The 72,089-nt window shown below is 42.2% G+C and overlaps 1 protein-coding gene and 1 pseudogene across 1 annotated transcript; both read right to left on the bottom strand.

Moving 5' to 3' along the window:
• Positions 1 to 36,597: 36,597 nt before the first annotated feature.
• Positions 36,598 to 48,712, bottom strand: LOC145408982 (sodium-dependent nutrient amino acid transporter 1-like). The gene is made up of 7 exons (XM_080279555.1): positions 48,448 to 48,712; positions 47,261 to 47,525; positions 45,923 to 46,196; positions 43,284 to 43,577; positions 40,884 to 41,102; positions 38,144 to 38,378; positions 36,598 to 36,818 (listed from the first exon to the last, which is right to left on the bottom strand). Exons 1-7 carry the CDS (start codon positions 48,710 to 48,712, stop codon positions 36,598 to 36,600), a joined length of 1,773 nt encoding a protein of 590 aa, XP_080135681.1.
• A 36-nt stretch (positions 48,713 to 48,748) lies between these two features.
• On the bottom strand, positions 48,749 to 63,765 carry LOC145408981 (GTPase Era, mitochondrial-like; annotated as a pseudogene).
• Positions 63,766 to 72,089: the final 8,324 nt, after the last annotated feature.

Raw genomic sequence — 72,089 nt, 5'->3', positions numbered from 1 at the left:
GATATGGTGGATAAATGTGTGAGGAAGAGAGGTTTGGAAGTCGTTGAGGCTAGGGGACTGACAGGAGATAGAGCTGGCTGGATGAATTTTGTGAGGAGATATGCATGATCAAGGATTTTTGGCACCCCTTTTTTAACGTGGCAGCGTCTGGATTGACTCTGATGGATACGATATGTGAAGCTACAGAACGTGGTGAATGTTTTTGGCGTATCCGATAGAGCCAGGATTCCGGGGGCTTGAATGATGAGTGAATGGAAGCGTGGCCCATTGGATTGGGCAATTTTGGGCTGTCTGGACATCGCTACTCCTCACCCTGCCCTTAGGTGGGAAAGGAGGCCCGGATGATGATGATGATGAAAAGTGAGAAAAGATCAGATTGGGATTTTAGGTTAGGACCTAGGAGTGATTATCAATAACATACTATCTCCAGCTGACCACATCAGTGAGAAAGTATGTAACACGTATACTATCTATCTATCTATCTATCTATCTATAGCCCGACGCCCTAATCCCGCAAAGGGTGGCCGCAGACAAAACGCCTCCAAGTCACTCTGTCACCCACCATTTGACTCCCCTCCCCCCAACTCACCCCCCCCTCCCTCATATACCTCTCGACTCCATCCCTCCACCTCATCCTCGGTCTACCCTCCCTCTCCCTCCCTCCACCTCACCTACATACACCCTCTTAGTCAGTCTTTCATTCTCCATTCTCTCCACATGTCCAAACCACCTCAGTGTATTTCTCCTAATCTTTTCAACCACATCCACATCTACCCCACAACGTTCCTTCACTTCTTCATTCGTCAACCTGTCCCTCCACGTCACTCCACATGCTCCTCTCAGGTAACTCATTTTCACTGCTCTCACTCTTGACTTGTTCCCCTCTTGCAATGTCTATGCCTCGCTTCCATACGTCAGGGTAGGGATCACAATACCATCATGCAGTGACTTCTTAACTTCCATACTCACCTCCCTATTTCTCATCACTGCTTTCAAAGTACCAACAACCTTTCTTCCCTGCTGTACCCTTTCACGTACTTCATCCCCCAAAGTTCCATCCTTACTCATCACACTACCCAAGTACTTGAATGCACTCACATTCTCCATATCCGCACCATCCAACCTCACTGCACACTCTGTGACTTCATTCCTTTCAAACACCATAACTTTACTTTTGTTTACATTAACTTTCAGCTTCCTCCTCCTACACACTGTCCCATATTCATTCACCAAACCTTGCAACTCCCATTCATCTTCACTCAACAATACTGTATCATCAGCAAACAGCACGTATACACTTCTTGGTAATATGAGAATAGCATTCAGCATAAAGGAAGATATGCTGAGAAAGATAATAGCATCATTCATCAGACCAACCCTGGAGCATCAGTAGTCTGGAATTCTCATCTCAAAAAACACATAGATAGACTGAAAAAGTACAAAGGGCAGCTACAAGATGGGTATCAGGCTTAAACGATCTAAGCTACGAAGAAAGACTAGAAAAATTTAATCCACCAACACTACAGGAGTGAAAGAAAAGAGGAGACAAGATTATGCTATATAAATGCATCTCAGGGAAATAGAAAATAGACATAAATGAATATATAACCTATGGGGAAGCATCAGCAAGAGGTCACTGCAAAAAACTACATAAAAAGAGAGACAACAGAGACGCAAGGAAATCCAGTTTCCCAAATAAGGCAATTGATCAGTGGAATGCACTACTGAATGAAATAGTGTGTGCCAAAACTATTCACAAATTTAAGGATATGTATGATAAAAATGGTTTAATATAGGGGATGGTACAAGCCTTACTCATTACTGTAAAGATACAATTAGGTAAGAACAATTAGGTATGAACAATTAGGTAAGAACACACACACACATACACACACTTTAATAAAAAACGTACAGGCAGACTGGAAGACCCACATCCTGCTGAAGGTACCGGCATCCAGGGCGGCCACAGTGCTTGTGTTATGCAACAGTCTGTGCAGCTTCTCATTACTGCTCTATCATCATCATCATCACCATCATCATCATCGGGACCTCCTTTCCCATCCTAGGGCAGGGTGAGGAGTAGCAGTGTCCAGACAGCCAAAGTTTGCCCAATACAATGGGCCATGCTTCAATTCACTCATCATTCAAGCCCCCGGAATTCTGGCTCTATCTGATACCCCCAAAACATTCACCACATTCTGTAGCTTAACATAAACGAATCTGGTAGAGTCAATCCATTCTACTGGAATAAAAACTCATTTACAATACAGTACACATTACCAAATCCAAACAGCCAATTTCCAAAATATTATTTCATGCTACAATAAAACTTGTCTTTAAATCTGCACGAATTGTGTGAGGATGCAATACCAACCCCTCTCTGTTTGTATAATTTATAAAGGCACGTTGGGGCCTTTATATACGACACGAACATACGATACCAACACCTCTCAGTCTGTATTGTTTATAAAGGCATGTTGAAACCTTATAAATGACACGAACATACAATACCAACACCTCTCTGTTTGTATCATTTATAAAGACACGTTGAAGCCATTATAAACAACACGAACATACAATACCAACACCTCTCTATTTGTATGGTTTTAAAGGCATGTTGAAGTCATTATAAACAACACGAACATACAATACCAACACCTCTCTATTTGTATCGTTTATAAAGGCATGTTGAAGCTCTTATAAATGATACGAACATACGATATCAATACCTCTCTGTTTATATCATTTATAAAGGCTGAAACATGCCTGTATATATCAAACATCAATGCTTCTCTGTGTGACTACTACTACAACCATCACAACTACTACTATGACTATTACTACTACTACAACTATTATTAATACTACTATAACTACTACTATTACTACTACTACAACTACTACTATTACTATCACTATAACCATCACTATTACTACTGCTGCTACAACAATTACTACAACTGTAACTACTACTCCCACTATGACAACTACTACTACTAAAACCATTACTACCACTACTATATTCCACTTCTTACACTAAGCCATGCTATTACCTTCCTATCAGTCACCCCATCAGAGTCCAACTGAAGGCAGCACTGATGGAGTTCATTATGAGCTATATTGTGCGCTTTACTATCTATCTATCTGTCTATTATCAGACGCCTCAATCCTGTAAGGGTGGCCACAAACAAATCACCTCCATGTCGCCCTGTCCCTGCCATGTCATTGCCCTGCTCCCAGATCTAGGAAAAAAAAAAAAAAAAAAAGGAAATCAATTAAATCTACCCACTGTACATCAAAACAAAGCATCATATATCTTGCTACCTGTTTGTGTCTATTCATGTCCATCTGTCTATTTACCTGTCCATCTATCATTTATCAAGGCTCCTACATGCTTGTATGTGTAGGTCATGCTCACTGGAAGGCTGCTCTCCATGCTGCTCAATCTCTAGCACCCTCTCCATCAATCCCTTATCCCTGGGGTCACACTCTATAACCTCACCTGGGTATTTTTATTTTTTTTTACACTCTGATACACTGCCATACTGAACAACTTCTGCCTATCAGATTTCATTTATTCCCCAAACTGCTTCTCTTTGGAACTCACTTCCCCAGAATACTTTCCCCCAAAACTTCAACCTACAGTAGTTCATGTCCAAGAGTTATAGATTTTTTATGAATGGAGGACACTTGTTATCTGGTATATGGATTCTATTTTCTTTTTTTCCTTCCTGGCACCTGGTGGTTTAGTGGGTAATTATTGTGCTCCAATTGGACTGAGCCAGTGAAGGTTTATATCCAAGGGGTGATTGGGGTTTATTGCTCACGTAATGCCACTCAGGGATGAGTGAGGTTGGTCACTCTCATCTTAAATGTCAGGACCAACTGCCTAGCCCCAAGCTTCTATGCTCCTCGTAGGGCAATGTAGGACTGGATGATGGATGGATAGATTTTTCCTTCCTCTGTTTATCTTCTGTATTAAAAAAAAAAAAAAAAGGAAATAAAAAAAGGAAAAAAATACACTGCTTAGGAAAAGGTATTTGGGAGCGTCCTCAACTGACAAGAATGACTCAAATTAATAGAAAAAAAAAAAAAAAAAAAAAAAAAAAAAAACGGAAAAAAAACTTCCTCAAATGACTAGAAAAAAAAACGTTACTGGCCACCATGCTGTTAATCCGTTAATCGTTAATTAATGCTTAGCTTTTATGTTAACAATGTAGCTTTTAAGTTAACTGTGGAAATCATTATTGGACTTATTAACTTCCATTACATATCACTCAAGTCCATTAAGCCAAAAATATAAGATAACCAGTTACACACATGTTTTATTTAATTTACCTGTGCCTAGCAACAACAGCAGACATAGCCGAATTTTGTGTGTCGTATGAGACTCAGTTTTGTGCTAGTGTGTGTGCATGTATTGTGGATTTGTTGTATTGGATTACAAAGGCTCTTTGCCTCCTTGGTCTTTGCTAACTACCACTAGCTTCCACGGCTTCACAATTCATCTACTACACTACATACATTCTACTGCATTTCCATCTTCTGTGCGTGTTTAGCATATTATATTCTATTTACGTACATCTTTAGATCTGATAAACCTTATAAAGTGGTTTTAGGGCAAAAATCTTTTTTCCTTTTTGTTTTTTTATAATACACATTAACATGAACGGTTTATCAATAACTTCTGTGACAATTTTAACGAATTAACTAATTAACAGTTATGGAAGTTAACTTTTTGGTTAACGGATTAATGGTTAACTAAGTGAACTATTTGATTAAAGGTGGCCACCTCTGACTAGGACACACTGAGTCACCTGTACCTGCTTGGCCAGGGTAAGTGATGACAGGAGAAAGACCAACACTGATACACCTTCCTTGATCATAGGAACATGGTCCTGAAAAAAGAAAGAAATCATCACCACCGCCACCATCACTTTCACCATCATCACTGTTGTCATCATCTTCACCACAATCTCTGTCAATATTATTATCTTTTTCATCACCATCACCACCATCACTTTCATCATCACTGCTGTCATCATCATCTTCACCACAATCAGTCACTATCACCATCATCATCATCATTGTTTTCACCATCATCATCAATCATCACTATGACCATCATTATTCTCATCATCACCACCATCATCATCATCATCATCATCATCACCACCACCACCATCATCAACATCATCATCATCATCCAGACCTACTTTCCAACCCTAGAATGGTGTAAGGTAGGATGCAGAGAGCCAGAAATAACAGAATGACAAACCAACTAAAGTCTATCCAGTTGAATGGGCCACACACTCACTCCCTCATTCTAGCCCCTGGAATCTTGACTCCACCTCATAACATCCACACTTAAATGCTTCATATTCTAGCATTAATATCCTGTAACCAAATTTTGGCACCTGGTGGTTTAGAGGGTAATTACTGCACAGTCAGATTGAACCGGTGAAGGTATATATCCAAGGGATGTTGGGGTTGATTGCTCATGTAATGCCACCCAGGGATGAGTGAGGCTGGTCACTCACAACTTAAATGTCTGGCCCAGCTGCCTAGCCCAGGGCTCCAACGCTCCTCATGGGGCTGTGTAGGATTGGATGATGGATGGACGGGACATCTCGGAAGTCAAGATGGAAAGATGGTTATTTTATGCTGTGATAAGAAGACAAACTGACAAATGAAGAAGTAAAGGAGCATTGTGGTGTTGATGTGGTTGTAAGTGTTAAGAGAAATACTCTGAGATGGTTTGGCTATGTGGAGAGGATGGAGAATGAGAGACTGACTAGAAGAGTTTGTGAGTGAGGTGGAGGGGAAGAGGGGGAAGGGAAGACCAAGAATGAGGAGAGGGATGGAGTGGAAAGGATGGACAATGAGAGACTGACCAGAAGAGTGCATGTGAGTGGGGTGAAGGGGAAGACCAAGGATGACATGAAGTGGAGAGGATGGGGAATGACAGACTGACTAGAAGAGTGCAAGGGAGATCAAGGATGAGATGGAGAGATGGAGTGAAGATCGGGAATGAGAGACTGACAGGAAGAGTGCACATGAATGAGGTGGAGGGAGAGACCAAGGATAAGATGGAGGGATGGAATGGTGAAAGATATGAGAGGAGGGGTGTGAGTTGGAGGGAGGGCAGGGGACAAGACAACATGAAGGCAAGTTGTTAGTGGCCATCCCTTACAGGAATAAGGTACCTTGCAACAGATAGACAGAGAAAGACAGATAGAAAAATAGATAAAGTGACCAGATATAGATATACCTGACAAAATATACAGTAGACTGAGTTTGGAGGTACCACGCCATTCTCCAAATGTGTTTTCAGGACCTGCATGCCAGGACTGCTGCAGTGCTTGTTGCCCACCACACCATAATATAAGAAGACATGATAATAATAATAATAATAATGATAATAATAATGCAGTATTTACATCATGGTACATCGTAAGAATCAAACAAATATTGCACCTCAAAGGTGTGATCACTGGCCACACTGGTTTTCTATTTAATGAACCATATGCACATCCACCCACATCATGAGTGAGTGAAGAGTGAGTTATTTATTATTCTAGCTTTGGGACGGTCCCCACAAAGTGCAAAAAAGTGTCAAGTGACGGTACTTGGTCATCATCATCACCATCATCACTGGGACCTCCTTTCCCACCCTGGGGCAGGGTGAGGCATAGCAATGTCCAGACAGCCCAAATTTGCCCAGTCTAATGAGTCACACTTCCATCTACTCATCATTCAAGCCCCCAGAATCCTGGCTCTATTGGATATGCCAAAAACATTCACCATGTTCTGTAGCTTCACACAAACATATCCGATAGAGCGGTATTTGGTAAATATTAAATTCCAGACCACTAAGGCAATGACAGGCTTCAATAAAGCACCACTTTCTCAGAAATATGATACTAATGTAGTTATGGAAGCCAACTCCACTGAACTCATTACTGAGTTGATTGTGTGTAAGGGACTGCTGGACAAAAGACCAATTTATGCAAATGCGAACAGCTTGTCAAAAATATTCTTTTATGTGTGTGATACTTTTCATTAATAAGCATTTCAGTGACAAGCAGTCTCTGCTCTTGGCAAGTCTCATAAGTTTACCAAGACATAGAATAGCCACGATAATTACATTACAATTTTGGGCCCACGACTGAGTTAGGCTTGCCAGCTAGGTAGCAGATGACACTCTGAAAGTCCCTCATTAGTATAATAGCAAGAAAATGGCTAACCAAATTAAGCTTTAACTTTTGTATTAGTTATACAAATATATGCTATTGCCATTATATAGATATAAATAAAGAAAGAAGTGCATGTTACAAAATAATATACAGTACTGTATACACTTTATAATTATACAGGCCTTAATCACTACTGTTGAGCACTATTGTAAGCAAAATTAATCACTATCAGAGTCACTGCAGAAAATCTGTGCAGGCAACTCTAAGCAAACATGACACAATCGTGCGGGACGCTGGGATATACCATGATTTGGCCGCCATTAGAGGGAATTTTACATCTGATGTGTCGGTTTTCGACTGGAAGCCACTATAGGACCTCACAGGCTAAAACACAATGACCCTAGTGTGTCATGCAGAGAGTGGGTTTCCATTAGATGGCTTAGGGGAGCTTTTTCCAGGATTTTTAAAACAAGTTTTTTCAAAAAATTTATTCCATCATCCAATCCTATGTTGCCCCATGATGAGCGTCGGGGCCCAGGGCTAAGCAAGTTGGTCCTGATGTTTAAGATGACAATGACCAGCCTCACTCATCCCTAAGTGGCATTATGTGGGCAATAAACCCCAACCACCACTTGGATATAAACCTACACAGGCTCAATCCGATAGAAGGGCCTTAATTACCCACTAAACCACCAGGTGCCATAATTTGGTTACAGTATATGGTTACCACCCAGCAAAGTAAATGGCTTCCTGGTGTACAGGAAACCACTTGGCTTGACACTCAGTGTAGTGTCACTCACAGCCAGAAGGAGGAGGAAAGAACGAAGAAAAGAAGGACAGAAGAGGGAATGTACTGTATTACAAATTATTTACATTTAGATTAGACATTCAGAAGAAATACACCATATTACACTACTACTACTACTACTACTGCTTCTACTACTACTATCATATACCTTGACTTGCCCAACACTGTCTTCAGTAAGCCATTTCATACATAGTTCAGTGGCAGAACAAGACAATGCTACAACTAATTATCCTTTCCACAGCACTTCTTTGTGACTAGTAGCATATTCTATTGTTCATCTATTGTTCAAACTCAAAATTCAAGATGCTGAGAATTATTAAACCAAAAAGAAGCCCATAGCACTATTTTAATAGGCTTTTGTTACAGCTCAGTTTTCAAGACTGGGAGCTGTCACGTTTAGATCAAATTAAAGTGAAATGAGTATAGTACGAGTATCGTTTCGTTTTCGTTCGTTTTGTTTTTAAAGGCTCCAACATGCTTGCATGTGTCGGCCTTGGTCACCTAATGGCGGCTCTCCACGCTGCACGATCCATTGCAGCCTCCCTGTTCAGTCCCTTAACCCTAAGGTCACACTTAATGACCTCGTCCCATGTCTTTCTCGGTCTACCCCTCATAACCCCACCCCCAATATTAACACTTCTCACCTTCCTCACCCAATTATCATCCCCCATCCTCTCCACATGTCCAAACCACCTCAATCTACCTCTCCTAATCACAACACCAATACACTCCAGTCCCATCTTGCCTCTCAGCTCTTCCACTGTAAACCCAGCCCCTCCAGGCCTTGGACACAGAGACGCACTGCACATCCACCTAATCATTGTCATTTCTGTACGTCTGAGCTGGCGAATATCTTCCTCCTTCACTGCCCAGGTCTCACTGCCATACAGCATTACACTCCTAACACATGCTGCATACAAAGACTCCTTAGCACGTAGGGAGAGCCCTCTCAATGTCAGGAGAGCCAAGAGCTCCCTGAACTTCTTCCAACCACTTCTCACCCTAGCCACAGAGCTAGCTCCAGCCCCACCTCCAGCACACAACATGTCTCCCAAATAACAAAACTCTTCCACACACTCAAGAGATTCACCAGCAAGTTCAATCCTTTCATGTCTGACAATCTCCACCTCATCACCCCGGCACGCCGTACACATAAAATCAGCATTATCTCGCAGTCTACCTCTGATACCACTACATCTCTTATGCACCCATTTATCGCACACACCGCACAAGATGGAATTACTTCCCACGCCCTTGTGGCAAACTGCACATGGCCACTTTCCCTCGTCTTTGACAGTACCGCCACCAACCCTAGATTATCCTTACAAGATCATTTTAAGATGAGGGGCAATTTAGGACAAGTTCAAGAAAACAGTATGGCTGCCTGGTTTTATCAGTAGGCCTAAATTTGTCCTTTTGCAGCTTATTTGTAGCATATCATTTTTTTTCATTCATCATCCTACGTTGCCCTATGAGTAATGAAAAAAAAATGAAATAATACAAATAAGCTGCAAAAGGACAAATTTAGGTCTGCCTATCAGACAAAGACTCTTTTCTAGCACAAAGGCAAAAAGACAATACGACAAATCTACATCTCACCCATAACACTTCAGGACTAACATCATAGTCTACAGTTACTCTTGTTACAGCTCAGGAATATGGATGGAAAGAGAATTTTAGGCCAGGTTAGAGTAAAACCTGTATACTGCCATTTACAGTAGACGCTTCATCATGGTCAATGGCTCAGCAAACATTCCAGCCCCTTGATGCCAGGATTCCAGGGGCTTGAATGGTGAGAATGGCAGTGTAGCTCAAGCATTTTTTTTCTTCTTCTTCTTCTTCTTTTTTTTAATGCAAGGAAGAAGGAACCAAAGGCCAGGAGCCCACAAACAGTTCCTTCCAAGATAAAACAAAAACAAGATAACAGAGCCAAATTCACAACCCATTCATTTCTAGATGCCTGGACACCCTGTGTTTCAAAGACTGGAGATCATAGGCAGTAGAAAATAAGGATAGACAGAGACAGTTCCAGAGTTGACCTGTTGCATACATGAAAGACTGGGAATAATGGTTAAGCAGGTGAACACTGGTTAGTATCTGTTTTTTTTTTTTTTTTTTTTTTTTTTTTTTTTTTTTTTGACTCCCTGGACCCTACCCTGGGGTGGGAAAGGTGTGGATAATCCCAGTAACACATTAGCCATATATTCTTATTCCTACAGCCAATTTTCTAACAAAGGGTCATTCCCACGAATAATAAGACGATGTGGTTAGCTGGACCTTGACGAGCCTTAGCTAGGAGTTGAAGCCTTTGTTACTAAATTCGTTTTACTCTGACTTGGTCTAAAATTTGCCATCCCTCCATTTTAAATGCTAAATTGTAATACTAGACAGATATCAGAATACTGTATAAGGCTTGTCATGAAGTGCTATGGGATGAATGCAGAACCATACCACTGTCTTTCTACCAATGAGCTGTGTGAAATAAGCCACTAAAGAATGAAAATATGGGTCTAGTTATTGTAACAGACCTTTAGTCAAAATAACCCTCCCAGTGTGACGACACTTGGCCATCAACTAACTGAATAGGGGCTCGGGATCTTTACAAAGTTGCTGCATGGAATCTTGAGCCTTAGTTATGATTCTCCTTGGTTACTAGTCAAAATTACCATCCTAATCTGACCACTTGGCAACCAACTATCTGGCAAGGGTTTGGGAAATTTACAATTTTGCTGCATGGAATTTGACAAGTCTTAAGTAAGGAATGTCTCCATGATTACCAGTCAAAATTACCCACCCAGTCTTACTACACCAGGCTGTAAATTAACTGAAAAGGGGCAAGGGATCATTGTTAGATGAAGCTTTCTATACCAAACGATTTTTAGAATATCATCACTTTGGTTGGTGAAAGTCTATGTATATCTAACCCCTGTAGAAAAGCCTCATAAGCTATATACAGCCATATGGAAGTAACATGCACAAAAAAATAATAGATAAGGTTACGGCATATTGATCAAATTGGTATCCAGTTAAATGCCCCCTCCAGCAATAGTATTCAATAGCAAACTGATGGTTGTGGTTGCACTAATAGTGGCTATGGTAGTTCTGGTAGCTGTGATGGTGGTAGTCCTGTACAGCTAACTGCCTTGATGCCAGAAAGGTGCCCACATATTACTTCACCTCCATGTCATGCTGTTTTTTGCCATCTTGCTGTCCTATCCCCCAAACTCACACCCCTGAAAGTGAAAATTCATTTAAGCCATGACACTGACACTAAAAACTCCATGAAAAATATCAATTAGTAAGCTTTAGAAATACTCAGGAATGTGTGCAATACAAGTTAAAGTCAATATTATCATCATAAAAACAATTAATGGGAAGAAAAAGGAAAAAATCTTATAATAAAATGTAAACATCCTTCACCAGCCACAGCTCCAGCCAGGCAGACCAAAGTTGGCAGATTCCACCAACTGCCACATTCTTTCCCTCCACTTGTTCCCTCCCCCTTCCACCCTCCCACTAGTTCCCATCCCCTCCATCCCTTGCTTCATATTCCTTCTTCCTCCTTCCTGTCTCTCCACCCCATCTTTCTCTCCTTTCTTCCTTTCCCCTCCTTGTCTTTCCACCTTTGGTCATCATTCTTCCCTCTACCTCTTCCTCTTCCCTGAAAAGCAGCTTCCTCCATCTCCCTCTCCCTCCTCTCTCCCCCTTCATCCCCCCTCCTTCCTTCCCCCCACTCTCTCTCCCTCCTCCTCCTCCTCCCTCCCCTGCAACATACAACAAGGGGGGGGATTAGAAGCAATAGGAAAAAAGGGTGTATTAAGATACTGCTGTAGCTCCTGTCTGTTCAGTCACTGAGGTACATGTTATCATTTACTTGATCAAAAAAAAAATGCCTCCTGAAAATAAAATCACTTTAATCCTACTGGGGCTCCATGAGGCAGAACCTGGATGAAAAATTAATCACAGCAGTAAACATGTAAATTTTATAGATTGTGCATATAACCAAATTTTGGTGCCTGGTGGTTTAGTGGGTAATTGCGGTGCTCCAATCGGATTGAGCAGGTGAACGTTTATATCCAAGGGATGGTTGGGGTTATTGCTCATGTAATGCCACTCAGGGATGAGTGAGGCTGGTCACTCTCATCTTAAATGTCAGGACCAACTTACCTAGCTCCGGGCTCCTACGCTCTTCATGGGACAGTGTAGGATTGGATGACAGAATAGAAGAGAATAGTTGACGAAAAAATCCATGTGAAATGTGCCAGCTATACACTTTCAATACGGGTGTCATTAGGCTGATGCCAGCAGTTTCAGTGACTGCCAACAGGTTTTTAATGTTATTTTGGGGCATCCTTGAGATATCTGAATAGGTGGCTTGCTGTCACACCAAAATTCCCACGGAACATTATTTTACTGAACTTATTACATGACTACAGGCCTCATTCCTCCTCAAAACTATGGAAAGCTGCAAAACGATGAAAATCTGGGCCAAGTTACAGTGAATGAACAATAGTTAATATTCAGCATGCAGTGTTTGATGACTGTCACATTCACTGCTAAATTACACAAGATTCTGCCAAGGGATGTGATACTTACATGTTAATTCCAGGGGACGTAGAATCAGTTCAGTCTAATTTACCATCAAATTAGAATAGAATGTCCCTGCAAATGCAACCATCCAAGTAAACATTGGCCTGGAACATCTTGCTGACCAACTTCATGGTGACAGGTTGGCAGCACTACACCAAAGTACCAGCTTCAAAGGGGGCGTTGTCTGCCTGAAAAAAAAAAATAATAATAATAATCTATATTCCAATCTATCTATAGCCAGATGCCTTAATCCCATTAGGGGAGGAAAAAAGTGATATTAATGTCTTCAAAGAGGGTGTCGTCTGCCCTGAAAAAATAGTAATTTGTCGTTTCATTTCTGAAAGGAAAGAGTGTGTATAGTTGTGAGTAAAAGATGGAAGAAGAGCATAAGACAGTATGGATCAGTCGGGTCAAGGATTGTGTGGGTAAAGTTGAAAGTTGGAATACAAATGTGGGCGACTGTGTGGGTAAAGTTGAAAGTTGGAATACAAATGTGGGCGATTGTGTGTGTGTATGCGCCAACGCAAGATCGTGCTAGAAGAGTGAGAGAAGAGTTCTGGACAAATGTGGAAGTGTGCATGGAAAAGTTTGGAAGGAATGAGAGAGTGTTTTTGATTGGTGATATGAATGGTAAAGTTGGTAATGTGAAGGTGGATGGAATAGTTGGTGAGTGGGGTGTGCCTGCCGAGATAGATGAGAATGGGAGTGCGTTAGTGGACATTTGTGCTGGGAGGGGGTTGGTGATAGCCAATACCCTCTTCAGGCATAAAATGATCCACAGGTATACATGACGAGTGATGAGAAGGGTGGGTGGTGAACTGAATGAAAGGAAGGCAATGATTGATTATGTGTGTGTGGATGAAAGGATGCGAAGATGTGTAAAGGATGCAAGAGTGTATAGAGGTTGGGGGAGTGGACTTTCTGACCACTACTTGGTGGTGGCCAGAATTAGGATGCAAGTGAGATGGAGGAATAGAAGAAGGGAAAGACGAGAGGAAGGAGTTGTTGCAAGGAGAGTGGAAAGGTTACAAGAGGATGAGAAAAAGGCAGAGTATAAGAGAGAAGTGGAGGAACGATTGGGCAAATATGAATTGGAGCAGAAGGGAGACGTGGAAGGTGTGTGTAAGATATTTACAGAAGAAATATGTGCAGCATGTGATGTGGTGTGTGGAAGGAAGAGACGGCGGAGGGGGGTGCAAGGAACAGCGTGGTGGACTGAAGAGGTGAAACAGGCTGTGGCACAAAAGAAGAAAGCATACAATGAATGGGTGAGAAATAGGGGCGTGGAAGAAGTTGAGAGGCGGAAGAGAGAGTTATATGTGGAAAGGAAGAGAGAGGTGAAAAGATTAGTAAGAGAGAGTAAGAAGAGAGTGGATGAGGAATTTGGAAGGAATTTGAGTGTAAAGTGGAGGGACTGTAAGGAAATGTTCTGGAGAGAAGTGAAAAGAGTAAGACAAGGTGGAAGTGAAGTTAGCAGGGGAGTGAAAGATAAAAATGGTAGATTACTAGTGGAGAAGGGAGAAAAAGTGAGCAGATGGAGAGAACACTTTAAGGAATTGTTGAACGTAGAGGATGGAAGTAATGCGAGTATAAGTGGCTGGGGAATGGCTGGGAGAAGGAGGGAGGTGAGAAGACAGGAAGAAATCAGTAGGATAGAAGTTGTGGAAGCAATGAAGAAAGTTAAATCGGGGAAAGCCCCAGGAATTGATGGAGTGTGTGGTGAAATGCTGAAGCATGGGGGAGAGATAGCAGTAGAATGGATGTGGAAGATGTGCAGATTGGCCTGGGAGGAAGGTAGAGTCCCGGAGGATTGGAAGTCAGGTATAATTATTCCCTTGTACAAAGGAAAAGGGGAAAAAGAAGTGTGTGGTAATCATAGGGGCATTTGTCTTCTTAGTATAATAGGAAAAGTGTATGGTAGGATACTTATAGACAGAGTTAGAGAAAGAACAGAGAAATTAGTTGGAGAAGAACAGGGAGGCTTTAGGAAGGGAAGAGGTTGTGTAGATCAGATATTCATTCTTAGATCTTTAGTGGAAAAGTTTCTAGAGAAGGGAAAGAAGTTGTATGCGGCTTTCATGGATTTGGAGAAAGCATATGACAGGGTGGATAGACAAGGATTGTGGAAAGTGTTAAGAATATATGGAGTAGATGGGAAGTTGCTGAATGCTGTGAAGAGTATGTACGATGGTGCGAAGGCTGCAGTGCGTGTGGATGGTGAACTAAGTGAATTTTTCTCCTTGAAAGTTGGGTTGAAACAGGGATGTGTCATGTCTCCATGGTTGTTCAATCTGTACATGGATGGGGTAATAAAAGAGGTACAAGGTAGGGTAGTGGATGTTGGAGTGGCCCTGGTGAGAGAGGATAGTGTTTGGAAACTCCCTGTACTGTTGTTTGCAGATGATACTGTGTTGTTGAGTGAAGACGAAGGGGAGCTGCAAGGCTTGGTGGATGAGTTTGAGAGAGTGTGTAAGACGCGGAACCTAAAGGTGAATGTAGGGAAGAGTAAAGTGATGGTCTTTGAGAGAGGTGAAGTTAGTGAATGTACAGCGAGGTTAGATGGTGAGGAATTGGAAAATGTGAGTACGTTTAAGTATTTGGGTAGTGTGATGAGTAAGGATGGAGGTTTGGAGGGTGAAGTGCTTGAAAGGGTACAGCAGGGAAGAAAGGTTGCTGGTTCCTTGAAAGCAGTGATAAGAAACAGGGAAGTGAGCATGGAAGTGAAAAAGTTACTACATGACAGTATTGTGATACCAACTCTAACGTACGGAAGTGAAGCTTGGACATTGTTGGAAGGACATAAGTCAAGAGTGAGAGCAGTGGAAATGAGTTATTTAAGAGTAACCTGTGGAGTCACGTGGAGAGACAGGCTGACGAATGAGGATATAAAGAAGCGTTGTGGTGTGGATGTGGATGTGATAGGAAGCGTTATGAGGAACACACTGAGGTGGTTTGGCCATGTGGAGAGGATGGAGGGTGAAAGACTGACGAAGAGAGTGTATGTGAGTGAGATGGAGGGGGGAAGAGGGAGGGGGAGGCCGAGGATGAGATGGAGGGATGGGGTGGAGAGGTATATGAGAGAGGGGGGTGTGAGTTGGGAGCAGGGCAGTGAAATGGCGGGGGACAGGGCGACTTGGAGGCGATTTGTTTGTGCCCACCCCAAACGGGATTGAGGTGTCTGGCAATAGATAGATAGATAGATTTCTGAATGCTCCAACATGCTTACATGCATCGGCCTTCGTCACCTAATGGCAGCTCTCCAAGCTGCTCGATCTCTGGTAGCTTCCCTATTCAGTCCTTTATCCTTCAGGTCACATTCAATGACCTCATCACAGGTCTTTTTAGGTCTAACTCTTGCAACCCTATCCCCAACATTGACACTTCTCACTTTCTGTATCCAATTATCATCCTCCATCCTCTCCACATGCCCAAACCACCTAAAATCTACCTCTCCTCATCACAACACCAATACACTCCAGTCCCATCCTATCTCTCAACTCTTCCATCGTAAACCCAGCCCCCCCAGCCCTTGCATGCAGGGACACACTGCACATCCACCTACCATTCTCATTTCTGTACGTCTGAGCCTGCGAATATCCTCCTCCTTTACTGCCCAGGTCTCACTACCATATAGCATTACATTCCTAACATATGCTGCATACAAAGACCCCTTAGCACGTAGGGAGAGTCCTCTCAATGTCAGGAGAGGCAAGAGCTCCCTGAACTTCTTCCAACCACTTCTCACCCTAGCAACAAAGGTAGCTCCAGCCCCACTTCCAGCACACATGTCTCCCAAATAATAACACACTCAAGAGACTCACCAGCAAGTTCTACCCTTTCACACCTGACAATCTCCACCTGCTCTCCTCGACACGCCGCACACATAAAATCAGCATTATCTCGCAGTCTACCTCTAATACCACTACATCTCTTAAGCACCCATTTATCACAAACATTACACAAGATGGAATTACTTCCCACGCCCTTGTGGCAAACCACACATGGCCACTCTCCCTCGTCTTTGACAGTACCGCCACCAACCCTAGATATCATCACTTTTGTTTTATCTGCATTTACCCTTAAGCCCTTATGCCCCATACCATCTCTCCACTTCCTAAATCTTTCTTCTGCCACCCTTTCATTCTCTGCAATCAACACCAAATCATCAGCATACTGTACAACATCTCCCACGGGAGTCCGTATCTGAAGTCATGTGAGAGGGCTTGAAGTACCATGATAAACAACATGGGACTCAAAACTGACCCAACTGACCCCTGATGCACACTAACGTTCACAGAAAACTCATCACCCAAATCTCCATTCACTCTTACCTGGGTATGAGCACCCACATACATGGCCATAACCACCCTAACCAGCCACTCCTCCAAGCCAAGCTTTCTCATTCCTCACTTCACCATCTCTCTAGGGACTCTGTCAAAGGCCTTTTCCAAATCAACAAAAACAAAATACAGATCCCTTTTCTTCCCAATATATTTTTCCTGAAGCTGTCGAACAATGAATTTGGCATCAGTAGTCCCCCTGCCTGGCATAAACCCAAACTGCATCTCATCAACATTCACTCTCTCTAATCATACCATCTAGAACTCTCTCCATTACCTTCATTATCTGGTCTAAGAGCATTATACCTCTATAATTTCCTCTTTCCAGGGCATCACTCTTCCCTTTATATACATTTACAATTACACTCTTCAACCAATCATCTGGGACAACACACTCAAAAATAATCATATTTATCAGGTCAATGACTAACCTCACCCCTCTATCTCCTGAGGCCTCCAACATTTCAACAGTCAACCCAGACATACCTGCTGCCTTCCCCACCGGCATCCTGCCTACTGCCTCACTCACAGTAGCAGCGTCAATCAAAGGACAAGGGCCAAACACTGGATCTGCTGGCTCCAAACCTTCCCTGTCCCAGTCAAACTCCTCATTCAACAACATTCATAACCCCATGGGGCAGATACCAGAACCTGCGCACACCCATGGGCCATTGTTTGGCATCAGATGCCAATTCAAATGATTTGATGATGCAATCCAGGGAATCCCACACAAGCACAAATGTGTGAATGACACACTTCTTTATGATGACAGCGTGCATCAAGCATTCTGGCATGCGTACGAGTTTTTAGAGACTTGCGGCAAAGCTGGCATAACTCTCAAATCGGAGAAGTTCAAGTTCTGCCAGAGGGAGGTGAAATTTGTGGGATTCCACCTCGACTGAGAGGAATACTTCCCTACAGATGACAGACTGTCAGCAGTCAAGAACTTCCCCATGCCATCACATCTAACTCTCACAGACATCTGGGCCTGGTTCAGCCTGGTCAACCAGCTGGCCCCCTTCCTGGCCACGGCCCCTATCATGCAACCTTTTAGGGACCTTCTAAAGAAGCCCACAAGCAAGACAGTTTACTGGGACAGCCAGCTGAAAGAGAAATTTGAGGAGTCCAGGCAACTCATCATCAAGCTACCAAGTGATGAATTAGTATACTACAAGACACAACTTACAGTTGTTGTCACTGATTGGAGTAAAGATGGGACTGACTTTGTGGTGTTGCAGCAGTACTGTTCATGCGTGTCAGCCAACACCCCTTTCTGCTGCCATGGTGACTGGAAGTTAGTACTGTGTGGTAGCTGTCATCTGACTCAAGCAGAGTCAGGGTACACAGCCACAGAGGGGAAGGCATTGGTTGTGGCATGGAGCCTCAGCAAAGCGCGCCTCTTCCTTCTGGGGTGTCTCAACTTCTCACAGTGACAAACCACCGTCCTTTGGTTAAGCTCTTCAGTGACAAGTTGCTCAAGGACACTGAACCCTAGGCTAATCAGGCTAAAAGAAAAAACACTAAATTTACACACATTAAGATATCTACCAGGAAAGAATAACTGTGCTGCCGATACTCTCTCACGATATCCGGTTCTAAGGATTCTCCACACAACTACTTGGCCTGGGAGGAAGACTTGACAGTGATAGTAGCATGCTTAGTAGCAGCATTCATTGAAGCTGACAGTATTGTCCTCGACCAGGAATCCATCGCCAAGGCTGCTGATGACGACCCAGACTACCAGTTACTGGCCAACAGAGCAGTGACAAGGGACTGGCCAGTAAGCAGGTCCATGGAGGTGCCACCACGCCACCCATTCTACAATGTCCGGGACCGTCTCTCCATGACTGGTGGACTGACGACCTACGCGTATGACCAGGGTAGTGTGCGCCTCGTGGTTCCCAAGTCCCTCCAGCACCAGGTAGCAGCAAACCTACATGTGGGTCATCAAGGTCTCGACTCCATGCTGCGGTGAGCAAGACAGGCTGTGAATTGGCCAGGTTCAGAAGGAGAATTAGTTTCATCACTCAGCCTGCACCACGTGTGAAACCAATGCCCCATCCCAACGTCATGAACCCTCACTGGCAATGCCCCGTCCTGAGTACCTGTTCCAGCAAACTGTAGCAGATCTGTTCCAGTTAGATGGCCATAACTACCTTGCTTATGCAGACAGGCTAACTGGGTGGATTGTTGTGGCTCACTTCCTGAGGCAGACAACCTCCAGCACCATCATCCAGAAGCGCAGGACTTACTTCACACAAAAGGGGGTGCCAGAAGAAATGTCAACAGATGACGGCTTAAATTTTGTGAGTGAGGAAATGCAAGAATTCCTCCAGTGCTGGGGAGTGTCTGCTCACCTATCATCCGCACATTATCCCCAGTCCACTGGGAGAACCGAAGCTGCTGTGAAGATAGCCAAGAGAATACCAAGGAACAACACAGGGACTGGTGGCAGTCTTCATACTGACAGTGTGTCGAAGGCACTGCTCCAGTACCTCAACACCCCACTCCATGGTACCAACAACTCTCCAGCACTGCTGGCTACTGGAAGGTAGCTGCATGACTCCATGCCAGTAGCCAAACAACACTAAGTGAAAGACTGCCACTACGGCGGCTCTTCGCAAATGGGAACCGAAAATGACTGAAAAAAATGTGAGAGTTGCTGACACGTACGACCAAAGTGCACATGCCCTGGATGCTTTACAAGTGGGCCAGCAAGTCAGGATTCAGGACCCCTCCACAAAACTTTGGGATAAAACTGGCATGGACGTGGAGGCTGGCAGGTTTTGGCAGTATCGCGTGAGGCTACATGGTTCTGACAGGCTCTCAGTGAAGAATCGTGTCCACCTCTGCCCTGTAAGCAAGAGGAACCCAACAACACCCCTGCCAGTAGCCAACCTGCAGCAGCAGCCCTCTCCTCCACTGTCACCCCATCACCTTGCCACGCCTCAGCCCCCACTGACAGAGCCATCGAGTAGGGGACATCCTCAACACACACGGAGACAACCAAGGTGGTGCCATGATTATGAACTGTGAGCGCAAGAATACTCCCCCAGTATCCCTGCTTGTCGTAAAAGGCGACTAAAAGGGTTGGCGGAGGGTTAGTGCCCCTCCCCGGAAAACAACTAACTAAAAAAACAAACAAGAAGCCTCGGACAAGGACTGACCAAACGATGACGACCCAGGACCGGACAAAGGACTTGGTAATGAGTACATGGAATGTAAGAGGAGCGAATGATGAAGTGAAAGAGAGAGAGATTGTCCAGGCGCTTGAGGGTGCGAAAGTGGATGTATGTGGAATAACTGAAACAAAATGGGGAGGAGAAAGTGTGAGAGAATGGGAGTATGGATGGGGTATATGTGCAGGAGTAGATGAGAATGAGAGGGCAAATGAAGGAGTGTGTATAGTTGTGAGTAAAAGATGGAAGAAGAGCATAAGACAGTATGGATCAGTTGGGTCAAGGATTGTGTGGGTAAAGTTGAAAGTTGGAATACAAATGTGGGCGATTGTGTGTGTGTATGCGCCAATGCAAGATCGTGCTAGAAGAGTGAGAGAAGAGTTCTGGACAAATGTGGAAGTGTGCATGGAAAAGTTTGGAAGGAATGAGAGAGTGTTTTTGATTGGTGATATGAATGGTAAAGTTGGTAATGTGAAGGTGGATGGAATAGTTGGTGAGTGGGGTGTGCCTGCCGAGATAGATGAGAATGGGAGTGCGTTAGTGGACATTTGTGCTGGGAGGGGGTTGATGATAGCCAATACCCTCTTCAGGCATAAAATGATCCACAGGTATACATGGCGAGTGATGAGAAGGGTGGGGGGTGAACTGAATGAAAGGAAGGCAATGATTGATTATGTGTGTGTGGATGAAAGGATGCGAAGATGTGTAATGGATGCAAGAGTGTATAGAGGTTGGGGGAGTGGACTTTCTGACCACTACTTGGTGGTGGCCAGAATTAGGATGCAAGTGAGATGGAGGAATAGAAGAAGGGAAAGACGAGAGGAAGGAGTAGTTGCAAGGAGAGTGGAAAGGTTACAAGAGGATGAGAAAAAGGCAGAGTATAAGAGAGAAGTGGAGGAACGATTGAGCAAATATGAATTGGAGCAGATGGGAGACGTGGAAGGTGTGTGTAAGATATTTACAGAAGAAATATGTGCAGCATGTGATGTAGTGTGTGGAAGGAAGAGAAGGCGGAGGGGGGTGCAAGGAACAGCGTGGTGGACTGAAGAGGTGAAACAGGCTGTGGCACAAAAGAAGAAAGCATACAATGAATGGGTGAGAAATAGGGGCGTGGAAGAAGTTTAGAGGTGGAAGAGAGAGTTATATGTGGAAAGGAAGAGAGAGGTGAAAAGATTAGTAAGAGAGAGTAAGAAGAGAGTGGATGAGGAATTTGGAAGGAATTTGAGTGTAAAGTGGAGGGACTGTAAGAAAATGTTCTGGAAAGAGGTGAAGAGAGTAAGACAGGGTGGAAGTCAAGTTAGCAGGGGAGTGAAAGATAAAAATGGTAGATTACTAGTGGAGAAGGGAGAAAAAGTGAGCAGATGGAGAGAACACTTTAAGGAATTGTTGAACATAGAGGATGGAAGTAATGCGAGTATAAGTGGCTGGGGAATGGCTGGGAGAAGGAGGGAGGTGAGAAGACAGGAAGAAATCAGTAGGATAAAAGTTGTGGAAGCAATGAAGAAAGTTAAATCAGGGAAAGCCCCAGGAATTGATGGAGTGTGGTGAAATGCTGAAGCATGAGGGAGAGATACTAGTAGAATGGATGTGGAAGATGTGCAGATTGGCCTGGGAGGAAGGTAGAGTCCCAGGGGATTGGAAGTCAGGTATAATTATTCCCTTGTACAAAGGAAAAGGGGAAAAAGAAGTGTGTGGTAATCATACGGGCATTTGTCTTCTTAGTATAATAGGAAAAGTGTATGGTAGGATACTTATAGACAGAGTTAGAGAAAGAACAGAGAAATTAGTTGGAGAAGAACAGGGAGGCTTTAGGAAGGGAAGAGGTTGCGTAGATCAGATATTCATTCTTAGATCTTTAGTGGAAAAGTTTCTAGAGAAGGGAAAGAAGTTGTATGCGGCTTTCATGGATTTGGAGAAAGCATATGACAGGGTGGATAGACAAGGATTGTGAAAAGTGTTAAGAATATATGGAGTAGATGGGAAGTTGCTGAATGCTGTGAAGCGTATGTACGATGGTGCGAAGGCTGCAGTGCGTGAAGATGGTGAACTAAGTGAATTTTTCTCTTTGAAAGTTGGTTTGAAACAGGGACGTGTCATGTCTCCATGGTTGTTCAATCTGTACATGGATGGGGTAATAAAAGAGGTACAAGGTAGGGTAGTGGATGTTGGAGTGGCCCTGGTGAGAGAGGATAGTGTTTGGAAACTCCCTGTACTGTTGTTTGCAGATGATACTGTGTTGTTGAGTGAAGACGAAGGGGAGCTGCAAGGCTTGGTGGATGAGTTTGAGAGAGTATGTAAGAAACGGAACCTAAAGGTGAATGTAGGGAAGAGTAAAGTGATAGTCTTTGAGAGAGGTGAAGTTAGTGAATGTACAACGAGGTTAGATGGTGAGGAATTGGAAAATGTGAGTACGTTTAAGTATTTGGGCAGTGTGATGAGTAAGGATGGAGGTTTGGAGGGTGAAGTGCTTGAAAGGGTACAGCAGGGAAGAAAGGTTGCTGGTTCCTTGAAAGCAGTGATAAGAAACAGGGAAGTGAGCATGGAAGTGAAAAAGTTACTACATGACAGTATTGTGATACCAACTCTAACGTACGGAAGTGAAGCTTGGACATTGTTGGAAGGACACAAGTCAAGAGTGACAGCAGTGGAAATGAGTTATTTAAGAGGAGCCTGTGGAGTCACGTGGAGAGACAGGCTGACGAATGAGGATATAAAGGAGCGTTGTGGTGTGGATGTGGATGTGATAGGAAGCGTTATGAGGAACACACTGAGGTGGTTTGGCCATGTGGAGAGGATGGAGGGTGAAAGACTGACGAAGAGAGTGTATGTGAGCGAGGTGGAGGGGGGAAGAGGGAGGGGGAGGCCGAGGATGAGATGGAGGGATGGGGTGGAGAGGTATATGAGAGAGGGGGGTGTGAGTTGGGAGCAGGGCAGTGAAATGGCGGGGGACAGGGTGACTTGGAGGCGATTTGTTTGTGGCCACCCCAAACAGGATTGAGGCGTCTGGCAATAGATAGATAGATAGAGAAGACAGGTGATACATCATTGTCACTGTATGCCACAAATATGTTATGCTATATATTTTAATGATTGTATTCACTCAATGTAGAGCTGCTCTTGGGTGTCTACCCCTTCCTCTCTTCCATCCTCTTTTGTCTTTCTTTCCTTCATTCTTTCCTTGTCCTTCTGCCCACGGGTGACTTTACACTCCCTCTTCGGTCTTTCTTTCCTTCATTCTTTCCTTTTCCTTCTGTCTGTGGGTGACTCTACATTGAGTGACGAGCCAAATGGTTTCCTGTACACCAGGAAATCATTTACTATGCTGGGTGGTAACCATATAACCAAACTTTGGCACCTGGTGGTTTAGTGGGTACGGTAATTATTGCACTCCAGTCGGATTGAGCCGGTGAAGGTTTATATCCAAGGGATGGTTGGGGCTGATTACTCATGTAATACCACTCAGGGATGAGTGAGGCTGGTAACTCTCATCTTCAATGTCGAGACCAACTACCTAGCCCTGGGCTCCTACGTTTTTCATGGGGCAATATAGGATTGGATGATGAATGGATGGAATAAACTACAGTATGTACCTCTGCATTCCACAGTTTATATCAGATTTTCAGAATTATGTATGTTAACCATCTAAAAATCTTGGGGAGGGGGGGATGTAGGATACTGCCTGTTCATGGGCGATGGCAGAGCCTTCTGAATCACAGCCCCAGGCGTCTGTTGTGCCTGTCCCCGCTGCTCGGAATAAAGCCAAGCACAAGCAGCTGTGTTTCTCTAGACCCCCACACCATGCTTAATTCCTCCTCTATCAATTCCAGGATTAACTTCTCTAAGCCAGGTTACAGTGAACATACTATAGGAACTCACCCAAAGATAATGGTGTTCCAGATCATGATGTTTTCTGTGGCAGCAGCACTGACTCCTGCAGGGGGGTCTTGTTGCAACCTGAAAAATTGTTGATTAGTTGCATGATGGCAATAATATGGATGATGATGCTAATAGTAATGATAATAATTTAGCGGTAAGTGAGGGCGCTCACCATCCACTCACTCAATGTAGTGCTGCTCTCGGGTGTCTGCCCTTTCCTCTCCTCCATCCTTCTTTCCTTCCATCCTCTTCTGTTTTTCTTTCCTAAATTCTTTCCTCTTTCTTCTGCCTGCAGGTGACTTTACACTCCCTCTTTTGTCTTTCTTTCCTTCATTCTTTGCACTTCCTTCTGCCTGTGGGTAACTCTACACTGAGTGACAAGCCAAATGGTTTCCTGTACACCAGGAAACCATTTACTACGCTGGGTGGTAACCATATAACCAAATTTTGGCTGCTGGTGGTTCAGTGGATAATAAAGGTGTTCCAATCGGATTGAGCCGGTGAAGGTTTATATCCAAGGGATGGTTGGGGTTTATTGCTCACGTAATGCCACTCAGGGATGAGTGAGGCTGGTCACTCTCATCTTAAATGCCAGGACCAACTTTCCTAGCCCCGGGCTCCTACGCTCCTCATGGGGCAATGTAGGATTAGATGATGGATGGATGGATGGAATAATAATAATACAGTAATAATAATAATACAGGGGGTCCTGATGTTATGAGCAGTTACATTTATGGAAACCAGCTCATTATGGGAAAGCTTGTATAAAAATGCATATAACCTAAAGGAAATAAGGGGACTTGGTGTTTGACCACTGCCAGTATACATCTAAAATGCTTTGTAAGGCAATTTTAAACAAGAATAAAGGTTAGTTATATCTAAAACACACACACATCATTAACATAATAACCTACAATAATACATATCTACTGTAATGGAAGCATAAAGACCCCCTAGAGATGCTACTGGAACTGCACTGAAATCCATAAACTACAAGCTCTGGTTAGTGACTATGTACAACCTCTGTGGTAAATATGAGTGTAGTAGGCCTGAATAATAAACGTCAACAAAGCAATGAAAACTGAACTGAACTCACTTAGTATTTTATTTAACTTCTTACGTCAACATGTAAACATATCACATACTGTAAGAGAAGATTTTTTCTCACCCCATAACACAAACCAGTCATAAAACTCTTTTCACACTAACTGCACTAAGCGTGAAAACTCATGAATTTTACTGCTCCCTCATCATTAACCTCTTTAAGGATGGGAGATATAGGAAGTGAGGAGGGTAGACACAGAAAAAGGAGATATAGGTGAAGGAAGATGTAGGCAGCACTACATCAAATGAGTGGATGATGGTCACCACCACCTATCACTGTTTACACTTACTGGTTTTAGATAATTTAATTCATTTTGGCGTAACAGACACAGCCAGGATTCCAGGGGCTTGAATGATGAGTGAATGGGAGTGTGGCCCATTGGACTGGGTAAACTTAAGCTGTCTGGACATTGCCACTCCTCACCCTGTCCTAGGGTGGGAAAAAGAGGCCCGGATGATGATGATGCAGCAGTGAAGTGATTAATGAAGGCTATACCTAACCCCAGTAATAAGTCTCTCCTATGCCAAACAAGATCATTTGGAGATGGCAAGAAAAAATACAATAACAGGTCACCACACTGAGGGAGCTGAAAACCATACAGTGTGTGACCTTGGGTTCTGGGGGTGACATGGGCCCAGAGGTACAGGCAGACTCTCCATCGCCTGTGCATCCTACCAACAGCTTGAACTACAGCTGTTACGGATAAAGACAGTAAGATAAACCATCGCTATTTCCATCATCATCATTACTATCATCATCATTACTATCATCATCGTCGTTGTTGTCACCATTTCCCAAGTAAATGGCAGTAGAATATTAAGCTATAATGAAGCAATTATGGAAGGAGTGGTAGAAAGCCTGCTAAGCTTTGATAAAACAAGCTTGGAACTGACCTGGACACATGCCTGGCAACAAAGGTGTAATGCCCACAGATGTGTTGTTCCCTTCTTCCAGTTACTCCTCTGCTACATCATATCAGACTTGGAGCTATTGAAAATATTAAGATTTTTCTTTTCCTACAAACTGGTCAAATCATAATTAAACTTCCTGGAAATGCATAGTGGCTTATCTGTTGTGCAAAATGGTTTTGTTATCTTATACCTAATGCAATAAAATGCGGAATATACTCTCACAGAAAATGGAATGTCGATAAAAAAGAATATGTGATACTTAACATTTCAGGGAGCAAAGGTATTGAAATCAGGAAAAAAATGACACCAAAATGATCAAAATCAGAGAAAACTTACAGTAAATGCAAAGAAAAGCCAGAAATAGTATATATGTTTTGAGAAAATAAGCATCAAGGTCAAGACTTGATTGTATAGGTTTGTAATTGATATAAAGTGCTGTATGATGGATGAATGAAGCTTTATGCATGCTGTGTTGCACAGGCTGGGTCTTTACCGATTTGTGAACCTCACTGCTGGGGCTTTTTGGACAGTGAATGACTGACAGGGTTTTATCTGTGCCAGCGATGGACCCCTTTCCGTCTCTCAACAACTATCTCTTACCAAGAACATACCAGGTACAGTCTTGTAACTTTATGGACAGTGGAGGCACGGTGCTTGCCTTGAAAACACCACTGCTAGTGACAGACACAAGGTATCACGCGTGCACGAGTGTTTTGGTTGACAGAGTATAAGGTGGATTTTCAGTGTTGTCAGGCGAAATCGTAGCAAATTCCGCCATCTCCAGGTTTTCACTCTCGCTGCTTATACAGAAAGATGTCAAACACCACCAAAGAGAAATAGACGAAAATTTTATTAGATCATGCTGGTGCGTCCATCAGCTGATCTTTGTTGACATTTGGCGGTACAAGCCTTGGAGAATTCGTAACATTCCTTCCTCGGTGACTTATTCGGCCTCCTACACCTTAATATCCCCCAATATGGTGCTAATGAGAACTACGACTGTATTAAAAAATACCAGTAACGACAGCCAGGACAAAAAAGTGTAATAGAGCAAATAAATTGCTCAGGAAAAGGTACTAAAAATCCTTCCATTTCAACCACATATCGGCTTTATCTTCAACCCAGACTTGGGAGGCTTCGTAAGACCTCTTCCTCAGCAATTTATTGTGCACATTACACCTTAATGTTCTATATTATGTAACTGTTGCAACTGTGCCGACATTTAAATTAGGCCGTAATCTCTCATATAGGAGATTTCGTACCATTTCCTTCTCGGCGAACTATTTTGCACACGACCTTAATATCCTCTTGTGTGTTTTTGATGCAAGCTATGGTGACATTAGCTAAGTATAAATATCATACAAGCCAACAGAAAGGCCTAATTTGCAAAATAAATCGCTGAGGAGAAAGTGGTGTGAGGGCCACCATTCCAGCGATATTACGGATTAATTTTAAATTAACTCTGATCATTCCGTAACACTTCTTCTTCAGCGATTTATTTTGCACCATGCACCATAATATTCTCTTCTATGTTACTCTGACTTGCAATTTTACCGACATTAATGCTTCAGCCGAAATCTCTCATATGGGCAGGGCCTTCGATGTCTTCCTCGGCGATTGCTTTGCGCACGTTACCTTAAAATCCTCCGGTATGTTATAAATGGAATCTACGCCGATATTAAAAGTCACAGATTATATGAATAATAACATTAATGTGTATTATGCAAAATAAATTGCCGATGAGGAGGTACTAAGAAATCTCGCATATTACGGATTATATTATTTCTATTTGCTTAATCAGTACAGTACTTGAAAAGCAAATCGTTAAGAAGAGGTGTTAGGAAGCGTCCTCACAATTTGTTTTTAATTCTGCTCCGTTACTATATTCTCGTGTGTAATTCATGCAATCTATGTCGATATTGACAACAATTAAGAAGCAAACCAGGGGATATTAATGAGTAGTTTGAAAAAAAAAAAAAAAAAAAAAAGTCTTTCAGGAAGAGGTGCTTGGGATTTTCCTTGTCCGACGAGAATGCGGAACAAAGACTGTCATTTCCAGGAGGATGCAGTGCTAACAAACATTCATACGGGTAAGGAGACTCCCTAACACCTCTTCCTTAACGATTTATTTCCCAAACTACTCGCTAATATCTGACACCACCTTAGCATGGGACAATATCACCTTGGAGAAGACGGACAGTTCGTAATGACGGCACTCCACGCTGCTGGATCTCTGGCAGCCTCCCTATTCAGTCCCTTACCCCTGAGGTCACACTCTATGACCTCGTCCCAAGTCTTTCTCGGTCTGCCTCTCACACCCCTACCGCCGGCGTTTACACTTCCCATCTTCCGCACCCACTTGTCATCCTCCATCCTCTCCACATGCCAAAACCATCCCAGTCTACCTCTCCACACCCAGATGGAATCCTCCATCCTCTCCACATCCCCAGACCATCTCAGTTTACCCCTCCAGACCAAACTGTCATCCTCCATCCTCTCTACATGCCCAAACCATCTCAATCTGTCCCCTCTCATCACACACACCATTACACTGCAGTCCCATCCTTCCACCCAAACTATCTCAATCTACCCCTCCTCATCACAATACCAATACAGTCCAGTCCCATCCTTCCTCCCAAACCATTTCAATCTACCTCTCCTCATCACAACACCAATACATTCCAGTCCCATCCTTTCTTCCAAACCATCTCAGTTTACCCCTCCTCATCACAACACCAATACACTCTAGTCCCATCCTTCCGCCCAAACCATCTCTATCTACCCCTCCTCATCACAACACCAATACACTCCAGTCCCATCCTTCCTCTCAATCCATCTCAATCTACCCCTCCTCATCGCAGTACCAATACATTCTAGTCTCATCCTTCCTCCCAAACCATCTTACTGTAATCTACCCCTCCTCATCACAACACCAATGCACACCAGTCCCATCTTTCCTCCCAAATCATCTCAATCTACCCCTCCTCATCACAACACCGCTACACTCCAGTCCATCCTTCCTCTCAAACCATCTCAATCTACCCCTCTTCATCACAACACCAATACACTCCAATTCCATCCTTCCTCTCAGACCATCTCAAGCTACCCCTCTTCATCGCAACACCAGTACAGTCCAATCGCATCCTTTCACTCAACTCTTCATTCACACCTCTCACTCTCCACACCCAGTTGTCTTCCTCCATCCTCTCCACATGCTCAGACCATCTCAGTCTACCCCTCCTCATCACAATACCAATACACTCCAGTCCGTTCGTGCTGCTTAAGATGTTACTTTTCACACGGGAAACGATGTCAGCGAGTTACGTTGCGGATGTTGCGATCAATTGTATCACTGGAGCCATGGAAGACAGTACCCAGTGGTCCTGTGAGGAGGTGGAGGAAGAAGAAGAGCTGTTATTGCTTAGTTTAGCCATTTCCGATAAAATTAGAATGGAATGGGTACATGAGACAAACGTGAAAAGACCAAGAACTTTTAGGTGATGTGGAAAAGTTCATACGATATTTTAGACTATGTGCCACTCAATTTAAAGAAGCCTGACTGAACAAGACATCCATAACAAGATACAAACTACAGGCAGCCCGTAAGTGCCAAGGACAGGCTGGCCAGTACCGTTAGACAGATTAAAATACAAACATACACTTGTAGGAAAACTTTATATAAGAAGGAACAAGCGACTGTGTATGTCCATATGGGAAGGGTACCGGGGAGGGTGTGTAAGTTGCTAGGAAGGGTGTGTAAGGTGCCGGGATGGGTGTGTAAGATGCTGGGATGGGTGTGTAAGATGCTGGGAAGGGCGTGTAAGGTGCTGGGAAGAGTGTGTAAGGTGCTGGGAAGAGTGTGTTAGGTGCTAGGAAGGGTGTGTAAAATGCTGGGAAGTGTGTGTAAGGTGCTGGGAAGGGTGTGTAAGGTGCTGGGAAAGGTGTGTAAGGTGCTGAGATGGGTTTGTAAGGTGCTGGGAAGAGTGTGTATGGTGCTGGGAAGGGTGTGTATGGTGCTGGGAAGGGTGTGTATGGTGCTGGGAAGGGTGTGTATGGTGCTGGAAAGGGTGTGTATGGTGCTGGGAAGGGTGTGTAAGTGCTGGGAAGGGTGTGTATGGTGCTGGGAAGGGTGTGTATGGTGCTGGGAAGGGTGTGTAAGTGCTGGGAAGGGTGTGTAACATCTATAGCGGCCTATTAGACAACTCATCAAGACACATGCATAAGTAAATAATTTGTGTATTCTTAAAAAATCTCGCTATCTAACTACACATGCTATTTATTACTGCATCGCGGTATATCTGTCACAGTACATTATATTCGTCTGAGGGACGCAGAAGAAAATTGTACCGTGATTTCCTCTCCAAGTCTCTAAAAAGGTAACATTTAGTACTGCTGAGGTTTAAACTAATTTCAGGGAGAGAATTTGAAACTAGGAAAGGAGTGCCAGATGTGTTTTTTTTTTTTTTTTCGTAGTTATTGACCTTGGCTTCATGTTATCCAATAGCCATAGAATACAATGTCTACTCACGGGCCGCCCGGGAGCGAAAGAACACGAGCCCGCTCCTGGATGATGACGTCATACTCTCTTCTCGTCTCTCGCGTCCCAGTTCATACCTTACATTGTTACACAGTAATTTTTTTTTTTCCGTCATATCTTAACATGTGGTTCCATATTATGTCAGAAAAGAGGCAAATAAATAACATTAATCTCTAGCCAAACTCTTTATTTAGTCACACCTTGCTCATATTATAAGCTTTGAAACAGTGTTTAATCATATGGACTAGAAAATTATCTCGTCATACTTAAAGTTCATCGAACATGACCATGAATCTCTCTCTCTCTCTCTCTCTCTCTCTCTCTCTCTCTCTCTCTCTCTCTCTCTCTCTCTCTCTCTCTCTCTCTCTCTCTCTCTCTCTCCTAATATTTGTCCTGTAGTAGCCCTTTTTTACCAAAAAAATTCAAGAGACTTTGATGTGGTTTCTAATAAGGGTAGTCTAGCTAATTTCACATTCATCTGCTAAACTCCATTGACACGCTTCTCATAAAGTTTGTGTGCAGTTCTTAAGTCACTAATACTTCTCATTAAGAGCTCTCGGACTGGTCCACTATGAACAAACATCCCTTCACCTAGGTCAAGCCAAGAATCAAGGAAGTTATTTCTGATAAGCTTTATGAGATGCGGTGCATAGGCAAAAACATAAATCTCCCTATCTTGAGCTGCTGGGTTTGTAAATGATGGTTTATCCATTCTTACACCTAATGAATTCCACAGCCTCACATTCGTTGGACCTACTGTAGATCATTCACCATACCCACTACAGGAAAACCAATAACCTCTAGCCTCACAGTTAAATCAGAATTTACTTTGTCATGTCACAGTCAAAATCGTAATAGATGAGCTGTTTCCACGAATTTCTCAGACCTCTGGCCATTGCACATTGGACTTTGCTTTTCGGTTCATACAGAGTATCATTTCCCTTATCATAAGTCCATTCCTTTCAAATGTTACATTCATCAAATGAGATGATGCATACACGATCACATTCTCGCACTGACTGCTTGATGCTGCAGAATATTTAATACTGAATGTAAAGTTCCAGGCTCGACACTGACCTTTGTAACCCAGCGATTTAAGGTTGAGGGAGATGACAATGGAAATCTGCACTCTTCTCGCAAATACTTACAAGCTCTGGGACCTAAACTACGTAGACTTACTTCTTGACTGACGTCATCTTCACTCCAATGAAAAACAGGCTCTCCAGTCTAAAGAAACTCCACCTGAGAAGCTGAAAAATATTGGCCAAGATTATCCCTTACAGTAGTTGTGGCAGAAGCATGTGGCATCATCCAGCTGATGAAGCACTGAAGTTCTCTTTCTCCCAGTTTCTCTTTTCGTTAACCCACTTTGCTTTTTCGTTCTCGCACATCATCTTTTCTTTCACTCTGTGTTTTCAACCTCTCTTTGATTTTTCTGACATAATATGCAACATGTTAAGATATAATGAGAAAAAAAGACAAATTTTACTGTGTAGGTAATGTATGAACTGGGACGCGGGAGACGAGAGAGGAGGGTACATCATCCAGGAGCGGGCGCGTTTTCTTCTGCTCCCGGGTGGTCCGTGAGTAGACATTGTATTCTATGGATATTGATGTTATCGTCAGCAAACCCAAAAACATCCCGTAAGAGGGTAGTATCCATGCAAATACTGCAGCATATAAATCTTATACACGACTAACTCGATCATAAATGCAGCGATACTAGCATATAAATAAGCGAATTGATCAGAACTATAACACCAATTTGAACCTCGCAGACATCACATCAGAAACAAAGCCCCGGTTCCAAAATTATAAAGGTACTGAGCGTCCGGTTCGTGTGTATAAAATTGCTTGTGTATTTTTTATTTTTTCACGCAACCAAGCCAAACAAATATAAAACCGAAATAATCGACCAAACAAAATTAGTTCTAATGCTTTTAAAATACTTTGAATACTTTTTCAATCTCGGAAATTGGTTTAAGATCTTTATGAATACTTCCGAGGTTAGCGTTGGGTGTGTAAGTGTAACCGACGCCATGTTTCAAGAGGACATTTAGAAGTGATGTGGTGAGTATCGTGCCTTGATTCCACTTTTCAACCAGTTCCAGTTAATTTACTTGTATTATTCTGCATGTGAAAATTAGATATGGCAATGGAGATAGCTTCTTAGAGGTGAGCGTTTCTAGTGAGTATTCGTGTTTCGTGATCAGAAAGAGCGACAAAGTCCGAGCAGATGCTCAAGAAGGCCGGTTTCGTGAGTATCCTGGTCCACTTCTATAATTTTACCATCTGATTTACATGCATAAATCCGCTTGTTAACATTAAACGAGTTAATGAAGGTTACTAGGGTATAAGTATGTGATGGAAATATGCTTGTTTTGAGATAGATTGTGGAATGGTGGTGTAAATGGAAGAACAGACGCCGAAGAAGGCCAGCTTAGGTATCCTGCTTTTATTCGTTTTCCGGCAGCTTCCATTTCATTTACTTACACAGTTCTACGCACTATTGTTAGATAGAGATTATTAGGGTGTACGTTTGTGAGAGAAAGTTGGTGTATTGAGATATCTGGCATTTTTGTTAGAGCAGACGTTGAAGATGGCCGGCTTAAGTATCCTGCTCAGTCCCCACGTTATCCTTACAACATTTCCCCACTTAATTCTGTTTACTGTTGTTATGCAAGGTAATGGAGATAAATGAGTTTGGTGGGAGAATATTGTTGTCTGGAGATATTTAAAGGATCAGTTTTTTTTTTTTTTTCGTATCATTGCCGAAATTTTATAAACATTCTGCCCCCGAAATTTTTAGAATGTTTGTATATTATTTACTTCCGTCGATTTATTGGTTATTGTCGGTTTATTATTATTATTATTATTATTATTATTATTTTGAAGAGGATTCTTTTCAAGCCGGTGACGTGTTGGAGAGGGATGCCTGCAGGTGGTGGCACTGCTATAACCACTCCAGTACTACTATTAATATACAGTATGCGTTCCTCAGTCCCCATTCCAGAAAAGCAGGATGAGGCACTGCAGAAAGGTAACTTCATCCTGCAGTCCACCGGGTTCACATTTAGATGAGCTGGGAGTCACTTTTACTACCGCTGTCTATTGACGCTTTTATCTCTGTACGTTTAGACCAACATGGAGGACTCGCAGCAACACTATACTACTGCTACCCGCTAACGATTTTAACTTTATTTTTAACTTTATTAAAGACGGGTGTTCGAACGGAAAGGGTTAGATACAGCCTTTATGCACCCCCACGCTACCATGGAGTCTCATAAGCGGAATAAAATCGGTTAGTGATAGAAAGAATAAAGCCAGAATTTGTACTCTAACTTGGACCAGACTCTTGTCCTTTTGAAGCTTATTTCACAGCTCAGTCGCAGAAAAAGGCAGTACTGCGGCTCGACATCATATCCATAGCACTTCTTCGTGACTAGCATCGTATTCTAATGCTAATCTGTACAATTGCGGCCCAACAGCATCCTTTTCATAGCACTTCCCCGTGACTAGTATCGTGTTTTGATGGTAATCTCTTTACAACTCACAGTTCACGAGGAAGAGATAGCAGTTATAGGCCAAGCTAGTGAAACCAGTATAATTATGAGATCAGATTAAAGAAGTACATAACATAATGATTAAATCTAAAAAAAATCAATCTTTTGGAGTATTTCCTTAGACGATTTTTTTGTTTCATTCTTGCCACCTCGAGACAGTTTTTTGTAGATATGAGGGAAATAGGTGATAAGGGGGTAATGGAGACCCATGATGCTAGCATGAATAAATTGAAATATGTCACGTTCTTGAAGGGGTGAAGGGAACCTGACAGGTAAACATGGTAACTGCAGGAAAGTTACCTGGTCTGGTATTTATAATCTTAGCACCGTATCGTCAGTTTAGCAGACTCCCTTAGCGAATTAGTTTGTATATTGCACTTCACTACCGGGTATAGTGTTTTATGTTAATCATGCCTTTCGTTATCCACATAAACTGCAAAAACAACACGCAAAGAGGCAGCTTAGTAGCCATGTTTGCTTATACTGTATTTAGGAGGAGGGGGATCAGAGGTTGGGGCGGGTTTTGGCCCGGGGGTTTTTAGGGTTTGTGGTATTGCTCATACCAGTTTTGTGTGAAGGAGACCTGCTCATAATGAGGCTTCACTATATTTTCCCACGGATTTGTAGTCTCCCCCAATATGAACTGTTTCGTCAGGAGACGGAGAGAGAGAGAGAGAGAGAGAGAGAGAGAGAGAGAGGAACTTAAGGGGGTGTAACAGGGGATGATGATAAGCATTGATAGGACATAAAGGGAACTGTGGGCTTAAAGTTGGATGAGGATAATACTTTCTGGTATTCACAAAAAGTCTTGTACAGTAATTAGGCAAATTGCTTTCAGTACTGTTCAGCTGGGGCAGAAATTGCAAAGTATGGGCAATGTGACTGTGTACTCTAATATTTCATTAAAGTTGTGTGGCCTGTGTGAAAATAGTGTGGTCAATTTATAACGCTGCTCTTCTATTCCACCTGGCTATTTCTTGTGTGTTGCAAGGACGGCTCAGTGTTGTCAGTGACAGTTCTGTATCATGTACTGCGTATTCATCTCCTACTGCTTCTCACACACACACACACACACACACACACACACACACACACACCAATATATTATGTACTGCGTATTCCTTTCCTACTCCCACTGCCACACCCACGCACACCATCACACTGAGCTGTCCCCACAACACATAAGATACTGCAGGTGAGAGTCTTGTGAAGCTCTGTTTACATACTGTCTTGTACAGCAATTCTGGCCCCTCTTGGACTCTTCATGGGGTAGATGTTCAACATGTGGGTATAGTTTCTTTGATGATAACAAGAATAATATTGTTCGCTTTCTCCCCCCACCTCCAGCTAATTTTTCCTTTCACTTGCAGGTACGATGTTACATGTTAACAGTGCGTTACTTGGGTTACTTGAAAGATCGAAATACAGAGTCAGGGAGCTACGTGCCAGCCTAAAACTATCTCTTATAACTATCATTAGTGTTGTCCCTCTGGGTTCCGTCCTTTCACCTACTCTCTTCCTTCTGTTCATCACTGACCTGAGCTGTATATCTACTATAAACCTATTCACTCATATGCCGTTGGTTTCACTCTTCTCCTTCCCACCCACCTCTCATAGCATCCATCACAACACGTGCAACAACAGTCACGGATTAGGTTTTGTCACATCTACTGACTGATTTATCCCTTATTTCTACTGTGGGCAAAAGCAACCTTGTTACTTTTAATGCCTCAAAAAAATTAAAAAAAAAAAATCTTTCACCTTTCAACTCAACACAGTATACCACATGACTATACACAATCTACCATGTGACTATTCCTATACCTTCAATAACACACAGCTCATTCCTTTTAATATTATCTCATTTTCCTGCAGATTATTTTGGAAGGATTACACAGTTTCGTTAGCATAAACAGCGTAGAAGAGGTCAGATGTTATGAATCGACTGAGTGCTTTTTATTTTTATTTCTTGTACCTCACTTAACTGATGACCTTGTACAGGGCCTTATTCACCCGTAGAGCATGGGTGCATGTGTAGGGCTTATAACATACAACACCTCAAAATATGGTGAAATCAGTGCCTTTCCATCGCATCAACTCTCCTCCTCTCGTGACTCCCTACAGCCTCCCTCTCTCTGTCGTCGTTGCAATGTTGCATCTCCCTCTCTTCTGGTCACTTACAGTTCCAAACTCCGTGTTTGCATTAGTCTTCCACTACGGCGTGCTTGCAGCATCAAACTACACACTCTCACCCCGTTTCTGTCCAGCTTACTAATGCAAGAGTTAACCAGTATTCTCAGTATCTCATGTGTGTAACTGGTGAACCCTGGAACGTTCTTCCATAGTCTGTCTTTCCCAGTGCCTATAATCTCCAGTTTGTTAAATGCAGCGTGCCCAGACATCTCCAAGTGATTGAATCTTGAATTTGACTTTCTCTTTGTTCAGTTTTCTTATCATTGTTGGGTTCTTAACTTTCTGCAATAAAAAATATATCACTGACTATTCCGAAGTCCCTCCTTCTTTGATGAGAGGAACTGGTAGTATTCCCGTCTTAGTGTGGTGTCCTTGGGTCCCCACTGGTCCGTGGGCTTGAATACGTCGAGAAGGGCGTGTTTAAGCTTGGGTGAGGTGGTGGTGTAGATCTTGTGAAGCTCCACCACGAACATCACAGGCACCATCAGCGCCGCAACCACCGTCAGTCCAATACCCACACCTGAAATATACAGGATTATAACACTCAGGCTCGTGTGACTAATTCTTATCATAATATAATTGTCTGGCATTACCCCGATCACCTATATTATTGACGTTTCATATGCACGTATAAAAGAAAAAACAATCCGATCCCAGAGAAACTTTCGTATCGAAACTCTTCATACATAATCACTGTGGGTCCGGCTGCTGACGGTTTGAGATTAATCCCTTAGATGCTTTGTGATTTAGCGGATTACAGCAGTCAGGTTAACTGCAGCAACCCGCTGGGAGGTAGTCATTCAGAATGTAAATGACCTGGTGGATCAAAGTTGTTAGACTGGTTGCGGTAGTTCAGCGCTCTGCTGTCCGACTATATCAAGGGGTTGATGCAACTGTGAGTCACCTACAGGAGAAATGTTGACATTTATAGGTCTGCTGATTCTTGGCTTTGTTTGACCTCTTGCAGACCACAGGACCACTTAGTCCCACTGTGTTCTCGTGGCAGACCCGGCACTGCTTCATCAAAGCAGTATTAATGTCAAATGGAGATACTGGAAAATACTTGGGAAGGCTGCAGCTAGGTGAGTTCCTGCCTGGTTAAGTGCTGGTTCCTGCTGCTGCCTAATCTAGGTCTGCCAATGGTGGAAGATGAAGGGGAGACGGACAGTACTGTAGAGTCGTGGGGGTCATCGTCATCCAAACACCGACTGGCTGAAGACAAAAATTACACCCACTATATGATTTGAAGAGTATGACTGAGTGACGCTGTTGATGGAGAATGGGCCTGTGAGGAATAACCTGGCAGTTCATGCATTGGAAAATTTAGGACTGTTTTAGACGTGCTTTAATAACTAATTTGTTCTTAGGTCCGTGGTGTGTCTAGTTCCATTATAACCGTAACATCGTCATCGTTATCATCGTCGCCCATTGGTAGGTTCACTGTTTGCCCAAGATCTGTGAGAAATTTGAATATCAGTGATAGAAAATACACCTTATGTGTCGTGATTTCACTTTGCGATAAACTGTTTAAGTGAGAGAATTGTACTAAGAATATATCCATGTACTGAAATTGTGTATAATTGTGAAGACAGCAGTTTCGGGCGTGACTTGAACTTCCTGCTTACTGTAGCGTGTATAACCTGAGAAAGATCCCTAACCCTTTCTGGCTTTTGATGGTTATATGTAGTCTGAGTGGAAGGTGGATTCGCCTAGTAACCCAGGAAAGTCATTCTTACCTTATAACTAAGGTTCATCGAATTCCATGCAGTCACGGCTTAGCATTCGAGTTGTATAAGTGGCCCAGTTCCCTCAAATGAACACAAACCTACTATTCTGTCTGCTTACCAGTGGCAACATTATCGAAGACGTAGCTGCCGTAGGTGAGTGGAGAGGCGATGACGCGGCTGTAAATGAACACCACGATAAGGAATATTGGGTTGAATATTCCCCAGCACACTTTCCAGTATAGGCCGGTCTCACGACTTAACATGAACTGGATGTCCAGAATAAAACGTCTCAGCCCGTACACCCATACCACTCCCACCAACTCCAGCACCATCAGCAGGATAATGGACACACCCTGTATAAGGCACACTGCATTACTTATTGGTGATAGGTGTTGTAACACACACACACACACACACACACACACACACACACACACACACACACACACACGCACCATATTACTAATTACTGATAAATGCTTCATTGTAACACACGCTGCACAATACACGCCACATTACTGATAGATGATCAGTGATGAAGTATATAAATTGCATTATTTTTGAAGGTTCAAGTAACACTTCGAGAGGTTACACAATTTACTGATAGCTTATTTTCACACAGCAAGTTTATAGTTTGTAGCAGTAAGGGCGGATAGACTCTCCAAAGGAAGGGTCATTTGCTTCAGTTTTATATATATATATATATATATATATATATATATATATATATATATATATATATATATATATATATATATATATATATATATATATATATGTATAATAGGCTGTGTCTGTGCCTTGCGTTTCTTCGTTTCTTTCACGAGAACGGAAATAGATATCAACATAATTCTCTTTGTATTAAGTCGGGGTAAGTCCAAGGAATGTCAGAAAAATATTAAACAAATATTTTGGCGATCGCGAGCGACGCGACGGCAAGAAATAGTCGGAGATCGTGACACGTGAAAGTATGCGTAAATAATTTTTTCGACTTACTGGTCAAAATTGGTTATTCTGGGTTCAGTAACGGTAAGGAAACAACGATAATGGTATTTGCAAACATTTTGTGATTGAAGGATTTTAGTCCCACACATTTTTGCGGGCAAACTCTAATCCATTATCTGTCTACCTACCTATCTATCTATCTATCTATCTATCTATCTATATATATATATATATATATATATATATATATATATATATATATATATATATATATATATATATATATATATATGTTTGCCTGGGGTTGCAGCTGTTACTACTGCACAAGGAACAGCTCGTGATGACACCATTGCACAGTCTACACCATTGCACAGTTTATAAAAGATTTAGAACATCAACAACAGGTCTTTATTTAGTGTGATTCTTTGACCACGACGTTCCCCCGGTCATGGGTAGGGGTGTTGAGTGGGCAGCATTTATCGCTCACAACTGCGCTTGTAGGGAGAACGTGAGATGAAGCTGTCCATTGTTGGTTGGTAGTAGTAGTAGTAGTAGCAGTAGCAGTAGCAGTAGTAGTAGTAGTAGTAGTAGTAGTAGTAATAGTAGTAGGTGCAACGCCAGGCTTATTTGAATGTGAACCTAGTGGACTGGAAACTGTTGACTTCTTTTGCAGCTCGTCCGCCTCCTTTCGTGGGACAGGGAGGGAGTTGAGGGGCGTTTGTTTAACCGGGCAGTGGAGCAGCTCAGTTATATGGGTGTCACCACATGAAGGCGTCCCTCTCCAGCACCGTCTATTGGGTGAGTGTTCAGATGTGATTCAGTAAACAGTGAGTTGGTGGGGGAGTTTGGTGGCAATGGGGATGGGGCAATGGAAGGACAGGACTTAATATTGTGGAGGGGCGAGTGCAGTGGGGTACGGATGGAAGACAGCACTAATCTCTAAGTCATCGCATGATTGGAGTGGCTCATGCTTGGTTGCTGAGGAAAAGGCTGTGGGATTGGGACTTAGTGGAATGAAGGGACATGGCACTGTTTTTTGTTGATAGGGAAATAGGTTCAGGAAGGCAATATGTGAAAGGGTCTAGTGTAATGGGCCTTGAGTTTTTCATTGTGTATCTGAACCCAGTTGATCTTAGCCATCTATTATTCATCTTAATTTTACCAGGCTCCTATGATGCAGTCTCAGATGAGTAGAGTAATTTGGGGTTATATGATATAGAATAATAAGAGTTGTTCCGACCATGAGAGGATGTATGGTACAAGCTTTAACACACAGGCCCATATGACTTACTCGCTGCTCAATTAAATCGCTTGTCATTAGCCAGTATGTAATAATGAAATTTCCCTCCCCATGAGAAGGCCAAAATCCTTATATGTGCGTCCTTAGATCTGTGTCATTATGAGGAGGAAAGAATTTAACACTAGAATACGATGCTTGTAACGAAGAAGTGATATGAAAGGAGGTGGAGCCATAGTATTATCTTTTTCTGCCACTGACCTACGTGAAACAGGGTAAGAAAGGACAGAAATCTGAGCCAAGTTAGCGTGAAGGATTTATAACCTTGCGGAACTAACACAGACATCACAGAATGTGGCGATGAAAGACAAAACAGCATAGTAATTGATGACTGGGAAAAAATACTGACCAAGAGGACCTAAAAAAAATAAAAAAGTTACTATACTCTTTTTGCTCTAGCTTGGCCCAGCTTTCCGTCCTTTTGCAGTTTATGTCATATAGCTGAGTGACAGAATGAAATAAAGGGGTGGTTCTGCATTCATTTTATGGCGCTACTTCGTGACTGGCATTATATTCTAGTGTTAATCTAATAATACAACTGAGCATTCAAGATAGAGACATGGCAATTTTAGGCCAGCTCAGAGTAAACAGAGAATGGATTGACACAGTTACTTACACCGGCATAGTAATTTACAAGTGTGAGGATGTACTGTCCCTGTGGAGTGGTGTACACAAGGCCAACTGTACAGCTGATGACGCACACAGCCAGCGTTACCCACCACTTCGATGTACTGGGGAACTGGTCGCAGATCGCAGTGATGATGACGCCAATGTACGGCACAGCGCTACCCAGGCCCAGTGTAAACATCATCAAGAAGAACATCACTGAAAAGAACTGTAAATAATGATAATAATAATAATAATAATAATAGTAGTAGTAGTAGTAGTAGTAGCAGTAGTAGTAATGAACATTAAATTATTGCTAGACATAATTCAAGTCGTTGCTGGTCAGGACGAAAAAAAAAGCCATCGCACCATCAAAGTCTGTGTGTTTCAGGGTAATGAACAATTCCCTCTCCCATTTTCTTATCTCACAGGGACTATAGGCTCTCTCTAACCTCACCAAATATTGTGTGTGTGTGTGTGTGTGTGTGTGTGTGTGTGTGTGTGTGTGTGTGTTTTGGAGGGTCTGTTAGCATACATATTATAGGTTTGAGGACAGTGGAAACAGTTTTACGTGGTTTAGAAAGAGAATGCCGCGAATTAATGGCAAATAATATGCCACCAACACGACTCTACTCATTTTACTTTAATTTGGTATAGATTTTCGTCCCTTTTTTAAGCTCATTTTACGTAATTTAATGGTAGAGAAAGACCTTGCTACTGCATCACAACCTTTATGCAGCCCTTCTTCATTACTAGTATGCTCTGCTAGTTAATCTGTTGTTACAAATGGCGTTCAAGATGGATGGATGGTAATTTTAGGGTACGGTAAGTTAGAATGAAAAGGGTAAAGGCGTGAGAGTGATATCATTGTGCGCTATATAGTTTCATCAGATATTCCTTGTTCTTTTATTTTGTAATGCAAGACCACATTGGAGGTCATGAGCTCTTGAGATAACAGAAAATTGATCACCAGAGTAACAACAGGCGGGTTCTGGGACTCGCTGCTGAGAATTAAATAGCCAGGTGGATTTAAACACCAGGGATGCTTAGACATAATCTCAGGAGCCAGGGCTGGTTTTCATCATGTCATGTGGCAGACTTCATTTTTCCTTTTCTGAAATGGTCAGATTCATCATACATAATAAGAACGTACAGTTTCTCACCTTGTATACTGTAGACGTTTTCATGGATGTTTGGGCACTTTTAACATTTCCAGGTAAAGTTGCGAAAAGTGCATATTCATGGACCATAAACTGCAGCCATAGTTCACCACAAGTATTGTTTAAAAATACTGGTAATAATTACCTAAACACGAAAAAAATAGGACAATTGAATATATTTAGACATTAACACTTTCAGGGCTAAAGTTAGCAGTTACAGGTGGGGGAATGTGTGACACAACTTCCTATGGCAAGGGCTGATGCAGCATGTGGGACAGGGGGCCAGCGGACACTCCTAGGCAGCTTGAGGACACCTACCATCTTGCCGTCCCACAGATGCACAAGTATATTTACGCTGTGCTGCAAAACCCAGATTGGTACTCTCTATCGATCCTGGCATTTGTCAGTTAAGGTCATTATTTTCAGGCTGTTTGGGACAATTTTAGTAACGGAAAAACTTTTGCCACCTATGGGATGTAAATTTATAAATAAGCGTTCGACCAGCAGCTTAATTATTCTGAAGTTCAGATCTTGTGAAGTGAGATTTCAACTCTTTTGGATATTACTGAATAGTTTAGATAGGTCTCATTAGATTATGAGATCTTTTATATCTCAGGGTCTCTGAACTAATGAGGAGGGATCCCAGTTGCATTTGATCCTTGTAGAATAATTTAAGAGAATCTTATTACATTTTCATGTCTTTCACTTTTGGTGAGGTCACACAAGTTAAGCAAATTATAAACTCAATTATTACTGATACAGAGTTCAGCAAGATACCATTAGTTTCTGGGAGCTACAGTAACTCGAGAGTTAGAGTTCTATTCTTGCAGTGCATGTACAGTACCTGGAGTCAAGAATTCATAACCCAGTAGCATGGCAGACAGTTAAATTGGATGTTGGTAGTACAGCATGGCCTTTTATATGCTTCAAGTATTTGCAGTACCATTTCTACCAATGACATACAGACTGTACCAAAACAACTTAGCCATTACGACACTGAGCTTCACCTGCAACACTTTCCATAACAGACACTCTGCCATTCATACTTGGCCAGCGTGGGGGAGGGTCTGGTCCTACAGTGGACCTGACATGGACTGTTAGTTACAGTTACCAATAATTTTTGATCCAGCCTCCCCTTCTTGCCATCCATACCTCTCGTCTCTTTACGTATGGTGAGTGGAAGAGGGTACATCTGTCATAAACAAAACACAGGCAGGGAACTGTTGGTAAGCTTTTGATCATAACAGTACCTGTGGTGCAACCTGGAACCTTCCCAGGACATCTGGGTAGCTGATAAAAGCAAGTGCCGTGCCACCGCCCTGCACCACATCCTCCACCCCAACCCCCAGCAGATTCGCTAGATGGCCTAGGATGGCAAAGGTGATGAAGCCAGCCAGGAGGCAGGTGAGACTGTCGATGGCAGTGATGAGGGTGGCATCAAGGTACACATTGTTGTGGAAGCGGTTGTATGATGCCAGCATTATAATGTTCCCAAATCCAATGGACAGGCTGAAGAAGGCTTGCTCCACCGCAGCATACCACACCTGCAACACAGTGCACGGAATAATGGATGGTTAACTTACATAACAAGCTTTAAAGGATAGTGTTGCAGCACATCACGGGCAAGGTTGACACACCAAACTATTTAGTTCACTGCATGTTCCATTTGAGCATGTATGGTACATTCATTTGCATTCTGCATGATTAGATAAGCTTTGAAATTTATTGTGTAAATCAGACTTACTGAGAAGATTTCTGTGCCCTATGAAAGAGACTTATCCCATACATTGTCTTACATTTGCATTTTCCTGTAGATAACATCAAGAAGCAGGAACAAAAATGCACCAGCCTCTGGGAATCATCCAGTGGTTATAAAAGGTCCAAGTTTTCTCTGTCTTTTATAAGACCAGGTGAAGAAAAGGGAAAAAGCAGTTAGTGAAAGAGGTGGGACGAGGGCAAAACATCTCCAGTCAAGTTTACCTGGCTTAAACAAACTGCTCGCATTTCCTGCACCGTTTAAAGCATTCTAGTCGAATTAATTTACTTCAGACGACTATTACATTTTAGAGGACAGTGGCAACAGACACAACATATTCTGTACCAGAGAAGGCGAGTCATCAGTGTCATTGTCTCATTTGCATATATGACACGCTCATGAGTCATATTCTAGTTTGGACCAACTTGCCCACCGACGAAAGAAGAAGAAACAAAAAGCACGTGCAGTCCTTAAATGTCCACTACAAGCCTGGAACTCTTCATTTTGGAGGAGTGTAGCTCGGAAACCTTCCCACGATGGTTTAGATCGAGTTAGGAGGGGGTGTGTAGGGAAGGGATATGATGCATGTGGGGTAGCTGATGTCTTACGCTTGTATGTGTCGGGAATCTTTAGTTTCTTTCTCCAGAATGTGACCTACTCAGACGATTTATATCTTAGCGCATACTTGCACTAGGTTAACAGGGACATGGGAGCATAGGAAAGTGTCCAGCAATTCCACCAGCCCAGGAATTGAATCCGGCTCCTCTCATTTGCAAAACCGGTGCTTAAAATAATAATAATAACAATAAAAAAATGGAAGAGTGACTTCTTTACGCAAACATTAATGACATATATGAACTAGAATCTATCATGAGAAATGTATAATTAATTTCCCATATTCAAAAGGATAAGGATATAATGAGTAATTAAATATCTGTACCAGAATTAATAAAGAGTGATTTGGGAAAGAAGTAGAGGTCACAGTCCTACCAAGCCGTGATTTTGTTGAACATGGCTGCCTTGAAAAACATCATTACCCACCATCATTCCCACTGTCGTAGAACTCTTAGAGCCCTCTGATGTGATCAAAGATGTATGTATTTTTATTTCACGCCTAATTTTGTTCACCTTTGGCTCATAGTTTTTGTTTTCCCATCAGGAACCTGAATTAAAGTCGCAAAATACTTGTAGTGCTTGTAGCATAGTGATAGTAGTAGCAGTTGCAACTGCAGCCTCATTTGAATCTGAATCCACCAAGTTGAAATTACCCTTGTCCAGCAGTCCACCATCCTCCTTTTGCATGACAGGGAGGGGACAGAGGGATGTTTGTATGCCCAGGCAGCGGAGCCACCCGGTCATATCGGTGTCACCAAGTGAGGGCGTCCCTCTCCAGCATCGCTTGTAATATACTTATTAATATAAATATATATAGAAGTAATCTTAATTGACATGTACAACTTATACTAATCAGTGTAACCCATTACCATTCATACACAAAGGGTAGAGAGAATCCAAAACATTGCTCGTTCAGGCTCTTTGGAGACACTTTTAGATGAAAAATGAAACTATAGATGCTAGCTTGCCCAAAATGTGATGGGTTTTGGAGTTACTACATCATCATATCTGCATGAAGATTAGTGGCTCCATCCACAGTTTCAATCCTTTTTATTCAACATATATGACATGTAGATAACATCATGAGTAGTGTTCTTTCTCTTTTCCGGGGACAAGCGTATCCACAAGGTCTTTATAGAAAACTGTGCCATAATGACGCAGGAATTCAAATTTTTGGAAGGAAACGAAAATCTGCAATGATGTCAGTCAAAAGGTAGCACTCAACAAGTTACCTGAGGCTTTATATACTGCTATTTTTGACGTTGAGTTTGCATGTATTTATGAATGTACAGCAAAACTCTGAACCCTGACATGTTTAAACAATCTTTTGCACACGCTGCAACCATTAGGGCTTCAGTATCTGGCATTCAAAGTTTGGTCCATATTTATGCCGTCTGAGGGGATGTTTTGGACACTGCTCCTGGCCATTGCAGGTGTCAGTGAAGCCACCATACCCGTGGCAGGGTAGGCGGCAGCAAGTGTAAGGAGTGTGGTGTTTGTAAGAATCATTGCACTTACTCCTGGGTCCAGCAGCTTCTCCCACCGTGGTGTGATGAAGTAGAGGACTCCCACCCCAGCGCCGGGCAGAGTGACACCGCGTATCAACATGATAAATAGCACTAAGTACGGAAACAGTGCCGTGAAGTAGGCTACCTTGCCGGAGCTCCTCACACCTTTGGCCTGCACCACGAAAACCGTTATCCAGCAGAACAGCAGACACAACACCAGCCGCCAGTCAGGCATCCCCAGGCCATTCTTGAACCCGTTGTAGTCTATGTGGAGAACTTCATTCCTGTTGGCACACAAAGACTGAGGCACGGGGAAAAGAGAGACCTTTTGCCTGCACTATAGAAACCACTGGCCAGGAAAACAGCACATTCAGCCCCAGCCATTCTTGGACCCATCATAAGCTAAGTGGAACGCCTCATTTCTACAATAGTGTGAAAACCTGGGTCTCTAGTCTCCTCATTTTAGGTGGCTCATTAACGCCTCTTCCTGGTTAGTCTTTCTGGATATTGCACGTCAGCACTCTCTTGTGTGTCATTTATGCAGGCTGTGTTGATATTAGAAGATAGAAATAACTTACAAGAAAACAGAATGGTGTAATATGCACAGGTAGTTGCTATGCGAAAGTTGGTAGAAATTCTTGTAAGCTGACTACAGTGCAGCTCTTAATCACAATGCAGCAATTAACATAAATGGCCATAATTTTAAATCCTTGAAGTTCGATATTCTTGGGTCAAGCCTCTCCCTGAGGCCTTTAGCTGTACAGGTACTATTACGGACACTGATATCGACCCACTTCAGTACGATAAATAACGGGAAAGCGAACAGTAACTTTTGAAACCCCGTGATGCTTTCTTAGGAACACAGCAAATTTTTCAGGATAATGTGTAAGCGTTCCATAATTGTTCGTCCTAAAGTGGAGCGATATTCCTGACAGTAACTGTACATACTACTTTGCCGATACAGATATATGGCTAGAAACCGGCCTATCGAAACCAGGCAGACAGGATAATACGGAAATATTAAGGTGGGTTTGCACTATCAGCAGTATTCCTGTATGAGATATAAAAAATGCTAAATTTTTCTGGGTGTAGTGTAGTTTAGGATCTTATGTAACACCCCATCCATTTCTTGTGCCCACGATATCTACATATTATGCAACCATTCCTTCAAATAGATTTTTACTCTCGATCCTGCGGTTTGTAGCCATTCAAGATGTCGTAGAAGTACAGCCATTGCAGAGAAGATTTTGCCCTCTCTCTCTCTCTCTCTCTCTCTCTCTCTCTCTCTCTCTCTCTCTCTCTCTCTTGCAATTTACTGTACACTAACTTACAGAACCGATCATCTTACATGAAGTATTCTTCTGCTGCAGAGGTCTTGCTTGATGTGCTGTTGGTAATGTGGAAAGTGGTGTTGCCTGTGTCGAAAGTAGTGTTGGCAGTGCTGGAAGCGTTATTGGCTGCATCGACACAAGCCGGACCAGCCCATTCGCCACACACTGACCAGGGCAACGCACTGCTGAAGGAGGCGAAGAAGTAGAAGACGCATAGGGCCATCAGCATCACATAAAACGTTGACACAGCCCAGGTGCAGAACACCTGACCGAGCCCAACACCTGCGAAAGAAAGGAGTAGGAGTGATGGCTGTATTTAAGCCTGGAATTATGTTCATAAACGGAAATGCTGAGAATATAGGCTTATTACCGCATAATTAGGCAATCAGTTCGATGTTCGTTGATGCGAATCCCTAAGCCATAATGCGTTTGCTTTTCTATCTGTCTGTCTATTGCCAGACACCTTAATCCCGTAAGGGGTGGCCACAAACGAATCGCCTCCATGTCACCCGGTCCCCGGCCATTTCACTGTCCTGCTCCCAGCTCACACCTCGCTATCTCATATACTTCGCCACTCCATCCCACCATCTCATCCTTGGCCTCCCCCTCCCCCTTCCTCCATCTCACTCACATACATTCTTCTCTTTAGTCTCTCGCTCTCCATCCTCTCCACATAAATATTCTTTTTTCTTTTATAAAGGGAATCGAACAAAGCCAGTATATTTTATACCGACAAAAACAGGTAACTCATTTACGTGTTAGAAATCCCGAGAAATTATTTGGACATCTGGAGAGAATGGAGATTGAGAGACTGACCAGAAGAGTGTATATGAGTTAGGTGTACGGGGAAAGGGAGAAAGGGAGACCAATGAAGAGGCCGCGAGGCAGGGTGGAGAGGTATCTGAATGAGGGTAATATGTGAACTGGAGGCAAGGCAGCCTGAAGGCGAAGCACAGGTTGATATGGAGGCAAATTGTGGCCACCCCCTGTAGGATTAAGTGTCTAGCTATAGTTAGAGAGAAGGAGCATTTGCTGGTCTTTAAACGCAGGTGATAGTTCCCACACTTTAGCTATATTTAGACAGATAGGTGCTAATTCCCACACTTTAGCTATAGTTAGACAGACAGAGCAGTACCTCACCTCTAAATGCAGGTACTAATTCCCACATTTTGGCTATAGTTAGTGAGATAGAGCAGTTCCTCACCTCTAAATGCAGGTGATAGTTCCCACACTTTAACGGAGCCGAAGGAGGGAAACTGGCCCATGCAGAACTCGAGGTAATACATTGGTTTCCCGATGAAGATGAGGACGAGGAGGTACGGGATGAGGAAGGCCCCACCACCATTCTCCAACGCCACGAAGGGAAATCGCCACACGTTACCCACCCCGACGGCCATCGATATACAGGACAGCAGGAATTCGCGTTTGTTGGCCCACTGCTCCCGCTCCGGACGTTCACTTTCCTGCATTTTTTTAAATGCAAGAAAGAAGGAAGCAAAGGCCAATTACGCCATATACTAATTCGGGTGTAATTAATTTGCTTATAGAAAAAATTACAACCTTGGGAATTGCCAGCTTTGGGGGCTACTGCTCTCTCTCTCTCTCTCTCTCTCTCTCTCTCTCTCTCTCTCTCTCTCTCTCTCTCTCTCTCTCTCTCTCTCTCTCTCTCTCTCTCTCAGCAAACGGCATCTTGTTTAACGCGTGCACTCTAATCCCAAGCCCCTCTGCCTTGGTTGGTGGCTATGTGTGGTCAGACTGGAGAATCGATGTGACAATACTCCTTTTACTCTAACCTGGCTTAAAACTGTTATTCTATATACAATACTGAGTTGTACCAATAGATTAACGCTAAAATATAATGCTAGTCACAGAAGCGCTATGGAAAGGATGCAGACCCGAGGCGTTGTCATTCTCTGCCAAGCTGCTGTGTGAAGCCGCAAAAGGACGATAATCTGGCCCAAGGCAGTAAAACAGCTATAGACCCAAGGAGACTCATTCCTAGCTCATAAAAGACTTACTGAATTTTGCGTAACCAAGACTAAGTACAGGATTAAAGTTACGGGAATGGCCTTGGTTCTGTGAGGTGAAGGCAAACGGATTTTTTGTAACCAAGGAGACTCATTCTTACCTTATAGAGAAGGGGTTTAGGAGTTGTGCAGTGTGTGTGTGTGTGTGTGTGTGTGTGTGTGTGTGTGTGTGTGTGTGTGTGTGTGTGTGTGTGTGTGTGTGTGTGTGTGTGTGTGTGTGTGAGAGAGAGAGAGAGAGAAAAAAAAAAAAAACACTAACCATAGCGGGGATACTGGGTGGCTGAGCTGCATCGTTGTCAGGCTTGTGGCTCTGTTGCTGATTTTCTCCCAAACCATTCCCCAGTCCGTCCTTCAGCTCCGTCGAGTCGAAGGCGGGGTTGTCCATTCCCTATTTACAATTTACACATTAATATGGATTTGGAGGCATCAACTGTTTCATCATCATCATCATCATCGTCATCATCATCGTCATCATCATCATCATCATTCCTTGCTTACAGTCATCATCATCATCATCATCATCATCATCATTTTTTGTTTACAGTTATCATCATCATCATCATCATTCCATGTTTACAGTCATCATCATCGTCGTTCCCTGTTTACTATTATCATCACCACCATCATCATCATCATTCCCTGTTTACTATCATCATCATCATCATCATCATCATCATTCCCTGTTTGCAGTTTACATGTTAGTATAGACTCAGAGGCATGAACTGTTTCATTATCATCATCATCATCATCATCATCATCATTCCCTGTTTATAATTTACATGTTTGTATAGACTCAGAGGCATAAACTGTTTCATTATCATCATCATCATCATCACCACCCTAGCCCTAATTCCCACTTAAAGTATATTGTGATGTAGGAGTCAGAAGCTAAAATAAGAGAAATCAAAACAGCAACACAAAAATTTGCAGCATCTCAACTTTCAAAATGCATCATCATCATCATCTGGGCCTCCTTTCCCATCCTAGGGCAGGGTGAGGAGCAGCAACGTCCAGACAGCCCAACTTTACCCAGTCCAATGGGCCACGCTTCCATTCACTCATCATTCCTGGCTCTATGTGATACGCCAAAAACATTCACTACATTCAGTAGCTTCACATAAACGTATCCAGTAGAGTCAATCCCGTCGCTGTCACGTTAAAAAGCGGTGCCAAATCCCTGATCATGCACTTCTCACAATATTCATCCAGCCAGCTCAATCTCTTGTGAGTCCCCTAGCTTCACCGACTTCCATACCTCTTCCTCACACACTCATCCACCATATCCCTCCATCTTTGGCCTACCTCGCCTCCTCCCTCCTTCATATGCGCTCAGATATACTCTTTTCACCACTCTATTGTTATCCATTCTTCCACATGACCACACTATCTAGGTACACTCTCTTCGATTCTGGTGTCTACAGACTTCCCCACTCCACATCTTTCACGAATCACATTATTTCGTATCCTACCAGTCTCTGTACTCCACATACATTCCTCAGCAGTCCCATCTCCACTACTCTCACTCTTGAATTTTCATTTTCATGCCGCATCATAGAGTCACACCCATATGTTAAAGTTGGCACTAACACTCCTTCATGTAAGCCTCGTGCTGCTGCTACACTCAAGCCTCTGTTTCATATCAAGGCATTCGTAGCACCAGCTACATTCTTTCCTTGTATCACTCTACTTTCCACTTCTTTTGCACATATTCCTCTCTTTCCTGTCACTGTACCCAGGTATTTGAACTCTCTCACCAGTTCCAGTCTCTCTCCATCCACTGTCGCATCACACTGGGAGTTACCTTCACTCTCAGTAACCATCACTTCACTCTTTTCTACATTTACTCTCAAGGCACGATGCTCACAGACATCAGCAAAACTCTGCGCTAGATTAGTCTACCAAGTTCTTGTCCGGTATTTGCAAGTAGCACTGCATCATCAGCATACAACAAATTTGAGATATTCCATCCATAACCATTCATTACCAACGCCATCCGTCTCTCTATTCCTCGTATTGTTACTTCTTTTATCACCCCATCCATATATATATTGAACAACCATGGGGACATCACACAACCCTGTTGCACGCCCACACCGATCGTGAACCATTCACTTAGACGCCCATTTACCCTCACACATGCTTCACTACCATCATAAAAACTTTTGACGGCACCTAGCAGCTCACCATCTACATCGTACATGCGCAAAACTTTCCACATTCCTTCTCTGTCTACTTTCTCGTATGCTTTTTCCAGATCCATGAATGCCATAAACACTTTATGGTCTTTCTCACAAGCCTTCTCCACTGTCTGTTTTACTGCAAATATTTGATCCACACATCCTCTGCCGCTCTTAAAACCACCCTGTTCATCACTCACTAGGATATCTTTCTCAATAATAATTCTTCCATATACCTTCCCTACCACACTGAGTAAACTAATGCCACGATAATTCTTGCATTCACCTCGCTCACCTTTATTTTTGTACATGGGTACAATCACAGCCTTTTTCCACTTTGCTGGCACAGTTTCACTCATCCATACCTTCATACATATCTTCAACAAGCATTTCATTCCGCTCTCTCCATTAGACTTAATCATCTCTGCATACACCTCATTAACTCCAGCTGCTTTCCCATTTTGCAGCCGCTTCACAGCATTCTTTACCTGTGCGAGTGTCACGTTTCCTGGCACTGCATTCCTTATCTGCACACCCTTAAAACCAATCATGTTTACAGAGGCCCTGCTCCCTTTATTCCCATTCATCAGGCTTTCAAAAGATTCTTTTCATCTGGCCCTTACTTCATCTCCATAGGTTAATAATCTACCACTTACATCCTTCACACATTCACATTTCTTTCCGCTGTCACTTCTACATTTCCGCACCTCTTTCCAGAATAACTTCTTATTTTCAGAGTAATTTGCATTCCTTTTTCTTCCTAGATTATCATATACCTCCTCCTTTTTTCTATTCACTAGTCTCTTTACGTGCTTCTTGCTCTCAGTATATTCAGTTGAACCCCTGTCCTGGAACCGCTCCAGCCACTTCATGTTCTTTTCCCCCACTGTTTTCTTAACCTCTTCGTCCCACCATGCCGTACCTTCTTCTTTGTTGTTACTCTTGCCACACCACACACCGTTTTAACATTCCTAACTAAGGAATCCCTATATGCATTCCACAGGCTGTCCAAATCCATTTCATTCAAATTCACTGATTCTAACTCCTCCCCTATTTTGGTCCTGGATTCATCTGCCATTTCTTTGATCCTCAGCTTCTCAACTTTCAGTCTGTCTCCCTGACTGCTCCTCTCTTTCCTCTAGCATACCACAATCATATGATCTGACAGATCTCCACATCGTTCTCTCACGGCCCTTGTATCAGCAATCATTCCCAGCATAGACCTCTCTACGAGCACGTAATCAATCAGGCTCCTTTCAACACGATCCCCGTTCCCTCTATACCATGCATATTTATGTGCATCTTTGTTTGAAATACGAGTTACAAATGCACAACCTTCTTTCCTAACACATATCCTTCAGTCGCTTCCCATTATCATTTTCTTCTGGTACTCCATTACAACTCATTATGTCATCCTCCGGACCAGTGCCTACTCTTCCATTCACATCGCCCATTGCGATCACTTTGTAGCTCCTGGGTATTTCTCTCACTGCTCCATCCAGCTCATTGCAATCTCTCTCTCTCTCTCTCTCTCTCTCTCTCTCTCTCTCTCACTCCTGTCATCACACGGTGCATACGCTACAATTACAGCCACTTTCACCTTCTCAAACTTGAACTTGACATACATTCATCTCGAGCTGACACATTTGTAATCTCTCATTCCACTGTGGCACACCTCACTCATCAGCAGAGCAACTCCTTCCTTGCATCTTCCTCGCCCATTCATGCCCGATCTTACACATTTCACACTCTCCCACTCCCCCACTTTACACCCTTTTATCTTTGTTTCACACATTGCCATATCTCACACTCTTGAACACATTCACAACTTCCACCCTCTTGGTCCCCTCATTCACAACTCTCACATTCCACATGACCATGCGAATCTGCCCATATGGCTTGGGTCCTGGGCAGGCATTGAACCCTCCGAGGCTCTCATAAACACTTGATTTTAGATTGGGGAATTTGAGGGACACTTAACCCGCCCAAAAACCCCGGTTATATGGTTACCACCCACCGTTGTATGTGGTTTCCTGGGTACAGGAAACCATTTGGCATGTCACTCAGTGTAGAGACCATAAGGCAACCCTACTGTACATTGAGTGAGTGGAAGATGGGCGCCCCCATCCACCACATAATCCTTAAAAAAAAAAAAAAAAAAAAAAATACAAGTCTTGATATTTCACCTTTTATGACATGCTGTTTTGTTGTTAGGTTCACAGTACACTAAATTACAGAATAATAATTTACTGGAACTCTATTGCTACCTTTAAAACTAATTTCATTTCCACCAATTTACAGTACCAAATGTTGATATAAGCAGTCCTTACGTTAAGTAAGGGTTGTGTTCCAAGATACCACAACTCTTCCAAGCAACTGTTCGTGCCAGTTGGAAGAAAATGGCATATCAGCTTTATTGGGTAATCATCGTCAACGCCCTGCCTCTTTTTCCCACCTCACAACTTGGGTCAGGTAGGGGGAGAGAGAAAATTTTAAGCAAAAAAAAAAGTAGCAGAACTAATCAGCAGTACATCCAGTGAAATTCATGGCTATACCATCATTTAATTCCGCAATTCACGGTGGACCCAATAACAAAAAGGATTATATATACTGTATATAACAGGTGACACAACAGGGACTTACAGTATTTTGGAAGAAACCCGTGCCTCATAATGTGGGTAATGTGAGTACTTTCTGGCTTATTACTAATAGGCCTTGGTCGTCTTGAGCATGGGGTACCCAACATTGATGCGGAGCCTAACTTTTATTCTGAAGGTGTTGCGTAGCTCCTGCTCTGCCTCCCTGGCCACTCACCCCACAGAACCATCCCCTATCACCAGCCGCTGCAATCCTCGCTTCCTGCACCCCACAGGCACCACCAAGTTCACCACCTTTGACGGTGGGAGGTCCCAGTACTCAATGGAATAGTAAAGGGTGTAAGGCATCTCTTTTGCGAAAACATCCAGGAACTTCTCTCGTACTGTTATCAGGGCAAACTGCTGAGGGTTCTGATCTGTAACTACCTTTCGGTTGAAGATCCAGGGTCCAGGGCAAGCTGAGGACAGGAGAAAATCTCGAACATCATCCACCCCCAAGCCACCCAAGGCTGAAATCATGAACACTTCACGGAATCCCGACCACGACTTTCGATTTGCCAAGCTACCCTGCAATTTCTGCTCCATTAATGGTGTTTGTCTCTCCAACAATGCACCCTTGTTGGCAACACAGTCCCTTGTACTGATATCACATGTGCTGTCCCCACTCACTCCAGCATCTCTCATTTCGTTAACAACATCACTCAACCCAATGTCACCCTCTCCTGTCATGTTATCGGTGGCACTTTTTCTAATGTCAGTTTCCCAGTTCTCCATTTCTCCAATTCTGTCTTCACACCCAGCATTCTCCGCCAAACTATGATGAATATTTACAAACATATTGTTTCGTTCCATTTTCTGGTCCAACAATAGTGCTTTTCTAGGTAGTGATTCTTTATTTAACTTTTCAATTTTTTTAGTTTGTGAGATTTCTTTCCTTCAACCATGCCTTCAGTTAAATTTCGTGTTATGTCTAACAAGTTTGCGTAGACTTCGTCTTGTCATCTTTATTAAGCAGGAGGATGCTGGGTATGAATGGATAGATTGTAAGGAGACGAATCACTCTGGGGTGGAGGTAGCTGCGTGTGAAGTGGTTTGAGGCGTCATATATACTGGCCACCATGTCAGACTCTTGCAGGGACAACTTGGGCTCTGTCACGAATCAATCCGCGACATTTCCCTTTTGTGAGAAGCCACGAACTATTAGTGGAAAACTCACTGCATATCGCTCAGCTAACCGTTTCTCCCTCCATTTCGGGGTACACTTTTCAAAACATTCGTCACTGTTTTCAAAAGTGACCGATTTAATGCACGTCATTAAGTGCTGTACTGAGCGATACTATTGTTCTTTATTGTTCGTCTCTGCTTGCCTCTGACCGTTAGAAAATGCGGCCACTGCTCCCTTTTGTTCCCACGACTTATTCAGTCGAGTGTTTGTTGTGACGGAGGAAGGTCCTGTGCTCCAAGAAGTGTGAGAGGTCGCTAGCACCCAAGCTCCACTGAGACAGTTAATCCAGTCCTCCCACCCCGGGTGATACATAGCATTCATCGACCGGTATTTCCTTTTTGTAATCCTAGTTTAAGAGTTTAATTAAGGTGTTTTTCCTAGGTGTAAGTATTTAGCTTTTGTGCGAGTGAGTGAGTGCGTCTCATTGATTTGATTTGAAATGTAACGTTAAATTTATTTTTTGTAATTAATAAATTTAACAGTTCTTTTCCTTGAGCTTAATGTAAAGTAAACTCTTGTTTCATTTCTCCGTAATTAAGCTTATTTCCCACATAGCTCCTAGCTTGCATAGACGTTTTACTATTCATAACTGGTACTTAGACCAGTCTTGTATTAACTTAAAATCCGTTGTGCCACCTAGGAGTTAATGCATCAGCAAGGACCTGATATTATTATTAGTATTAGTTATTTATTGTCAGGGGTGAAGTAACTTTCTCCAGAGGCTAACAGTACTAATTCAGCAATTGTGAGTAATTAGTCTCTGCTGTGTACTGTTGAGAAAGTTTGTAAATTCTCGTTCTGAGAGAATCGTGCGAAGCAGGCCAGCGTAAAGTAATCGTTGTTTGATTTAGTAAGACAATCATTGTCCCTGCTCTTCAATATTATTGAATATTATTATCAATTTAAATAACATTTAACCATTTATTTCAAAATTACCGTGATATTATAAAAACCCCGTGACAATTGGCGACCTCATTGCAGGATATTAACTCCTAGCTCTAAAGCTATTCACGAGATAGTGCTCACTCATTCATATTTAGGTATTTATAATTAAAGTTTATAGGCACAAGTTTACTGGTGTTTACCGTTGATTTAGCAAGTGAATTTGTGCTTTATTAATCAATAGAGTACTTAACTCTAGTTTATTCTTGGTAACGCCAGACGATTTTATTCGCTCCTGGGAAGTCGGCGTACCCATTGTGTTTATTATTGAGTCTTCCCAGTCATTTACATTTTTTATTTATCTTTGCCAGTTAACTAGATAAGACTGGTCACCACTAGCTTGTGTCTGTATTCTTTATTTGTGTTATTAGCATTCGTTTGCGAAGCAGTCAGTGCTCAGTTTTGTTTGCTTAATAAATTGGCGCCATGGCAGCCAGTGCTTATGTACAGGAAGCCAAAGATATGGGTCTCACTGACCCAGAGAAAATACAGAGTTACGTTCTCTCACGGTTTAATTACGAGCAAGAACGTGAGAAAGATGCTCGTGAACGTGAGCGAGAACAGCGCGAATACGAGCGAGAACAGCGCGAATACGAGCGACAACAGCGCGAACACGAGCTAGTACAAGAGCGAGAACAGCGCGAATACGAGCGTGAACAGCGAGACAAAGAACGAGAACACGAACGTGCCGAGCGAGAAGCACGCGAGAAACATGAACTTGAAGTGCTGAAGCTCAAGCGAGATTCCTTGGCTTCAGACACGTCTGGTGCAGTTGGTCCAAGCTCCACGAGCGTTCTCCCTGCACATGTCCTGGCGACCCCACGCATCAAGCTTCCTTCATACAAGGAAAGCGAGCGAATCGAGCCGTACATGGCTCGTTTTGAGGACATGGCAGACATGTATCAACTGGATGAGGCAGCTAAGCGGCTTCAGTTTCTTAGCCTATTTGAGGGCCCTGCCCTCGATATTCTCCACAGAATTCGTGGAGACAATCTCACAAATGAGATGATGAAAGCTGCACTCATTAAGGTGTATGGTCTCACAGTAGACGATGCCAAAGTTCAGTTCATGCGAGCTCGTCTCCAAGACAAGGAGACAGCTGTTCAGTTCCTTGATCGTCTCACAGCTTACTTAAATGAGTGGATGGAGAAAGATGAAACTCCTTCCACGCGTGAGGGGATAATTGACCTTATGCTGCGTACACAGCTAGAGAGGTCGTGGCCTGCTGAGCTCATAGCACAGTTTAAGATCTGCCAGGTGAAAGATGCCAGCCAAATGGCAGAGAAGGCTGACGCATTCTTTACTGCATACGGGTATCAAACTCGCAAGCAGCAAAACACCTGGAACAGAAAACCTGACAAGTCTGGGAAGCCGTCTCAGACTGAATCCCAGCACCAAGGCCATTCTCAGAGTAATGGTCAAGGTCCAAAACCGCAGTGGAAGGACCAGGGGCAAAACACTCAGAAACCTGAGTGGAAGAGGTACAACAAGTACCCTAACCAGCAGCAGTATCAGCCACGCAACCGACCGTCGGGACAAAGTTTTTCACCACCAGCTCAAAAGAGGCAGGAAGCGAATGCAGCCTTCATTCCTCAGCAGCAGCATGGTGGTCACGTCCCTACCAGTATGGGTACTTCCCCACAGTTCACTAGTCCCACAGTGACAGTGAACCCCCCTCCACAGATGGCCAATGTTCCATCTTCCCAATATAACCCTCAAGGCACAATGTTTGCCACATCAGTTCAGCAGCCTCATGAGTGGCTATCTGCTTCCTCCACAGGCCCTCCCACAGGTGACAGTACCTTCCTTGTTCAGCCAGGGTTTGTGGGAGACATTCCTGTGAAGGTCCTGAGAGACAATGGTTCCTCAGGTTGCTCTGTTAAGCAGAGTTTAGTTCGGCCTGAGCAGTATACAGGTCGACAGATCCATGCAAAGCTTATTGATGGATCAGTGAGATTGTTCCCTGAGGCATGTATCCAGGTGGCATCTCCATTTTATACTGGTACGACACTTGCAGTTGTCATGCCAGAGCCTCTATTTGACTTTATAGTAGGCAATATTCAAGGAGCCAAGGATAGTTGCTCCGATGATGACGCTACTCAGATTTCGGCTGCTGCGGTAACACGAGCCATGACTGAGGCTCTAGACTGTGTCACCCCAGTGATCATTGAATCGCCGCAAGATCTGATGTGTGGTCAACTTGTTGTGCAAGAACAACATTCTGACCCGACACTTGCTGCCGTGCGGAACAAACAAAAGGGTCGAGTGATTAAGTGTTCACGGGGAGGTCGAGCCAAGTTCCTTCATAAACAAGGACGGCTCTACGGTGAGTCACGAACACCCGAGGGCGAGGTTCGACTGCAGTTTGTCGTTCCCGCCAAGCACCGACTAGCAGTGTTACAATGGGATCATTGTTCAGCCTCAGGAGGTCACGTGGGCAAAAGGAAGACCCAGGGCCGTATCCGAGCTGACTTTTTCTGGCCAGGGATGGGACGAGACATAGATAGTTTTGTCCGTTCCTGTAGTGTGTGCCAAAGTATCACCACTAATCAGGGACATGCCCTTCCTGTGCCATTTGTAATCACACCCATAATCTCTGAGACAGTTGAGAGACAGGGTAGTGGTGAAGTGGGTGCAGACCTGACGTCTCGCCCATTGGCCCCACAGGACACATTATGTCCAGGCCTGTACATACATATTATGTACCGTAAGTTAAGGGGGAAGTTGAGAGGCGACTTGAGGCTATGGAAGACCCAAGTTTGCACAAGGATTCTCAGCTTCCCGTTACTAATATAAGTATTGTACTGTAGGTTAAGGGGGAAGTGAGAATTCCGCAGAGGCGACTTGAGGCTATGGAAGACCCAAGTTTGCACAAGGATTCTCAGCTTCCCGATATTAATATAAGAACTTTAGGTTAAGGCACAGGTTGAGGACCCGTGTGCAGTTCGAGGCTATGGAAGACCCGAGTTTGCACAAGGATTCTCAACTTGCTGACACTAATCGTGTGCTAAAATTAATGGCGACCTCGAGTGTACTTTTCGTAGCATGTACTGATTGCTAGGCAGAGAGAGTAATTGTAACGTAATAAGAATTTTGTCTCATTGACACTTTTGATGCTCCACCTTAATTGGTTTTGCAGGTTCAGCAATGGGTGTAGAAGTTTTGCTGTGCGGACCAGCTGATCGTCTGCCGCACGCTGCCGCCTCTTCTCCTCTGCCTTCATCGTCGCCATATTATTATTTGCTGTGTCATTTTACACGTAGGTACAGTTACACTACAACTGTCACACCTACACCGTGTATTACATACATCACACTACACAACAATTAGTTGTCAGTGTAAATGTAGCGACTTTTCGCTCAGTTTGACCTGAGTACAGGATTTTCACCGTCGTCACGGAGTTTTTCCCTCAAGCTTGCTTCTATTAACGTAAATACGAGGTTTTTTTGCTCACTGGCGACTGCGACTTTCTCCTGTAGCAGGATAGCACACACACCACAGTGTGAATCTTGTGCGAATGACTTAGGATGTGTACATATATATATATATATATATCCACAAATTTTTTCCCATAAGGAAAAAATTTAACTTTGTAAGGGCGTAATGTCACGAATCAATCCGCGACATTTCCCTTTTGTGAGAAGCCACGAACTATTAGTGGAAAACTCACTGCATATCGCTCAGCTAACCGTTTCTCCCTCCATTTCGGGGTACACTTTTCAAAACATTCGTCACTGTTTTCAAAAGTGACCGATTTAATGCACGTCATTAAGTGCTGTACTGAGCGATACTATTGTTCTTTATTGTTCGTCTCTGCTTGCCTCTGACCGTTAGAAAATGCGGCCACTGCTCCCTTTTGTTCCCACGACTTATTCAGTCGAGTGTTTGTTGTGACGGAGGAAGGTCCTGTGCTCCAAGAAGTGTGAGAGGTCACTAGCACCCAAGCTCCACTGAGACAGTTAATCCAGTCCTCCCACCCCGGGTGATACATAGCATTCATCGACCGGTATTTCCTTTTTGTAATCCTAGTTTAAGAGTTTAATTAAGGTGTTTTTCCTAGGCGTAAGTATTTAGCTTCTGTGCAAGTGAGTGAGTGCGTCTCATTGATTTGATTTGAAATGTAACGTTAAATTTATTTTTTGTAATTAATAAATTTAACTTCTTTTCCTTGAGCTTAATGTAAAGTAAACTCTTGTTTCATTTCTCCGTAATTAAACTTATTTCCCACATAGCTCCTAGCTTGCATAGACGTTTTACTATTCATAACTGGTACTTAGACCAGTCTTGTATTAACTTAAAATCCGTTGTGCCACCTAGGAGTTAATGCATCAGCAAGGACCTGATATTATTATTAGTATTAGTTATTTATTGTCAGGGGTGAAGTAACTTTCTCCAGAGGCTAACAGTACTAATTCAGCAATTGTGAGTAATTAGTCTCTGCTGTGTACTGTTGAGAAAGTTTGTAAATTCTCGTTCTGAGAGAATCGTGCGAAGCAGGCCAGCGTAAAGTAATCGTTGTTTGATTTAGTAAGACAATCATTGTCCCTGCTCTTCAATATTATTGAATATTATTATCAATTTAAATAACATTTAACCATTTATTTCACAATTACCGTGATATTATAAAAACCCCGTGACAGGCTCCTTTAGCAGATTCCGTTTCAACCCGTATTTAATGATCTCAGGTGTGACGAGGCCGGGAGTATCAAGGAAGACCACCTGCGTGTTGCCATCGTTGAGCCCCGCCCTATCATTCATCCGGGTTGTGTGTACCTTGGATAACACACTCACCACCCTTCAGTTAAGCAGTGTGTTGATGAAAGTATTCTTGCCAGCATTAGGGACACTCACCACTGCCACTTAAAAATTTACGATGCGAGAATTGGGAGGGGTGTTGACCTCTCCTAATAAGGCTCCAAGCTCCTCCATTGTCCGAGGGTGGTACTCGCTGGTATGCATCTTCCCAAACATCCCTGTCTTCCTCCTCTTCAGATGTACCGGTAGAAACGGTGCGATGCACTGCCACCAGCCAGGCACGGTGACCTTACCTGCCTACACATCTTATCAGTGACCACATCACTTCTCGTCAAAATGTGGAGTTACCTTAGTGCATCCTTTGCCAGTGATGTCACAGTAACCACTGAAGCAAATTTCCTCCACCTGTACTGATAATCTTTAATGCGTTCTCACACTTCCCACAGTACTCTTGGTTCTTCTTGGTGTTGAGAAGACTTTCAACTGCAAGGAATTCATACGAGCCCACCCACAGGCACACGAAAGAAATTCCACAGTACTCGAACCAGGACCACCAAGCAGACGAACTTAGTCTAGTGTGTTTACATCAGAATGCAAATAAATAAGTAAACAAAGAAAGCTAATTATGTATCTCAGTTAATCTAGCTTCAACTAAACTGTTTTAATACAACTATGTTTAAAAATGTGAATTATTTACCATTTGTCTTTTTCATTCCATCAAAACAATATCATAGTTTTCTTAATGTATTTTCCTTTGCTTGTGCCAAATAGTTATACTTCATCATCATGATCATGATCATCTTCATCATCATCTTCATCTTAACCACCACCATCATCATCATCATCATCATCATCATCATCACAATGATCATCATCATTATCATCATCACAATGATCATCATCATCATTATCATCATATTACCACCATCATCATCATCATCATCATCATCATCATCATCATCATCATCATCATCATCTAATTCTAGATCATCATCAACCAGACCTCTCTTGTCACCAATGGATAGGGTGAGGTAGGATCCAGACCGCAACCAAAAAAAAAAAAAAAAAAAAAAAAAAAAAAAAAAAACGAGAAAACTAGCCAAAAATATATCGAATTAAACGGGCCACACTCTCATCCACTCACTATTCAAGCCCCTGAATTACTGACTCCACCCCACAGGCATTTAAATTTCGTTGCATCATTTGAACCACTTCACCCCACTGGCATATATATATATATATATATATATATATATATATATATATATATATATATATATATATATATATATATATATATATGTATGTATATATATATATATATATATATATATATATAAATATATATATATATATATATATATATATATATATATATATATATATATATATATATATATATATATATATAATCTTCTTGCCTTCAGACGATTTAGTTCAGGGCACCATTTGTAGTGACAAAGGAAAAAAAAAAAAAGTCTCCACATCATGATTTTTCTCCCTTAATATAATAATCTGATAATAATAATAATAACAATAACAATAATCATCATCATCATCATAACAGTAATAAAAATAATAATAATCATCATCATCATCATCATCACTGTCATCATCTAATCCTGTGTTGCCCATGAGGACCGTAGGATACCGGGGCTAGGCAAGTTGATCCTGGCATTTAAGATGAGAATGACCAGCCTCACTCATCCCTGAGTAGCATGACGTGAGCCAAGCATGAGCAATAAACCCCAACCACCCCTTGGATATAATGCTGTACCAATTCAGTCCGATTGGAGCACACAATAATAATAATAATAATTCGTAATAAATTCAAATATACCACAGGATTTTCGAAGTTAAATCAGTTATAAACAAATTACTGAGAAAATCACTAAAGCCAAGTTGTAACGATTTATGTATTTAATTTAACAAAAGGAAATGTAATATCAAAGCAATTTTCATGCAATATTATTCTTTTTTTAACGCAGTCTTTCTTAGTTTTATGAAAGTGATCCATGTCGATACTTTCAACTTTGTAGCCTGAGCAAGCATTTAGTTCACTAAAAAATCGTTTAGGTCATCATGGGAGACAGAACCCTATTATTAACACCGAGAACCACCAGTTTTTGACGACAAATTCTGAACCATGCAATAACGATAGATGTCTGACCTTTCTGCATCGTTGTCGACTGCGCAGTGTAATGTGGGATGCAGGCCAGTGATATTTAACAAGATCAAGCACACACACACAGCGCATACCTCCTCCAGCTCCTATACCAGACAACTCAGATCACAACCAAAATTTCACAAACTCATCCTTAGCCCATCATCCACAGATCCACAAAATTTACTGAAAGCCATGAGTGACTTTCTGAGATGTAGAAAAAAAGAATCTTGGACAGGGACTCTAACTCCGTTCACCATCAAAATTTAATAAACTCTTCCTTAACCTGTGACCCACACATCCACAAAATTTCACTATAATCCATCTATAACTTTTTGACATATATTGTGGACGGACAGACATACAGACAGACAAACAGGAGTGACAACATAATCTCCTCCGACTTCGGTGGCGGAGGTAATTACAGGTGTTCTATAAATGACCATCAAGAACTAGGGGCTTGGCATACACCCAGGCGCACTCAATTTGAATATTATGGGCGAGAGACTCACCCACAGAGGACTCATCCACTTCAGCACGGGGGTGGCGTCCGTGGTGTAATCGGAAACGCACTTGGCTCGCTTCTGAGAGGCTCCGGGTTCGGTTCCCAGGCCAACCTTGAGGTCTTTGGGCATTGTTCTCCTTTAGCCCAGCCTGTTCGTACCTAAAAATGAATATTTTAATGCAAAGAAGAAAGAACCAAAGGCCAGATTGTAAATATTGTAAATTGGACGGTGTTTTATTGTAGTCTGAGCGAAGATGTGGGTGGTTTTACTCGGCTCAGGGGGTATATCTCGTTGCGACGTGGTTAGAGACAATATTAACTCTTGAGAATGTTTTTCCCAGATGTTATTTTCGCAGCTACCAGGTGATATGCATTTCGTTTTTCCTTGGTACGTCCAGTCGATTTTTTACAAACCTAGGATTGATCTCTTGTATGGAAGGGGTTAATGAAGACTATATTCAGCTTCTCAATTCTTATATTCTCTCCTGAGCAGAAGAAAAGCATCTACGAGTAGCTGGACTATAGTGAGGAATAAGTCCCTGATAACAAGGGGTTACGGGCATTGTAACTAGTCACTTGTAAGTTTTGAGATATAAGGAAATTGATAATATCGACATTTATAATATTGGTAGCATTAGCAAAAACAGTTTTTATTGTAAAAAAAAAATATCGTGTGATAATAGCTTACATATTATATTGCTTACGTGCTAAACTATGTTATGTTTCCATTTTGCCCTAATTAGGAAGTACGATATCGAACACCTTTCATCTGTTCAGTGTTCAAGAAATTGCCCATTATTTTCCGTACTTATGGCTAAATCAAAGCTTAACTTTGTTCAGCAAGTACTTGATATTATGCCAAAGCTATTTTCACATTATATTAAATTTGTCTGTTTCAAACACGATTTATGGCGATACTACGAAGTTTATCAATGTTGATATTTTGAGTTTCTCCTAGCCTAAAATTCCTAAGGGGCCAGTTACGCAGGTACGACCGTCTTGGTGTTCAGTGTTTCGAAGCAGATGACAAGCATGGGATTAGACGGTGTGAAATTCAGAGAAATAAAGTCTGTGAATCGTGAAAGTAGATAAATGTGAAAGTAAAGAAGTGTGACACAAATAACACTGGTTTACAAAAAATTTGAGGCAAGCATGAAATTAGGTGTTCTAACCTAATTTTGGGGTGCTGATTTCAGATTCGAAATCCGTTTTCACTCATCACCTTTAGTTTTTGAGATATACATGTATACATGTACTTGTATACATAAAGGCCTAGACTCAAAATATTCGTCAAAAATCCATTTACCGTCCTATTTTCTTGGAACTTGGTTTAAAAAGCGCGCCACAACAAGCTCAAACACGTCAAGTACTACACGCAGAAGGACTGGGGGTCTAGGAGCACTTTCGTGCCTGGGAAACACAGTGCCCAAGAAAATTCTCTGGTGGACATGACCAAGATGCTTCTTCCCCCCTCTTCATATCAAGCTTGGCCTTATGAAGAATTTCAAGAAGGCCATGGACAAGGATGACGCTGCCTTCCAACACCTGTGCACTCTGTTCCCAGCTCTCAGTTCTGCTAGGCTCAAGGAGGGCATTTTCATCGGACCTCAGATTCGGGAGGTGCTGAAGGATGAGGTATTCGAGGGGAAGCTTACCTTGAAGGAATTGAGAGCATGTGATGCATCTAAGGCAGTCTGCCATGGCTTCCTTGGTAATACACGGGCACTAGATTACCAAGGGCGTGTCGAGAGGTTGTTGCAGGCTTATCAGGATATGGGGTGCCGAATGTCTCTCAAGATTCACTTTCTCCACTCCCACCTCAACTTCCCCCAGAACCTTGGAGCAGTAAGTGACGAACATGGGGAAAGGTTCCATCAAGATATTACTAAGATGGAGAGCAACTACCAAGAGAAGTGGAACCCCAGCATGATGGGGGACTTCTGCTGGATGCTCCTGCGCGACATCCCGGAGGCAAAGTACACCAGATCGTCCAAAAAAACACACTTCTGACTGTCTGTAGTACTATGGTGTGTATATATGCTTATATCCAAGTAATGGTAATATTTAGTTCTGTCAGTGTTCTGTGTCTGTTTTGTTTCGTTCTGTAATATGCCATTTTAATATACCGTATGAAATAAAATCATAATATTATAAATATATGCATTATAATAAAAAAAAAAAAAGGTATATGTGAAAGCAAAAAAACTAGAGGTGATAGAGCAAAACTGTTTAGAAATTTGAATTAAGCACATCAAAATTAGTCAAAAACACCTATTCATATGCTTGCCTCAGATTTTTTTTTTTTTTTTTTTTTTTTGAAAACCAGTGTAATTACCGAGTTCTGACTCTCTTTGGTGAACACTGTTTTGAAGCAGATGGAAATTAGAAGAAACAATATTTTGAATTATGAAAAGAATTTGATTGGAATGAAAATTAGCAATCGGAGCCAGTTTTACATATCTGAAGTAGAGCGGAGGGGGTGGCAGTGATATAGCTGTATGCTAAGCCTCACAAATGAATGAATCAAGGGTTCTATTCCACAGACGATCGGATCTTTGGCCAGTGCTGCCGTTAGTATGTGTGTACCAAGAAGTGAGATTATGCTGTTGTGGCCAGGAAACGTTTTAATGCACTCCCATCTAAAGTTGTGTTTCATATGTGTTTACCAGTAAGTGTGTTGATGGTGTTGTGCCTAGGCAACATTTTATTCACTCGCATCTTAAGTTGTGTTTCATATTTGTGTACCAAGAGATGATCTGATGCTGTTGTGCCCAGGAAAAGTTTTTATACACTCTTATTTAAAGTTGTGTTTCATATATGTTTACCAAGAAGTGAGTTGATGTTGTTGAGGCCAGGAACCGTTTTTATACACTTGCATCTAAAACTGTATTTCAAGTGTGTTTTCCAGTGAGTTCATGCTGTTGTGCCCAGAAAACGTTTGTATGCACTATCTTAAATTGTGTTGCATATTGCTTGTACCGGTATATACGTTCATCTGCAATCACTCAGCTAGCTAACACCTCGCAAGCAAAATGAGTGAATATTAAAGTGATAGAATATGACAAAAGAAACAGTCTTTGATAAAACACATCACTGTTGTGAAGTCGTTAATCCCCCTTGAATCCGGGAGACGTTCTTTTAGTTTTTTCTTGCTGCCACCAGACGATTATATTCAGTTTACAAGAGATTTGTCGCAAGTGTTTAGTAAAGATGTGCCAAACTCCTCCAGCATTTAATGTCCATTCAAAGCTGATTTGTAGGAGATAGCAATGGGAAAGCCAAGATAATCCCCAGACTAAGAGGGTTTAGTTAGTCAGGGTTCTTTATAAATAATCGCCCCAGGAGTTGCTGTCCATCCATATTAATCTAAAATACAAGATTTGGAAAGATTGGAGAAGCTGTAATATATATATATATATATATATATATATATATATATATATATATATATATATATATATATATATATATATATATATATATATATTACTGTAGCTTTGAATATGTGTACAATTGCCCGCATAAGAAACGTTCCTCAACCTTTGTCTTGGGGTGGTATTCTCGTCGGTTATGGAAGCTCCCTAACATCTTTTCCTAAGCGATTTAATTTGCTTATAACGCCTTACTATCCTCTTCTGTGTTATATGAATCCTTATCTTATTGCCATACTCTACATAAAAAAGGCGCAAAAGAATATTAACCATCGTAATGCTGATTCGTGTCTTAATTCTACCACGTAAAGGAAATTTGCGTCCCTCATTCTTCCTGCAAACACAGATCAACCCGAAACATGTCTGACAATCCCACCATTGATGGTCAGAGACAGTATCACAGATCTGAAGGGCAGCGAGCACCATATTATAACGAAAGATAATTGTTCTCTCTCTCTCTCTCTCTCTCTCTCTCTCTCTCTCTCTCTCTCTCTCTCGGAGTCAGATGCTAACAACCTTCAACATAACTGGGTTCTCTCTCTCTGTCTGTCTCTCTCTCTCTGATCGATTCCATTCACCTTAAGAAATGCCTTTGTTTTCTGAAGGGGGTAATGAAGGCTAAAACTCACCCCTGCTTTTCGAAACGTCTAAATATAAAGAAAATCGTGTGGAAGTAGAGAGTAACAAAAAAATCACCAGAACAAATCGCTGGAAATAAGGCGTCAAGAATGGTTATCTATTTGTCTGTGCTATTAACACTGACAGGATACGTGTTCTGGCATCCGCGAGTGTTGTAAATTACTGTCTTTCGCCCTTGATTTTACACATACACACGTCAAGAAAAACAACACCCGCACTCTGAATCATCTTGGTGAGTCAGTGCCGTAAGCCGGTCTTGTGGTAAAAAGAACAAGAAATGAAGAGAGAGAGAGAGAGAGAGAGAGAGTGGCACGGAGGGATGTAGTAAACACGATATTGCGCACAACGCATGTGTGTTGGGTAATCATAACCGCTCTCACCTGTTAACACCTTCCATTCCAGTACATGTTATTTATTTAATTCTTACTGTCTTGTGAAGTTTTTATTCAGTTTAGGGAGATCTTTTCTAGGTTTCCCCTCAATCTCATCTGTGTTCTGTCTCTATACCAGTGGGGAACCTTTCTCCTATTAAGGGCCATTAGGATATTTTTAACATCATTCGCGGGCCATACATAATTATCAACTTAAAATCAACTGTAGCCCAGTACATTATATATAAATACATACATACATACATACATATATACTCTATATATATATATATATATATATATATATATATATATATATATATATATATATATATATATATATATATATATTCGTTCATGAGTCTATGAAACTGCATTTATGAACTGCCTCGCGGGCCTAATCAAATGGTCTTGCGGGCCTTATACGGCCCAGAGGCCAGACGTTCCCCACCTCTGCTCTATACCCTCTCCCTCCCCCCTTCTCTGTCTGTCTGTCTGTCTGTCTGTCTGTCTCTCTCTCTCTCTCTCTCTCTCTCATTATCTATCTATACATCCACCTATCTATCGTTTTGTGGCTTATTTCGCGTAGCTCAGTGGCAAAGACAATACTAAGGCTCTACATCCATTTCACAGCACTTCTTCGTGACTAGCACCATATTCCAGTGTTTATACATAGCTACAGATCAGCATTCAAGATGGAGGGATGGCAAATTTAGGCCAAGTTACAGATCAGCATTCAAGATGGAGGGATGGCAATTTTAGGCTAAGTTACAGATCAGCATTCAAGATGGAGGGATGACAATTTTAGGCCAAGTTAGCGTACGGATGGGCCTGGAAAACACATCCTCGTCGAGAAGGGGTTGTGTTGAGTGTTTGGAAGGTGTAGATGTTAGTTGAGAGTGTTGGGAATGTGTAAGTGTTAGCTGACTGTGTTTGGAAGGTGTAGATGTTAGTTGAGAATGTTTGGAAGACGTAGATGTTAGCTGAGAGTGTTTGGAATGTGTAGGTGTTAGATGAGAGAGTTTGAAAGGTGTAGGTATTAGTTGATAGTGCATGGAAGGTGTAGGTGTTAACTGAGAGTGTTTGGAAGGAGTGTTAGTTGAGTGTTTGGAAGCTGTAGGTGTTAGCTGTGAGTGTTTGGCAGGTAAAGGCGTTAGTTGTCTGTGTTAATGTTGTACCTTTCCACAGATGCGATGGGATCCAGTGTTAGGCTACGTGGTATGGACATTTAAGGAGAGAACTGACGAGCTGTTCTTCCCTGAGTTGCATTATGTGAGCAGTAAACACCAACCTACCCGTAGATGCAAACACATACAAACCGTATTTGTTGGGGTGCGAGGTTAGGGGTGACTTGGCCATTCTCATTTTATGCTAACTTCGTCTAAAATTGCCATGTCTCCATCTAGAATTTGGAGTTGTAGCAGTAAATGAAAACGAGAATATGGTGCTAGTCACGAAGAAGTGCAAGAGAAAGAATGTTGAGGAAAAACAACCGAATGTCTTTTACTCTGACATGGAATAAAATTATCATCTCTTCATCCTGAATTCTGAGGTGTGGCAGTAAGCCAACACTAGAATATGATGCTAGTCACGAAGAAGTGCAATGGATACGATGTAGAGCCATTGTATTGTCTTTTTATCTTTTTTCTTGGAATTGAGCTACGTGACATTAGCTACAAAAGGACGCTAATCTGGGTCCAATTAAGGTGAAAAGGGTATGGTTATTTGCCTTTATCATTTATGTGAGGAATATGACCCAACCTACCCTCGGATGCCAGCCCTAGTGTTTAGGGCGCCTGAACCCGCTAAACCACCTTAAAATGATGACGTGTTTCAGTCCCTTTTATATATGTGGTCAGGAATCTTTTTTTTTTTTTTTTACTCGAACAATTTTGGAACTCTTACACATTATTCTGAAAAGACAATGAGGTTCAAAGACCATATTGCTGGGTTTCAGAAGTTATCGGTCAGTGTTTCAAATGTCATCGTTCACTGTTTCAAGTCATCGCTCACTGTTTCAAAAGTGATCATTCAGTTTTTAAAAAATCGTCTTTCACTGTTTCAAAAGTCATCGTTCACTGTTTCAAAAGTCATCGTTCACTTCACTGTCTTCGTTTATTGTAAGAATGTGGATCGATACTACAATGGTGAGGTTCCATAATAGTCCCACTATTTTATTTATGAACCATTATAAGTGGAATTTGGTGCTTGTTATCTTCAATTCACTTCAGTTTATGCACAATTACACCACATTTTGAAAGCGTGTTCCTTCAGCGTTTAAACATACTTATTTTTCGGTGCAGCTTCTTCACACGGATGGCTGTAATCTTTCCTAGAGTATGTCTGTTAGATGATTAGACCAGAGAAAAATCTTTGGCTAAATCGCTAGAAATAAAACAACATGGTCTGTTATCGAGTACGACATGATCACTAAAGTTGGTCTGTCTTCATCTGAGGGACTTGGGCCACTCTCTCAGCTTAAATACTTGGTCCTGGTTGCATAAAATTCGATGAGTCCTCGTTATGAGATGGGAGTGAGTCTCCTTGGTTACTGGTCAAATATATCCTCTAGTCTGACTCCAGTTGGCCATCAAGTGAACTGAAAGAGGTTAGGGATTTTTGCCAGACGAGAATAAACAAATGAATGAATGAGAATAAACTCTAGGGCTGAGTGCAAGCAGGGCCAATGTCAAAAATTGCTCATATGGAGATAACGGTACCAGGGAACTTGTAATATAGGTCTTTTAGTGCTCCAAAGGCCGATGTCCCGAGAGCCTTAGGGAGGATGCTATAGCACAACTAGAAGACGGACCACGGAAACTTGCGCCTAAAAAGCTGAAGGACATGATTGATCTCCTTCCTCTGCATTCTGCTGGAAGTAGACATTTCTACAGGAGCCTACTGGCAGCAGATGGTGTAGATGATGATTATTTAGATGAAGACACCAGATTGTAATTTCTCATTAGTCTTTAAATACTGAAAAATGTCTTAAAATTTTTGTAGATGTGGCTAATATTTCAATTCTGGAATGATTTTTATGAAAAAAAAATCCAGTTTTTGTTTATAAACAATGCAAATACTAACTAAGATAAGGTAATTCCACTTAGGTAAATTTAATATTCAGTTAAAAACGTGTAACAATAATTTTATTTTTAAAATGTGCTAACTTACCGAATAGGAAAAAATTAACAATATCATAGGAAAATACTCTTTACATACATATATATTTTTTCACAGTGCAAAGCAGCTTTTAATTACTGAAAAAGGAATATGTGATTGCTACTTGGCTTAAACAACAGTGAAAAAACTACTTTTATGTCTGTTCTTCTTAGCTGAATTTTAGTAAGTCTGCAAACTTTTAAATGCATTTTTCTCAAAACCTCATTTTTTGACACTTGCCCTTCTTGCACTCAGCCCTAGACACTATGAATCAAAGAATACAGTATTTCCAGTTTGTGTCTTTATTCAAATTTCAGATAACTTTCAAATGCAGTATATGACTGATACAGAATGAAGTTTGTATGTCTGTCTACCTGTCTATCTATTACCAGACGCCTTAATGCCTTAAGGGGTGGCCATAGACAAATCGCCTCCATCTCGCCCTGTCCCCCTCCATTTCGCTGCCCTCCCCCCAGCTCACACCCTCCGGAGTTTTATTCATATTTTTTTTTTTTAATAGCGAATAAACTGATGTTATTCCGATGTGATTTATCCTGTATATTTATTTTTTCTTAAATTTGCCCAGATTTTTTTCCTCCTGTAGTTAAATGGAGGAATAAAATGATACTGTAGCTTTATATAAATTTCATAGCGCTTCTTCGTGATTAGTATCGTGTTCTCGTGTTGATCTGTTCCTACGAATCTGTACTGAAGGTGGAGAGATAGCAGTTATTTGATATGATGATGATGATGATTATTTGTTATTATTATTATTAGTATTAGTACCGGTATTAGTATTAGTACATGTGCTCGTGGGCCCTTCGGGCCCCTCGCACTTGCTCCTGCGGAGGGCT

Source organism: Coenobita brevimanus, chromosome 79, assembly GCF_032717465.1.
Source record: "Coenobita brevimanus isolate Jiangsu-jjx chromosome 79, ASM3271746v2, whole genome shotgun sequence".
NCBI lineage: Eukaryota > Metazoa > Arthropoda > Malacostraca > Decapoda > Coenobitidae > Coenobita > Coenobita brevimanus.
This window is presented reverse-complemented; position numbering and strand designations above follow the sequence as displayed.

Excerpts from the sequence above, each read along its gene's own strand:
- LOC145408982 (XM_080279555.1), bottom strand. The coding sequence starts at position 48,712 with ATGCAGGAAAGTGAACGTCCGGAGCGGGAGCAGTGGGCCAACAAACGC. Across the intron at positions 46,197-47,260 it reads GCAGCAGAAGAATACTTCAT|GAATGAAGTTCTCCACATAG; the intron begins GTAAGATGATCG and ends GTGTGCCAACAG. Across the intron at positions 41,103-43,283 it reads GGTTCCAGGTTGCACCACAG|TTCTTTTCAGTGATGTTCTT; the intron begins GTACTGTTATGA and ends CATTATTTACAG.